This window comes from Ostrinia nubilalis, chromosome 6 (assembly GCF_963855985.1).
Source record: "Ostrinia nubilalis chromosome 6, ilOstNubi1.1, whole genome shotgun sequence".
In the NCBI taxonomy this organism is placed as follows: Eukaryota; Metazoa; Arthropoda; class Insecta; order Lepidoptera; family Crambidae; genus Ostrinia; species Ostrinia nubilalis.
Genome location: NC_087093.1, coordinates 7,161,302 through 7,233,390, shown reverse-complemented (window position 1 = coordinate 7,233,390; position 72,089 = coordinate 7,161,302). Strand labels below are relative to the sequence as shown.

Sequence of the window (72,089 nt, the reverse complement as noted above, 5' to 3'; positions counted from 1 at the left end):
CTTTACAAAGTTAATGAGTAAGCACTATAGCTTGCCTATTATTAGGTACTGTAAACGTAAAACATTAAGTACCTACAGTATTTTACTTGTAAAACGTACTTTAGATTGCAACGCAATTCCCCACTCTTACATCACTTCATTACGCGCAGAGAATGTAAACGGGAAGTCTCCTTTTTGCGAAGCTTTTTGTTTTGTACTAGCTTTTCTTGGTTTCAGAGAAGGGGTTTTATAAGAAATATCGCTGGGTATTTTTCATTACACGATGATTCAGGACCTAGGTATAAAATGCATGAGATGAGGTATCTCCGAGCCGCCCGGCCACAAGTTTCCGTTCCGTTTCTAGATCTGCAATTCTTCACGTCGTATCTAAACGAGCATCGTAACGACACGCCGTAATCTCAAAATGTTATGGCTAACTCGCGACCCCGCCCGGCGAGACTGAACCCTAAAACAATGCACGGAACACCCATTTTTTACAAGAAACCGTAACAAAAGCTGAAGATGAATAATATTCTCGTATAATAAGCTAATTTAAATGCCTAAATCGATTTTTTTTGCCTTTGCAGGTGGCCAAGTGCAGCTTAACACTCAAAGTTCAGTATTAGGAATTATATGTATTCTTGAATAATGACACGAAAGATTTAAAAAAAATAACACAGACAGCTACTTTATCTCAAATCAATAAAAAATACTCAAAGGAGCTGTCATTCTAAAAACCTTGTCAAAAAGCTTCCAACTATACGTTTATTAAAAGTAGATATTACCTATTATGATTATTGGTTTACTTATAAAAATAGAAATTAAATATTGGGCTGAGAATAAAAAAACATCTTTTAGAGGCAATTAAAATTAAATGCCTAAATTTCTCGAAGATATTAATTTGAAGTAAAGTAATCTTGGCTTGAACCAAAAAAATAAAACCACCGTCTAACTCATCAAACAAAATTCCTTAATTAATGAGTAAACAAAGTAAACGATCTTCCCAACAAAATCGAGAACCACAATATGGAAACATTAACAAAATACTTGAATCTTATACTTACGTCGTCTTCACTCTTCAGTGAATACTTTTTTATAAATACCTATGTATAATAATAACAAGATGTAGGTATGATAGTGAAGTAATCCCGTTTTATTAGACTTGTCATTTATGTCAGACATACCAATATTACTAAATAGGTTGTTTTCAGAGCAATTGTATTCCAGAACGGATTGTCTGTCCTAACCTTCCGGAAGGGTGACGCATATGAAGCCATAAAACATCGTTTTACAATGACGCGGATTTTCGCTTTAAACCGAAAGCTTGTTTTAGAGCTTTGTACCATGCATGTGGGTTTATCCACGGTAAGCTAAGACAACGCATTTAACCCTAGTCGTATCTTGACGGATTGTCATGTAAGAAGGATGATTAGTAATCGATTCATGTTAAGAGCTCAGTGTTTCGTGGAAATATGGGGTCAAACCTAAGTCCTGTCTACACAGGAAGTTGCAGCAGTGAGCTATAATCCACACCAGTATGACTAAAGAAGCAAATATAATGATAGCCATCATAAATGTAATTTAGAAAATTATAGGAATAAGGCATAGTCAATATAACTGACTAGACAGGTATACTGTCGTCTCGAAGCGAAGTTATAATTGAAATTCAAGTGAAATGCGGTGCCTCAATATTATGCGTCAGAACTTATTGCACGTTTAATATTTGAAACATTTATTGGTTGGCTTTAATACGAGTATAAGTAATCATATTACATAATCAAACGTATGAATTATTTGGTGGGAACAAATTTTAATGGAAAATTATTTTCGTTACAGTTACAGAAATATCTCTACTTCATCGATGGCGGACGATAACCAACATAGCTACTGAATGAAACACGATCTTTGCCATTTGCCGTTATAGAAATGAGTCAAATATTCTACTTTTGGACATGTGCTGAGTTCGTTCATCTTATTAGGACAACAACAGTCCTGTAAATTATAAGGTTTGTTTGCAGCTCTGTTACAAATCTTGTGACTTCCAAATCGGTTTACTTACGTTGCCAAAATTGGCACTGTAATATCTAATGCTACCAAACGAAGATACATGAACTGTTACACATTTGGTTAGGAGTTGCCATTGTACTTTCAATTTAACGATTTCACAAATTTATAGAAGAAAACAATTGTGGCGCATATTGTTACACGGTTTGGATTTCCCATTCATACGAAACGGGAGCATTAGCGTCAGCGTGGTGCGTCAAAAGAATTTCGCTGTAAAATTATATGTGTCGAGAGTTCGTAGGTGAGTGGCGACGTGCGTTGATGAGATGGTGTGAATTATGCTCACTTAGTTACTGCTCGCGCTTAATTTCACATAATCCATCTGAGTGTCGCGTAACCTACGTAATTGCGGTGTGGAATTTTGCTGTGCGCCGCGCCGGTCGGATTTGCGGGCGCCGGAGTCGGCTGGTGTTGGGGCCGTGATCTCGCATCACGTTGCGAATAATTGAGGGAGCCCTTGCTCAGCTCCCGTTGAGTGGAACGCTTAATTAGACCACGTGAGATGTGCTTAATGCCCCGCTTTGTCGTCCTCGCGTTGCCTAATCGTAAACAATCGCGAACAATTAAGCTTAATGCTCTCCTATGATACACTGTTGTCACTATTGTCTTCGTAAGTATTTTTGTTACAACATTGTTTTTGGATTAATTAAAGTCGTCTACTTCTTGTGGTAACAGGATCTAATGTCAATATTGTCACAGCTAGGTTCGGTCGACCACGAAACAATAAGGTTCTCATGCTTAACGCTAAGCATTCAAGGATCATTTCTTCATTTCTCCTTATCGGACGATCAAGTTAATTTAGAAAACAAAACATTAATTTGGAGCTTTGAACTCTTAATCCCGAACTTTTTTCTTCAAATCAAGATAATTGTGATGAATCTGTAATTAAAACTCACCTCAAAGCTTAGCTGCATGTAACAATGGGCTATTCTTTAATATGAATGGATTTAGATCATCATATCTTTAATTAAAACTAAGGTAACACTATGAAAGTATAAAAAAGTTAACTCTGTCTCTGTCTGTTTATCATAGAAAGAAGTCACGGTTCCCTTATAAACTAATCGCCCTCTGAAAATGTTCACTCATGTTGATAACCGATAGTGAATGATAAAATATTAGATCGATACTATAAGTTCCTTTATTATCATATTAATCGCATACACTCAATTGAATCGCCTCTATTTATAAAATAAACACTTTCTGATCCCAATACCTGCTAATTTCCATTTGTTATCGTTCAAGAGTTAATGAATTATGCGCATAAATAATGTATGTATAACATACTTTAGTCCTTATTTGATTTTCCATTGGCTAAGAATGAAAAACATAAGCTTAACCTCATTGTATTAGCTGAATGCTTAGGGTAATAGGTTCTCGGTATTTATGTATATTTTAATATCCAAAATAGAATTACCTAGTATTGAATTGATTTTGATGAGCTAAGAGTTCTAAAGCTGTTCTTAGGAGTATCACTGATTAGTTCGTATTATGCCCTCCTTAGAATTATATTATTCCATTCTAAATTCAACCTATTTATAAATCTATACTTCTATACTAATATTATAAAGCTGAAGAGTTTGTTTGTTTGTTTGTTTGTTTGTTTGTTTGTTTGGTTGAACGCGCTAATCTCAGGAACTACTGGACCGATTTGAAAAATTCTTTTTGTGTTGGATAGCCCGTTAGTTCCTGAAGGCTTTAGGCTATTTATCATCACGCTAAGACCAATAGGAGCGGAGCACCAATCAAGAATATTTCAAATCAGTGAATTTTTTCCTTTTGAGAGCTGACGCTGCGTAAACGGTAAAAGTTTCGCAAAAATCATGTATGACAGGATTGTTCCCCTTTAAAAGTTCTTTAAAAAAGTCCGCGGTAGCATATGTCTATCTTTTAAGGTTGGCTCATAGTAACCATTTTTATGCAAAAAAAATCTGTTTTAAAATAATGCATTATTTGCGAAGGTGTTTTTATAAACATGATATTAATCCTTATCCAAATAAATAAATTATTCACCACAAGTATTTAATTTTAAACATTCTTGCCCTTTACACCATTCGATTTCAAAAAATATCTTAGGAGATATCGCAGTTTTAAAATCACATCGCAGCAAAATAATGATCAAGTACTACGCGCGCTACTGATGGATCAATGCACAGCCTAAACCGCTGATCGTAAAGACCTGAAACTTGGACGGTGTGTTCTTTGTATGACGTAAGCATCTGATAAGAAAGGATTTTCCAAAATTCTACCCCTAAGGAGGTAAAAAGGAGGGGCAAAGTTTGTATGAAATAACGAGATTCCTTCGTCCAATCTACTTAAAATTTTGCATAAGCATTCTATAACAGAATTAATGGAAGACGTGTTTCGTATTTCAGTGAAATGCACCCCCTAACTATGTTAAAAAGGGGTAAAAAGTTATTTTAGTGGTGATTTGCTTCAAAGTTGATATTAATTACTCATTAGTGCATTTTTTTACAATCATGACGTCATGTTAACGACTACCATACTCTAGGGGCCTCCACTTAACCTCGGAGTGGGTGCCCGCTGCGTGCGCTCGCCCAACAATGCATAGTAATGCATGAAAGTCATGCCGCGGGCACCTGCTTGCGCTGTATACATAAACTCATTTTCGCGCGAGAGTTTTGGCGGAGGCCCTTGAGGTAGTGGGAGTAGTCTTGAGGAAAAGCTCCTTCTCCCACGGCCAGTGGCATGCTGGAAGCTTGGTGATTCTAGCACCCGTAGGAAAATATAAAAAAAAGTTTACCAATAATACTGCGGTAGGTGTAGTTTTCGATTTCGTTGTAAAAAAATAATACCACCGAGTAACTTTCACCGGATCAAAGGCCGAGCTGCATATTCATAAAATATAAGAAAAAAATATTTTCATGTTTATTTAACCTGATTTTTTTATTTTAAAAGTATTCAAACATTTAGATAATAACGTTAAAATATTTAAAAATAATCGTATGAGAACGTTTTCGACTTCTCCACGGACGAAGTCGCGGGCAAAAGCTATTTGTAAAATAATTAGACTAAATTATTAAAAGTGCCTACCCAAAGTCATTATTCCACGCGGACGAAGTCGCGGGCACAGCTAGTTCATCGATATAGAGCGATGTTAAGTACATCAATCGATTTATAAATTCTAAATATGGTTCCATAATTTATGACCAATAAGTTTAATCTACATACAACTGAAAGTTTTCCACGATAAAGTATTACTGTACTAAATTAATCATATTTTATAGCTACTAAACATTTTGTACAACTTTTGACCAAACAATTGATGAATTTTTAAGTAGGTATATGGAAAGTTAAAAGACAAAGAATAAAACAGAATAGATAATCATATGGTGTTAAAAACAAATTCCTAAATATGTCAAAAGTCAATTCATATCCTACTGGGTTATTTACAGTCATGCCTATAACTACGTTTTCTTCAAAACGCCCCTTAGCTTTGATATTTGATTTAATGCTCTAAGAAAAAATTTTAAACGCGAAAATAACTTTTTTCTTTCTGGAATAAAATAAATTGTAACGTAGGTCGTAAACATCATTGATGAGCCTTTTTGGGTGGACAGACGACCTGATAAGGGTAGCAGGGAGGCGCTGCACTGGACGCAGGCCACTACCAACCGTGCTATGTGGAAGACATTGGCGGAAGCCTAAGTTCAGCAGTGCACGTCCTGTGGCTGAAATGATGATGATGACGAAGCGTTTTTAATAACCAACCAACATAAAAAGGGTAGCTAAACTATAAGCTTCTATTCACCCTTCCAACAGACGTACCCTTTAGGTACCTAAATGTGCTTACCGATTGGTAGGTCATCTGTAGTATAATACGTATGTATCAAATAGACTTGCCCTAAATTCGCTTTTGTATGAGCGCGATTAACCTGTTTCATCTGACCTTATATTCTAATAATACGACACTAAAAAGGTCAGCATTAGCCACGTCCTAAAACAATGCTTGGTACTGATGTAGGTCTTATTTTATTTCTTTGTCAGCCTTTAGCCACCTGTAAGTTACAAAAAATAATACATATGTAAAGATATTTTCAAAGATCGTAGTACCTACATATTCTGTACAGGTAAATGATGTGTCTGTAATGTAAAAATTACTAAAAAAAAATTTAAAAAAGTTGGTTTAATTTTGTTTGCGCTAATTAACGAAATAGCTAAACTGACTTTAATGAGAAATGTTATGTAGTGTACATGTTGTCAAATAAGTGATAGAATTAAGGGTACTACAATACTGTAATTTTTTCAAAAACCATAATTTAATTAAAATAACTGGCTACTTTTTGTTAGGGTTGTAATTTAATTAAAGTTGTACATTGATTAGCAAGCAGCCAATGCGAGTTTATCCGTGTAGGTGTCGGATTGCCCAAAAATCCTTTCAACTCGATTTCACCCTCGCTCCGTAGGTCAGGTTTTGTTAAATCCTTCTTTAGCGACTGTCTGTCTACCTTTTGTGGTTACAGAGCAGGTTTATCTGATGGGATTATTTATAGATCAAATAAAGTATAAAGTATACAGTATAAAATTGATAATACTTTGTACATTACTCATCTTTAAATTCTAAAGGGAAATTTGCATTTCATCCTTTTTAACCGACTTCAAAAAAGGAGGAGGTTATATGTTCGACTGTATGTATTTTTTTTTCTATGTATGTTCACCGATTACTCCGTCAATTGTGGACCGATTTTCAAAATTCTTTTTTTGTTCGATAGGGTACACTTCTGAGGTGGTCCCATTGTCACCAAGTTAGGATCTGATGATGGGATCCTAGGGAAATCGAGGGCAACCCTCAAATTTTATAGGCACGTATATCGTTTTTTAAACTTTTTCTTAAGTTATTCAAGTATTTGCTCCTGGAAATCATCATCTCATATTGATGAGCTGATGATAGAAGGTAAAACTCCTTAATGCTTAGGAGTTGGAAGATAATTCTTTTAATTTTATAGATAAGTATAGTTTCTAAAGTTATTCAAGTGTTTACATCAGATATCATCATCTCGTCATGATGAACTGGTCATGGTAGGTACAACTCCTTAATGCTTAGGAGTTGGAAGATAATTCTTTAAATATTATAGTTAGGGCTCATCCATAAAGTACGTCACACGTAAAGAGGGGGGGAGGGGGTCGACAAAGTGTGACATGGTGTGACAAGGGGTGGGAGGGGTCCTAAGTTTCGTGACATCACATTTCAAAATCTAATATATCTAGAGGTACTAATCACGTAATTTGAAATATAAATTAAACTAATAAATACCCCCACCACTTAAGCACAACTCCGTCGAAGTCGAAAACCAATGAAGCCATTAAATCAATAAAATCTTTTGTAGGAATTATTTCAGATTTAAAATCTAATTCTACTGGCCTATAATGCCACCAATCCATCCAACGCACCGACCGTACCTCGCGCGTGATTTTATTGTTTCTATTTGTTGCTATTTTTTTGTTAATTTAATAATTTTTCGATGTGTAATTGCAAAACATGTGACGTCACACTAGGGAGGGGGGGGTCTCAGAAATGTGACCACCTGTGACAAGGACGGGGGAGGGGTAAAAAAATCATGAAATTCGTGTGACGTACTTTATGGATGGCCCCTTACAAATAGACCAACAGTTGTATTCTTTCATGTTTTTAAGGTGGGCTGACGGTTTAGGGTATTTTTAGGTTTCCTATATGGTAACCTGTATTTTGTAGGGAATATTATTTTACAGTAGACATGAAGAATATGGTCTCAATGTACTGCCTACCTTCAGTGGTAACATCAAGGTAATATACAGTGTGAGTCACGTTAAAGTGTACATATGAAAATAGATGAAACTAGACCTATTTTTATCGACAAAAAAGAGGTCAAAAAATTTTTGAGATTTTTTTTTAATTTTTTGTAGAATTTTTTTTCTTCCAATTACTTATTGTAAAGAAAACGTAATAACTTTTAAACTAAGCAGTATATCCTGATAAAATAAAAACAGTAATAATACTTAATAACAGGCGATACTAAAAAAATACATAAAATACACAAAAAAGGCCAACAAATAATAAAAAATGATACTTTTTGAAAAAAATCTGCTTTAAAATTCGTATTTTTTTGGTTATTTGATAAATTTCTCCAAAAAATGCCCCTATAACAGGTAGTTTTTATTACTTTGTATTATTCTCTATCGTATTATCTTTGTAAAACCAAAAATCGCATGTCTTTATCCCTATTACAACATTTGCTATGATCGTTTGAACAAAGGCCTGCCACAACATTATTCTCCGCTACAGTTAGAGACAATTTTAATTTTAACTAAAATGCTTATTTTACTTCGAAATCTTTTGTTTTTATTTGAAATCTAACTCGTCTTTATCAAAATAACAAATCTAGAGCCATTTTCAGTTTCGTTAACAATGAAACTGAAAATGGCTCTAGATTTGCGATTGAAGCGTTGAATGGCGCGCCCGGAGAGGCTTAGTTCAAACGATCATTGCAAACGTTGTGATAGGGATAGAGACATGCGGTTTTTGGTTTTACGAAGGTAATACGATAGAAAATAATACAAAGTAATAAAAACCACCGGTTATAGGGGCATTTTTTGGAGAAATTTATCAAATAGCCAAAAAAAACACGAATTTCAAAGCAGATTTTTTTCAAAAAGTATAATTTTTTATTATTTGTTGGCCTTTTTTGTGTATTTTATGTATTTTTTTAGTATTGCCTGTTATTTAGTATTATTACTGTTTTTATTTTATAAGGATATACCGCTTAGTTTAAAAGTTATTACTTTTTCTTTACAATAAGTAATTGGAAGAAAAAAAATTCTATAAAAAATTAAAAAAAAATCTCAAAAAATTTTTGACCTCTTTTTTGTCGATAAAAATAGGTCTAGTTTCATCTATTTTCATATGTACACTTTAACGTGACTCACACTGTATAGTTAACTAAAAAGCAAGAAATAAGTAAAATTTTATAAAAAAAAATAAAACCGACTCCAAAAAACCTACACTAAAAAGTTGAAAAATAATTACTAATTACCTACTTACCTATTTATTAGGACGAATTAATATTTATGTAGGTATACCATGAGTGATACTTCTGGAGTCGGTGCCAAGATTATGAAACATGTAAAGTTTGCCTGCACCGACTCCAAAAGTATCAATCATGGTATACCTACATAAATATTAATTCGTCCTAATAAATAAGTAGGTAATTAGTAATTATTTTTCAACTTTTTAGTGTAGGTTTTTTGGAGTCGGTTTTATTTTTTTTTATAATTAAACTCTCGGATATGGTTTTTAATTACGGTTTAACTTAATAAAATAAGGAACTAATTATTATGTAATTTGAAATTGATGGAAATATTCGTAAATAGAACCTCATTTTTCATAGCCATTGAGCTTTTTTCACGAAGTTATTTTTATGTAAGCTTATAAATTCTAATTCACTTAATGTTGAATTAAACAGGTTTTATTTAACGCGATACGCGGATACGTAACATTGAATAATACCTGTATTTGCCTGACGTTTCGACAGAAGTTAATGTTGGCTTGAACATGTGCAATAAACTATAAACAATTTAATTATATAGATTATACACTCTTTTTGCTGATTAAACAATCGCTAGACAGGTAGTTTATAGGTATTCAAATGTGAATTCCGATCCTGTAACGCGATAGGAAGACCTGCCGCCGCCGCTGCCCTAGTCGGCTTCTTTCAGGATTATTCCTCATTATCGTTCAAACTTAACTAAGGGGTTATTTTGTACTTTAAACCTTGACACAAATGGGGGAAGGAAACACGTAGGGACGATATTAACCTATAGTTCTAATAACTTAGCTCTAAGATAAGTTAACAAAATCAAAAGTCTAACTGAGGCAAAAACGATTAAAGTACCTAAACCTTAAAATCAAAATGACATTAGATACGGCTAAGCATTCTGAAGTAAAGTATGATTTTGTTCACATATTTACAGACTCGATCATTATGTATATTGAGGACGATAAAAGAGCGCGTTTCGCGACGCTAAAGTCTCTGCCAGAAGTGCGAGTCGGCAGTGGGATATTGTAACTCACACAAGACAGCTTATAGAACATGCCATTTTTATGACATATTATACGAACAATACGAACGTATATCCTAGTATATTAGAAACTTTAGCAATTGTACGTGAACCCCTTATGTTTCGCCGGAGCTATTTCAACACAAAGTTTCGACTTTTACGATAATGTCAGCCATTGCCATTCAAACGCGCTAAAACTTTATCAATGTGTGTGAAAGGATAAAGCGCTCGGATCGTATTTCCTGCGTATAATATGCCTAATATGTGTAATATCTGTCACTATGTGCTTAGTCTTGCTAACTAAGTACTTAATCTCGAACTTTGACGTGGCAATTCTCGTACGTTATACTTAAATAGCTTAAAATTGGTTATGGGGGAAAGGCTCTATCTCTACTGCACTTAATACGTATTACTTAGTGACATCATAAATTCGTTTTCAGAAGTGGAGATACAAACTTCCTACGCATTCCTCCACAGACACTTTCCATAATTCGAGTTTCGTGGTAAAAATAAAGTTTAAACAAAACTTTTCTATATTAAAACAACAACTCTAAAACATCCGAATAAACGTCTCTTTTGTGTTTTTTATTTTTTGTTATATTCTTCTCAATCTAGAATCATGGAAACATCAAACAAAAGTAATTAATTTTAATATAAATTGAATTAATTTGCTCAAGCAAAACAGTGCTTCGACAGCTCAAAGGCCGAGAATGTGTTATCAAAGTTGACCGAAGGCAAGTTTGAGATTAATTTTGTAACTGAGCTCAGGTTTGAGGGTTAATGTGTACAGGGTTGCTGGCAATTTGACGTATTGCTTACTGAGCATGGTAGAGGGGTGAAACCGGAACAAATACACCGTCTCTAACCTATTGTTGAATATCAACACACAGTTAACTTGTTTTTCAAATTGGATCATTACGGACTCGTTAGACAAAAAAGTTTATGATGTTTGGTCCATATTCGGGAATTCAAACTATGGACAATCCGAGTTGACCTGTTATGGAAAATAGTCGATAGGTTCACAAAACGGAATTACTCGTAGATCGTCATTGATCTTGATTCTGAAACTGTAGAGTTGTCTCATTATTGTCATATTTATTCCATGATTAGTAACTAGGTTCTTGGTTCATTTGTTTTCTGTAGGTAAGTATTTGTATTCCTTTAATAAAAATGTTTTTTCGACTGAATTTGGTTTACATAAGCAATAAAGGCCAATGACCGAGTATCTAATACTCTATACTTATTTAAGGAGCCAGTATTTAAGTAATTATTCCTTTATATGGAATGTTAGTTTAGCAAACTTATTCTGCGTTATGTGTATTTGCTATTGACAAACAATCAATGTTAATGGAAATACGTAGAATTATGGCTTCAATATCATTTTATTTGATGTGTGTCGGTCAATTTGCATAACTGTAACCCTCGTAAATATTAGATGCTGTAGTAACACCTAATTAAAAGTAACGTCAACATAAACATTAAGTCGTAGAAATAATTTTCAAACATAATATTTCAGGGTGACATTGTGTATTTATTCGAATATTTTCGTAATTTTAAAATTGTATTAATTCAATAAATTAAACTTGTTACTGATAAATTAAAGAGTAGTTTAGTGTAGGCAACAACATATAAATTACTGTTAATTCAAACTCCTACATATGAATTCAAACTCCTTTGTTCAATAAGTGTTTTTAAAATAAATATTACTCAAAACGTAGGTGTTTTTCTTGCAGACCGTACGCACAGGTCAGCGTGTATCGCCAGGGATGGACTGAGTGCAAACTAATTAACTAACGAGGTCTCACGATACGCTACATACGGACAGCTTGACCGAATTGTGTGGAGCGAGCTTTGAATTAGGGTCCACAATGGACTCCGGCATTACGGGCTCAAGCGGTTAGGCGTAATTTAGCCGGGACGAGAAAGTGATTTCTGCATGAAAAACCACAACCAAATTAGCCCCGACACCGGTCAGTCATGATTTTTCCTGGTCACGATTCTCATTCTGCAAAGCCAAAAATATTCATGTCACTGACCTCATCTTTTTCCGGTTCTATCTCATGTCAGATTGCCGTTTATTTTTAACCTAATCAATAAGAAGGAAAATAGGAACTTACACTGACTTTCAGGTGTTATTTCACTGGTTAAGAATATCTTATTTTTAACCAGTGGAATGCCCTGATGTTCATCATCATCATCGGCTCTCAGCCCACTGCTGGCCATTGAAATCCCCTGATACGTGTGTGCAGTACCATCATTCTCTTTTAACCACTACTTCACGTACTAAATATGTCGTCGTTCAATCATGCTTAGCTCCAACGCTGTGCTTGCCAAGACAAGTTCTCCACTTCAGAACTCTACACTTACAGTGAGATTTAGTGATACCAGATGAAAGAGATTCATAGGAATTCCTTCTGCTGACAAGACAAGGATCAAGATACCTCGTCTGAGTGGCTTATTGACACAGATTGGCAAGTTGCAGAACTCATTAAAAAAAACTTAAGTACTCGTCCACCCTAACAGCTGTTCTACGGCAGATATGACCAGCACATTTCCCCCATGATTTGCACATTGCACGCGTAACGGTTCAATCGATCTTATTTTCAGCACATTAAGCAAACAAATAAAACTGCACAAGCCTATGTATTTTTAACGATGATGTTTATGTAGAATCATTGTGGCGATGTTTACGACTCTTCCTTTCGTACAAAAGTCAGAGGCTCGTTTAATTACACATAAAATGCTCCGGCCGTTTTAACTCCTCAGAGACGTTTATCGAGCAATGAACGAGCTCTTTATTGACTCGCGCACTTGCCACCGGCCAATTTCGTAACTCTTATTGTATTGTGTGCTCATACAATTAGACAGAGGCATAAAATCGCGTTACCAAATACAACTGTTTGCCGTTTATTTAAAACTTGTTTAGATTCACTGGATTTGCAGACGGTCTTGTTAGATTAACGATTTGTTTTTATTAATCAATGGTTAAACTATGACTGAGTTAAACTATGACGTAAAGTGCACTTTCAGCAAGCGACTCTTCAACTTGTCAGCCAATTAGCTAAACAACAAAAAAGTTCATACTCATTACCCATTCGTCTTTACGACGTCCATATCTTTTAAGTTAATTAAAAAAGTAATTATTTCAAGTCAGAAAGCAAAATGTAGTAACCAACATACTCACCTAATCAGTCTCTATGCAATTTGTTGATGCTTATTTGTATACTGCTTGTTTAAAACATTAAATTGCCACTTCAATTCGATCTCAAGTCGGTTAGTATTTACCTCCCCTAACTTGAGTGAATAGCGACGCTGAATAGAGCGAAATTAGTCCTTCAAAATAAATAACGTTTTTAAGAAACATAAATATTAAGTTACGACGTTTAATTCACCCTACAGCTGTGGAGGGGCACTTTATGTTTCGCAGTACTTTCGGGAGGTCCAATTTAAATGTTGAATTTTCAAACGAATGTGGAACAAACTAAATGACCTAACTTTTCACTCATTACCAGATTCGTTATGCATCTTTTTAGGGTTCCGTGTCTAAAAAGGGAATCGTTGTTGAATTAGTTTTTCTCTGTTGTAGTAAAATCAATCATGGTACCTTAAGGCGATTAGTGTCCTCAATCCGCGTGAAATGGTCATTTTGTAAAGCCTACTCCTCTTTTACTGCTGGACAGAAATAGTTGAAAAAAATATATGTTATACAACAGTTCAAGGACTACATTTGACACGTTTGAATTTTTCCTACGTCTCTTTGTTGTGGATTAAAAAAATAAATACGGGACATCGATTTTTTACTTCAATTCCCTACTCCTCCCAAACGGCTATGTTAATTTTAAAGATTTTTGCACGAATAGATTAAGAATTCTTTAATCTTTAAATGACACGTTGCGTTTTTCAATCGAACATTACTTTCATTCATAAATTTTACTTTTGATAAATTCCGAACGTTTTGCTGTTGAGGGGGCCTTCGCGGGGTGCGGGCGGCAGTCGGCCGCTGGCCTTCAGACGGGGAGGTTGTGTTACTCGCTGCAAACTGACATTAGCGATCAAAATGAATTTTTTTTTTGGCTGAGTTGCACTACCTGACGTGACCTAACTTTGACCGTAGCTTTGGCGATAACCGGTGTTTTTTTGTATGGAGTTTGACAGATATTTGACTTTTGTCAAACTTAAAATAAGATGGTGCAACCCAGCCTTTGTTTGACAATATATTTTATGTCAGAGTTGTTCATAGAGTACGTTCAGTCAGACGATACGATTGAATTAAGGCATGCTTGGACGCTATTATCTACCTAAATAGAATCTATTAGTGTAAAAAAATCGACTCCAAAACAAACTGCACTAGATAAGTAAAAGTAGAAAATATATTCCGTTATTTATTTACTAGGTCAAATTTATACCATGATTTATATTTCGGTGGCAGCACTGGCAGCCTACGGTTTGGTAATATGTTTTGGAGTTGGTTTTAATTTTTAGTGAACATTAATTTATTTCATGCTTTTGTTGTTGTTGACCCTGTTGTTGCTACTGAAAGTCGACATTGAGACCATATTTTTTATGTTAAGTGCTGTTATCTATACATATGAAAAAAAGGGTCTTGACAGACAGACGGACGAATAACAGAGTAATCCTATAAGTAGATTAATAGAGTAATTAAATAATTAGTTGTTTCCTTTTGAGGTTCGGAACCCAAAAATATATGCGCGTTGACTTAGGAACCTGATCTGTTTTTTCGTTGGTTACTATGAACCTTATTTTTATAGTTATTTTATGATTTTTGAATGCATCGAAACTTTTAAATGGAGAATAAAATTGGCCTATTGACAGTCTCCGTATGGGAAATATTTTGTCAAAATGACAATTTTATTCTTGAGATAAAAGCTCAGATAAAAGATTATAAGTATGCAATAAAACGTAATTCAAAGTCTTTATTTCGCGCATATACCGACATAAATAACGACATCTGATTGAGTTTATGAAAATGCCTCGAAAAAATGGTTCGATGAAATATGCGGCCATGAGAGCTTTGAAAATGAATGCAGTGATAAGTATCTATCTAACATTCCTTTACTAATTTGGAACGTGTCTTTTTCTATTATATACCTAGATTCTGTCCTTACGCAATTTATCTGACTAAAAGCTTGTTACGAGATTTAGGTAAGTTCTTGTAGATGTACCTATTATTTACCTATCCGTGTTTTTTTTAGATTTACTTTAAAATTAAGTTACGTTATGAATGTATTTTTGTTTACACAAGTAAATCTCGCGACGAGCTTTTAGTCATATAAATTGAATAATGATAGAATCTTTATTTTTTATTCTATTCTTTTTAGAGCATACAAAACCTTGTTTTTTAAAGAATGTTTTTCTTTTAATTTTAATTTGAGCATTTTAGTATTTATGATGCGGAATTTACTACGGCGTAGTAGCATCGTTTTTCTCTAATGTAGCTCGTAATAATTCGAAGAATTCTTATGGCCACATTCCAGCTCCATCATCAGACCCTGTTTACATATAGAATTGAAGTAGGTACTCGTGATTTGTAAAGTAGTTTACCGTAACTTTACATAGTTAGTACCCTAATGTAAATAAATAAATATCTACAAATCAAACGAGTCTCAACTCGATGGAGTCGTATTATTCCGGAGTTCCTATGGGGTCACTGACTTTCCAGCTCTATCATCAGATCAGCTCCATGTCATCATAATATTGCATTGTCATCCGAATTGCATGTGTATCCGAAATTTTAACTCAATCGGTTGTCGTCAGGAAATGGGTCTAACTAATTCATAGTTTACACACAACATACATTGTAAGCTAAATAAAATAAAATAAAAAATATTATCCCATACAAAATGTTCATGGATTTGTATTTTTTGTTAAATATAAATACCTTACTATACGGTGCGCTAGTTTAGAACATTTCGGGCCATCACTTGCGCCTGTGTTGAATGACATCGACATCAAGGTTCATCAATTCAAGTTTAAAATAATAGGCAGTAATGTATGAAGAAAGAGCTTCTATTCTGTACCTACCTATGCCCGTGTAATTTTGATCGGTGTCAAATCGGAATTTTCGTGCGGGGTGCGCGGGTGTTGTGCGAAGCGTGAAGGTCAAACGCTCAAGGTCATTGAGGACTCTAATCGCCTTAATAGCAATCAGGTGGGTGATTACGAAGAGGATTATGTGCTGATTAAAGAACCAATAAACAAAAATGGTTATAAAACCTAACATACATTATAATTACTAAATATTGATATGAAGGCTAAAATTATTTTTGAAGTTGGACCTGCTTGAATAAGCGATATGATTTTATTATTATATGAATTTCTAATAAGGTAAAGTTAGTGTGTAGGTTTTTTCTTTTTGTAGATTCCAATTAAAATACCAAACGTTAAAGACAAGTAGTATTTTCTCTGAAAAGGCGAAAGACGTAGAATTCTAGTCATATTTTTCGCGCGATAAGCATATTCACAATTTCAGTTAGGTAACTATAGAAGTTTGCTAATATCTAAGTTCTAGTAAAGTTTCGTCGTATAGAGTTCGTCAACTATGGAGTTCCCGCGTGTTACGTTGCATAAACACGTATGTTACACTTATCTATGTAGGTATCTTCCCGACGATTGCGAGCATGTGTTAGTCCGCCGTGAATTTGTTTTATGCCGTAGCTGCACGGCATAAAACAAATTCATCAATGGGAGTGAGTCGCGATTAAAGGCACTCAATTGAGGCCCATGTGCGAAGTGTGTCGATACACCATCCGACAGATGTGTCGGATATAAAACAGACGCGTTCCGTCGGTCGTATAGTGGAATGCTGTATTTTTCAGTATTTGTTGTTGTTTACACTTGAGCTTCGACATCGACGCATTTACAGTTCAAATACCTACTTGTGTGGCAGCTTATATTTCAAATATATTTTGTGGTGCCACAAAATACGTAACGTATCTCATATACCACAGTAATTCTATTTTTTATTACCAGAAGATCTATAGTGTTGTTCAACTCGGTTTAGATTTTGTGGTTAAAGATATTTATTTCTCAAAAAGATTACAATGCAATCACTTACAGAGAAACATTAATTTGTCTTAATAAAACAATACAAAAACGATTTAGCGCAGCAGTTCTATTAAAAGTGATTTTTTATTTTTATAAAGCAGGTAGGTGCAAATAAAATACAAGCCATCCAGTAAGTCACTGCGCGGCGCGGCGACGGGCATGAATAGGTACAATTCGAAAACATGTTTTGTACGGGATAGGACACATTTAACATTTGAGCGAGTGGCTTATAGGCTGTTTTCATAATAATTTGACAAATTTGATATTTTATAATGATTTTATGATAAAATAATGATTGTTAGTTTTTGATGTTATATTTATTAATATTATAATTGGTATTAATAAGTGTATTATTATTATTAATTAGTATAATATATTATGTACATATTTGTAATTAACTTAACTCATCTTATTAATTATAACTTAATAATGATGATTGGCGGGTTGTAATTATTATTATTATTTTATTATTATTTTTTTTTTGATAAGATAAAGTATTTTAATTTAAAATAACAATTGATAGCCATCTTTGTAGTCAGAGAGTTGGATTCTCGCGATCTGCCTTGAACCTAGGCTCCATTCCGGTTAAAATTCAACCTGATTGTCAGAAAAGAAATACAATTCCGTGCCCCGGAAAGCACGTTAAGTCATCGGTCTCATTGTACCAATACAGACACCAACAACAGCTCATAAAGTTCAGGGTTGTGACTTTAATAGCACAACCTACACCATTATTAATATACTAAATAGGTATAAAATCATCCTCACAAGCATTGACAGGCCTGGCTCACTCCGCGCGGTACATCCGATAATTACCTACAGCGAAGCGCCCCGCCGGCGGGTATTATATCAGTCGAGTGTCACGCGCGCGCCCGTCAGGACGCTGGCGTGCGTTGTAGTATGATTATAATTCTATGATCGAAGTATTATTTAAAAATGGACATAAAGAGAAAGAAACATTGTGCGGCGTTCGGGTGTTAAAATTCGAAAAGAAATCTACCGGATTTATCTTTTTTTTTCGCTTCCCAAAGATGCTGAAAGGTATGTTGGCCATGTAGGTAATCAATAATTCTTAGGATAGTATAGGAACCTAACCTACCATGACTACTGCTCAGAATTCGTTCGTTCGTTTCAGCCAAATGACGTCCACTGCTGGACAAAGGCCTCTCCCAAGGTTTTCCATAATGAATGCATACTTACCTACATACGTATCTCATTACAAATAAGTACCTAGATTAATTATTTTTTCACTAGACAGCAACCCTAACAGCGTAAGAAGAGTTCAGAGGCACGCGATAGAAAGAGACAAAACTTGTAGGTGAATAAAATTGTAGGTACGTAGTGCTGTGCGAGCTGAATTCCACTGTATAGCGTCGTAGCAAGACTCGCATTTATTTAAATCGTCTTGCGGAGTAATCCTTCTGTACCTGTACTATTACTTATTCTGTGGCATTGATAACAATCAAAAATGCTCTCCTCAAAGCTCCTGTATGTTTACGTAATGAAATATACATATCTACATAACATTTTTTGGTAGAATGGGTACTAAATTTAGCTCAACATTGAAGTACCAAAAGGGAAGATAACTTTTATATTTTCTGAGATAAAGTCAAACACATTTTCTTCGTATCAATTTAATGTAACATACTCGTATTATCTTATAAAGAACAATATTGTCACTAGACTAGACAGTAGTAAAGTAAAATGGACAACATTATCCGTAGCGTTAAATATCAACCGGTAGGAGGCTCGCGCTCGACGGCCATATTAATGCGGACTTTCATTTTGACAGCTGTCAATTCAATACACAGACATAATATGCCTCGGTCATTGAAAGCTTAGGGCGTTTCTAGACGAGTGACGTTAAATGCCGCTCTATTATGTACCTTCTGTGGAATTATGTGTTACGGAATATCGATTTGTGTTTGTGAGGACTGCGCCTACTTCAATTAATATTGATTCAATTAAATTGCTCGTATTTATGTTGTGGGATTTTTAATGAATGTCACATATAAATAGCTTACCCTTTAACCTTTTTAAGAAGATTAAGTCGCCAATTATATTTAATAATTAAAATGAATAATTGTATGTTTATTTCCAACTGAAATAATTACTTAGAATGTTTTATTACATTTGAAGCCTAAAATTAGGCTTCATTGATTAAAATTACGGGTCATGAATGAATGCATTTTATGAATTATAATTTATATTATTGGACTGGTATCATAGGAAAGTTTGAGTTTTTAGCCAATTTTCTTCTTGTATTGTGCTGAGCTTAATAATTAATGCGGTCCGAAATCCAAGAACATTCTGATAAGTAAGAATGGCCTGTGAGCTAGGGCTGCCAGTTTTTAAATGCGGTCACCAAGTTTATTCCAAATATATTTTTCCTTCTTTTATATTATTTCATTGTAATTTTATTGAATTGTATTCTGTGGTTGTGCCTTTAAATAAATAAATAAGTAGGTAGTCTGTAGAAATTAAATTGAAAAATGCAAACTTATAATTATAAAATTTTCTTAAATTATTTATTATAGATGAAAGCGATAGCACCATAAAATATTTATCGATTTTGCTGTCAATATCGTTGCAGCAAAATGTCATAATATGAAGACTGATTAATGATATCTCAAGTTTATCTTTCCTATTGATGACAAGATAGAGATACTTTAAGGCGCAATAATATAGGTTGAGTCCCTAAAAACAATTATCAAATATCGCCTCCTCGTGCCCTTAAATAACCGTAACTTAAATGTCTCTTCCCGGACAAGTGTCTAAATATATTTTATGCCCGGGTTTTCCGGACGCGCAGCAGCCCTACGCGGCTGGCTAGCGAACAATGCTCGCGCGTATGCCGCTTATGATTCATGAATGCACCACCGCGAGTCGCTGCCCGGATTGTGTAAAAACAGCTGTTCACTTTCTACAACTGCCGAGCATTCTTTGCATACTTGATTCTTGCAAATTGTTCTCGAATCTAGGCTGTGCAGATAGCAAACATGCTAATTTAAAGTTGCTACTTGAGATAACCTTACTTTAAAAACGAGTGCAGTCAAATAAGTTTTGATTAAGACTTATACAAAGTTAACTAATTGGTTCATTATGAAATTTATATGGATAGGATACGCCGATACCGTTTTTACACTGCCTGCTACGGATCTTACTTACCTACGGTATGGATGCTACGAGATTTTTACGCACTTGATAAACGGAAAATTGAAAAACACAACAAGGCAGGTTTTACGAGAGCAACAAATTCATTAAAACACATCTCACCACAATTGGTAGGTATAGTAATAGAGATAATGATATCCTTAAGCCTTGAAAGTAACAATTTAATTAATTAATTGAGGCGGCCATCTTGGTTCACCACAATAGTTCAGCGGTCAACGAGAATCGAACTAAGTACTGACCATTGATCGGAAGTCAACCAACAATATTGAGCTACTATCGCTGTATGAAATATTGTTAGGCTATTTTTAATTGTTATAAAAGTATGTGCAATAAAATAAATAACTCGAAATTACTCCTCATCCGTGCAGACAGGCCCAACCTCAACAATAATGACATAAAGACAAAGGTATTATAAAATATAGGTTCAAGCTCAATTTAAATAGTTCTATTTTAGTAATATTCAATTTAAATTTAATGTAAAATATGAGACCAGTCAAACATTTGATGAGAACCGAGTTTCCACGCTAATTGTTAAATTTCTAATTAAAAAGTTGCTTTCTAAAACAAAAAGGTAGATACCGCTTGCTAAATTAATAACACATTATGTTATATAGGTAATATAGAAAATTGCATAATAAAATGTAGAGCATTATACACCGTGTTACTTTGCATTCTTGCCATATTCACAGAGATAAAAGTAGGGACCAATACCTATTATTTAAGATAAACAAGAGACTCCCATAAAGAAAGTACACTAAGATTTTAGTAAATTTGGTTTTTCAGTACAAATTGGAATAAACCCATTTTGTCTCGCACTTTCTACAGGTGCAAGTGGAATAAACCTAGTGGGCGTGGCCTAGTTCTTAATAATCTGTTGTTTTATGGCTCTGGGTACCAGCCTTTTTATCCAGTCATAATAATTATTTTAAAATACTCTTCAGTTGATTTCAGATTTTCCTTTCTACTTTACGGGCTTAGGACCGTCAAAAATACGTAATAATTATTAGGGTTTTAATTAATTTTATCATTGTACCCTATTTTTACAAATTAATAAATTAAGTACCTATGAAATGAAATCACCTTATTCACAATTAATTATTTATTTATAAGTTCCTACTTACAAAGTTTACGTACTGCGAAGCAAGTGTTCAAAGTGTCCTCCTTTCTGATGAAGGCACAGTCTAGCACGGCGAAGCGTAGGTTTTTCGCTTTAGTTTTCGCAACACATAAACGTTTTGTCTCACAGTTTCACTAAAACAATCCTTTCATGTAACTCGTTTACACTGTTTAACTCTTCTGCGCATACCAGTCGTTTCAAGTCACTCCAAAAATCCATTTGTGTCAGGTCCGAGGATCGTGGTGGCCAAGCTACTGGACTACTCGTCCAATCCACTGTTCACCAAACGTATTATTCGCGCACTTGACGTCCTTATTGTGGGAAAGCACCATCCTGCTGGTAGTAGAGCATTTGGTGTAACGCTAAGGGTACGTCATCAAGCATTTCGTCTAAGACGTCTTGCGTCTGCAGTGTCTTGCGTCTGGAGTGTCTACTCCAAGCACCATTTTGATTAAATTATTCGTTGTTTGAATACACTTCAGACATTTTTGTATTATTTATAACGTGATTTGTGATTGATGGATTTCTCAGTTTTTTACAAGTGTCAAAAAGACATTTTAAAGACAATAGATTGCAATAGATATTTAAAAATACAATAAAAAGTAAAAAAGTCTTCATCGCCATCGCCAACAAGTGATGTGCATGCGTTACGATAATTAGTGATGTGTTTAACAGATTGTCGATAAAATAAAATACTCAAGATTAAAAAAATTTTTTTCGGGCATTATTTTTTTACGGATTTGTGTTCAGTATCAGTAATATAGTAACCACTGTAAATATGGCAAGAATGCAAAGTAACACCCTGTATAAAGATACTGCCTTTATTTTTATGCACTGCATTTACGTATTATTTCCTACTGGGAACTGATTAAATAACCAATCAGCCCACATGAAATAACACATCCAATTCGTATTTTCCCGGAACAGTAAGTAAGGAATTTGCAGTTGTTAAGCAGTTTTAAATTAAATTGCATATAAATCATCGTCCATTCCGATCCAATTACTGTACCAATTCCATATTCTGGGACCGCCGTAAGACCTCCGGTTAATAATTTTGTTGGACAGAAATAAACGGAACTTATTACGAAGTTAACAAATAGGACTAATTTAATTATGCACCATGCCATGTCAATAACTTTTGAACTTTACCGCGAAATTTTCTCATGAAATGTTACATTCACTCTTAATTTTCAGTTTCAGAGATGAAAACTTTCGTATTTCTAGTAATTTACAATATTTCATGGATATTTCTTATGTGTGTTTTTTTGGTTATTATAAAACCTCACTATCAACTAGGTAAGGGAAAAACTTTTTATTCATTTTCTTCTATTTCTTTCAAATTCTTTATTGCTTTCCCATATTGTAAAGATTTTTAATACTTAATGTACCTGTGTTGATGCTGTGAACGTTTAGCTTATAAAATTAATGGACCTTGTAAAGTGTTATTACTTTAAGAAGTGTCGGTAGAGTAAAATAATTTGTTCTATAATATTAACTAGCTGACCCGGCGAACTTTGTTCCGCCCTAATGGCAATAAATAAGCAGACTTTTTATTTTATTTCGAACGGGATAAAAAGTATCCTATGTCCTTCTCCTGGCTCTAAACTACCTCCCTGACAATTTTCAGCTAAATCGGTTCAGCCGTTCTTGATGTATAAGTGGTGTAACTAACACGATTTTCTTTTATACTCGTATATATAGAATAATCGAAAAATCGAGTTAACTGGTCCAAAGATAACATAAATTAATTAGCTTTATAAAACTAAGATATTAAATTTTCTCAGAAATGAGACCTAGTGAAACTTGTGTTTCTATTTTGTAGAGTTGATTCTACGAATATTTTGTTAAAGTTTTGTAATTTATTAGAGAAAACAATCAAAAGGTTGTCAACGTCTCACAGGAGTACCTACTCCTATAAATAAATATAGAATGTATTAGAGGCGTGGGGTGTTTTTTGCAGTAGATAAAAATCAACTTTGAAGCTAGCTAGAATGACGTGGCCATTGTGCGCGCGTTGATAGTACTCCACGGTATAATATTGGAACCATAAGTTTCGCGTACAGTCGTATTACCGGCGCACCTGCTGCCAACACCCGACTGCATTACGTATTCAGGGCTAAATTTTCGTTTTTTTTTCGACAATTGCTTATTTTCTGCGGCAAATTAAAACATTCCTCGTTTTTTCCAATACAAAAGAGTGCTTAAATTGTGTGGCTTATCTATGCGTTCAAACTGAATCAGACCAACTTTTCCAAATTGATGGATGATCTTTTTAAAATTACTTTTTTCAGACTTATTTGACTTTAATCATTTGATAAAATAGATCCAACTTTTTTACTAGTTGACGTCGTAACGATTGGGTTAACTTATTTTGATGAAACAAATGCTTTATGTATTTATTATTAAGACAAGTACATATATTTAAGTAAGTAGATTTACATTTACCATTTAATATGTCACCCACATTATGGACGTATTCTAACAAACTTATTTTAGCGTGGGTTGTAAATACGTCTGAGGTCACAGCCCTGTTACAACAAACTGCGTAGTAGTTACCATACTTCTATTTTCCTACTTCAAGGTAATAAGGTCAGAAGAATTATTTTAAATACTCATTTTGAAAGATAAAATTCTAGAGTACGTGCAAATTCTAAACTTTACGTATTGACAAATGGCGTGTACCACGAGATCCACCAGGATATTAAATCAGCGATCCTGTCGAGGCTCGACAGCTCTCGGAGTCTCGGAGCAACAGCCGGGGCGTGCACTATCTGAGCTATCTCCTAAGCGAGCGTCGAGTGGATGTCGCGTTGTGTCGCAGACGCCCCACTTAGCACCATTTCCGCATTTGGAGAGGCCCACAGTAGAGATGAGACGTATTTACTAGAACAGATCCACACACTAGGTATTTTACAGTACTAAGTGGCACCTATTCCAATTTTTAAAATACTTGATCCACCTAGTATTTTTTAAATTACACGATTTCCGACCCTACCATCAAAGTAATAGAGGTTATTATTGCATAATACGTAGTCGTGTATTACGCGCACCGCGTATTTCTCGTTAAGTATTTTTAAATTACACGATTTCCGACCCTACCAACAAAGTAATAGAGGTTATTATTGCATAATCCGTAGTCGTGTATTACGTGCACCGCGTATTTCTCGCTAAGCTTATGTGCGAACGTAGAGATTCACTCCGTCTCTGTCTGACAAACAAATTTGAGCGCAGGCAGGTGTGAGATAGGAATAGGTGTTTGATGTATTACGTAATTTAAACTCTATTTGTACACAGGTAAGGTTTTGAATATTTTAATTTTTGTTCTCTCTCATCCAGCTCACTCCTTGTTGACTAGCCGGTAAAAAAACAGTTTTTATTCTTCCGACAGGTTTGTTTTGGTTTGTTGTCACGCGTCCGTGATAATTGCATAATTTGTATTGAAATAGTAATTTGATAATTAGATTAAATTGGAATAGTTTTCGAGTGTTGATTAGATAGAATTTAACTCCTGTTTCTGAGAAGTTACCCGCTAAAATACCGGTGGTGACAAAAGTTCCCAGAAATTTTTGGTAGTAGATGACCCATGGGGAGTTTTGTCACCAAGATTTTTTGTCTGTGTTTCTTTGTCAATTTGGGCGTGTTCCTTTACATGTATGGAGATTTGCTATTTTTGACATCAACGTTCAAATTTAGCGATATCTGTGATATTTCTTTAATCTGTAAGCGTTTTGTGAGCGATGTGAAAAAATGTTGAAATGGAACACTCTCAGTTTGACATGAGCCGTCACACGTCCGATTTTTGAAGTGTTTATTTTTTATAGAAGAAACATTCTATTCTACAAGTTATTCAATTTCAAATTGCATTATTAATACTACGGTTGTATCTTTTCAAAGAAAATTGTATTTTAAAGTCATAATACGTGGATTAGTCCGCACTCCGCACTAGTCGCGTCAAGTATGGTAAATTACTACGTACTAAGTGGAACAGGTATTTGGATCACGTATTAATAAATACTTAGAATAGGTGCACCTAGTATCAAATTTACCTAGTATAACCCATCTCTAGCCCACAGTGGCCCTTTTGTACTCCGCGTGCCAAAGTCCCCCACCGAGAAATGTCAGCCGCACGGCTGGCTACTGGCTAGGGCACGATGTTAGGGTTTGAAGCGGCAGAAGTGTATAGCGGCACTATTATGTAATAAATATTTCGGACTAAGTATTCGTGGCTTGTTTGTCATCATCTAAAATAAAACACGTTAGCATGAAGGTTAATTCAAATAAAATCTTATATTTTTTTACATATGAAATGAAAATATCACTTTACAAAAGCTTAATGTACCGACAAATATGACTTTTGGCTTTATTACAAAAACAGGGGCACATAATTTTTAATTTTAAAAGGTTTAAAAAAGACTTGAATAACAATTTTGGGGATGTGTTAATTTGGGGTAACAGTGGATGTTCGGACAAATGAAAACACATTCAATAATGTTATCGGGCCAAAGGGGAGCGAAAAAAGAAAATTAGGGCACAAGCGTGAGTTTATGATTAAACAAACAGATGAAAATTTCCATGAAACAAGCAGTATGTGTGCGCGATAACTTAGTAATATTCATTGATATTACTCAGAAATGAAATTGCTCCGTTTTCTTTGGTATTTCATACTTTTAATACTTTACAGAAGAATATTGCATAAAAATACTTAAGTTAAAATGGTATTTATCTACGTACGTTACGAAACCGTAGTCAGGCTTTAAAATCTTGAAAATTAGTCTCCAATATTTTTGTACTAACTAGATAGTTAAAATGAAAGTTTTATGTGTTTTGCAGCTTGATTTTGTGTTTTTTAAGTTTAATCATTAAAATCAGAATTTTATGAAAAATAAATATCTTATAATATTGTATACAGTAATAAATTACTGTATGCTGGTTACCATAAACATACTAAAGATATTAATTACAATGAAATCGATGTATCAGGTACAATCGACCAACTAATATTAGTAATGAATAGGTAAATATTCTCATTAATCAGTAATTCCCTATTCTCAATAATATGATGAGAATCTTATAGATCTTATAGACCTTTGAGAGGAAAAAAAAGAAATAAATCAAATTGATCCTTCACCATCATAGTTTTGCCCGCTCCCAAATTATCATTAATAAGTTCATCGTCCAGAACAGGTCCTTAAATTCTAATTACAAACAAAAAATTCCTTGTAATCGTGTATAGTTTAAAACGTTTTGTGTCCTGTTTCCCCACCTGTACTTTATTGTCCTGCGTTTAGAGATATCAGGGAATTGTAATTAACTCGTAGCAGACACGCGACATTAAGCTGACCGAACAGCGTATTCGACTATTTGCCCGTAATAAACAATGGAGCAAGTACCTCTACACCGAATAATGCAATATTATTTTTGGGTTTTGATTATTTTACCCCAGATTTTTTTAATTGTTCGATTATAATATTCAGAAGCTGATGTTGACCTTGTTGTACCAGATCTTTATGTGAACCTTGTTGTACCAGATTCCATTGACTAATATTTTTCACAGATTACTTTTTTTTCTTTCACTCCTCTAGTAACATAATATTTTATGAGTTTCCACAAACATGTAATTCTTACGTATCATTAAAAAGTTAAATAAACAGAAAATACAAGTTTACACAGCTATAAATGCGGTTGAAAATTTCCAATGGGAAAATTATGACTTCAGGAAAAAATTACATGGTTTGAACTCACTGTTTAAATGTTTACCAACCTGTCCCTTACATACTGTATAAAATCTTTCAACAATTAAAATTCTAAATCACGTAGGAGAGAGCAACGCGTAAACCGATAGCGCCGCGCTCTCTCTGAAATTAAAAATGCCCAAATTAAAAAAAAAAAAAAAAAAAAAATTTACCCTTATAAGTGTCCGCTCGGAAAATGTATACCAAATAAGCTGAGCCATTGTCTTGTCTCGTCATTTTGTTTTTTGTTGTGTTTCTTTTAAAACAATTTTTCAGAAATAACATGTGTAAGCGATTATTATCTGTATGTCTATAATTTCATTGATGATATGTCACCAACTCTACAAGTTGGTAAGTATAGAGATAGAACTAGAACTAGAGTTGTTGATGAACTACTAAACAGTCCAATAAAAAAGAGATGAACTACTAAACAGTCCAATAAAAAAGAAAACTCAAATTTTCTACATTACATTTATTTGCGCAAGCTAACAACGTTGTCATAATTATAATTACAAAAATAGATCGGTACACCAATTTATGTTCAAATTCAAATTGCTAAAAGTAGGTAGATATGCCTGTACTTTGGAGATTAATCTTATTATAATTTCATAGAAGAAGCCTCTCCATATAAAAATTACCCGAGAGACTAATAACTTTTAGCAGGCAATGGAGTAATTTTCTTTTCATTGGCAACATTTTTTGCAATGAAACGACGACGTAAGTAGCGTGAAAAAATGTAAGGCTTCATCGCCAACCCTCTAGCAAACGAGCCTCAGTTTATGGGGTATAATTTCTTTAAAGTGACGGGGGCTTAATTGTCCCTGTCACCTGCGGAATGTTGCCTAGGACATAGTAATATCGGCATACGTCCGTAGGTGAGTGTTGCTGTCTTTATTCACCAATTTACTTACATTCGGGCCCCGCCCCGCGGGTCGTAAAGTAATATTATCCGCTGGGCGAGGGCAATAGTGCCTCTTTTACGGGCCGCGAGCGAGCGTCACATGGGAAATTATTTGACGTGCCGTTTAATGGATTTTTGCCTTCATAACACGCTACCTACAGCCAAATAAAAATACTTGTAGCGGTAGGCAAATAATGTGCAATATTTTAGCGCGAACGAATTTACAACGGTTTAACTCTTCGTGGGTTGCGGCCGCATGCCGTATTACGTTTGCGTCAATTGTTTCACATATATTTAAACATCATGATATAAACTACTACATTACTGCATCCCCTATTCGTTCATGAATATACTTACCTAATTTCTGTAAGAAATATTGATACGTAATATGAAGGGCAAATATGAACCGAAAAATACCTAGATTCTCATTTATAGAGTTTTAACCATGTCCCAAATGAGATTCTCATTATTAAATGTACTTAATATTCATGTTATCTTAAATATAATCTATTCTTTACCTAAATATACATGAGAACAGCATACTTTATCTCCGCGAGCGGAGCCGCAGGAAAAGTTTAGTGCACAATGAAGCACGGCTGAACAACGGGGCCTTTGTGTGCAAAAAATGCTGGCCGCATAACCTCGCTGAATAACCGCTCATACCTCTCTGCTAGTATGATTTTGGGTCACATGACTTCAACTGGTCAGCTACATTATTCTTATAATGAATGTTTTTCTTATAAACTTGATATTGACCTGGATGCGAGCAGCTCAGGACCGGTCGTTGTGGAAATCCTTAAGCGAAGGCTTTTGTCCAGCATTGGACGACATTTCACTGAAACTAACGATGCTTGATAAACGGAAAAAATATTAATTAGGCCTAATGTCTATACAATGTTTCACTTCTATTAAATTAGAACTTCTATACTCGTATATTGCCTAATTTTATTATGAAGACGAGTTTTGAATATCGTTTCATATTACAGACTTTAATTTAGTAGATAAGTAGGTACCTACTACCATGTTAAAAATATTAGGTCGTTAGGTAAAGTTGACTTTAATTTTATAAAAAGTTCTTAATGCGGGTTCTTCATTAACCTTTGTTTTTATCCTCTTTTCTCTTTCAATTACGTGATAATAACATCATGTTATTTACTGATGTGAAATTTAAAATTCAAGTTGAGCAGCGTTGAAATTTTTCGATAAATTAACGTCTCATTATTATATTATCTTTTTTATAATTGTATATTTGAGAACAAAAGTGATTTTGGCTGTAAAATAAATGAGCATGAAAAATAAAAAATCTGCCAGAGTATAAGTATCGCAGGGTTCCACGTCCTCTTAGCTTGCCTTAAGATCTTGTTTCATATAATAGTAAGTAGAGCTAATCACTTTGCGTTAAAATCTACGCTGAGTTGACTCAGAATTTCCGAGAGCATTGTATAGGTGTACCTCATCTTTGAATTGATGTTTGGGCCTTAGACAATAATAACAGTCTTAAATCGAAATCAAAATGATACATCATGAATAATTAGCCACGGCTTATAATAATACCCACAAACCATTACGATTGATTAATTTTATGCATGGCTCCAATAATTCACAAAAGGTTGATAGTCATATAAAACAATAATGTACGAGTACATTGATTTTAGTTTTCCTTTCACATTGTATTCTTGTATAGGTAGGCTATGTAAGTATGTCAATAATACTGCCACGGTGTGCGGTGAATTTACGACAAAAATAACAATGTGGCGAAGGGAGATCAAAGTGTAACATGATTCTTAACAAAGTTTGCCGACTTTGTCACAGGGAAACCGTCGAAAAAGATTTACCAATGATTTCAGGACTCTACTTACGTCTTTGATTTTTTGCGTTACATTGATTGTAAGGTAACATAAGGAATATCATAGGCTTTAAATTAAGTCAGTTACGAGTGCCTTTGCCCAAATTCCACATGAATCAACAAAACGACCAAATTCTTGTTTTTAGTATTCACATGAAAACTACTAAATACGAAATATAGCTCTGTCTGTCAGTCAAATTTTCTCACCCATTAAAAAAGGCTTATGTAGAAAAACACTTAAGTCAGCGCAGAGGAAAATGTCAAGGATTATTTATTTATTTCTGTATTCTTTGTTGACAGACTACGGGGCCGCTAGTCTGGAGTTGCTAGAGCTGCGCGTGCCCGCTCACGTGCCTTTAGGCACGCGAGCGCATCTATCGTGCCGATGGCAGCTCGGGCCTACCGATGTGCTGTACTCCGTCAAGTGGTACAAGGACGGCCGGGAGTTCTTCAGGCATGTGCCTAGAGAAGCAGAGCCTAGGAGGAAGTTCCCGCTGCCTGGAGTTGATGTTGAAGTAAGTGAAAGTGACTATACTTGACTCGTGTCCGTAATACGTGCCGCTGGCAGCTCGGGCCTACTGACGTGCTGTATTCCGTCAAGTGGTACAAGGACGGCCAGGAGTTCTTCAGACATGTTCCCAGAGAGGCAGAACCTAGGAGGAAGTTCCCGTTGCCTGGTGTTGATGTTGAAGTAAGTGAGAGTTTGATTACACTCATCACTTGTCTTAACATCCTTTCAATTAACTTCAGACATTTTTCGGTGATTGGCTAAAATAATTATATTCAACCAATTAAAGGCCTCTTAAATGTTGAGCTTCGGTCTAGACCTGTAATTTAGGACAAAGCTTAAAACCCAATTCTAACTCATACTGGGTGTCAGTGATATTAAACGACGAAACTCAATGCTAGATTGTCAAGCATAGATTCGAGCCGGTGATTGGATGAATATCAATATTTGAACCAATCACAGGCTTAAACTGAATATACTCAGAGTTACATTCGTATACATACATAATATGTGTCGTTCTCTAATATTATGGACGATAGTCAAACGCAAACGCCCATTAAATGCTTATAAGTAGGTAACTTCGTCGTTTAATTAGGATTCGATTTTTGTATTTAAGGTCTTTTTCATAAGGACTTGCATATAACATTCTCATTTACAGATTTTATTTTATAGAGTTTTAAGCTTAGAGAAAGCATTTTTCAGTACTACCTATATGAACGGAGAAGTTGTAAACCTGCTGTTTGCGGTTTTCCCAGAACATGAATCCAATTTACGTTTATAATGAATGGTTAACGAGAATACGCAAGTTACATAAAATTTTAAGGTAAAATTGACGCAAAAGAAACATATTTACGAGCTGATCCACAATTTTATGTTAAAAAACATTACGTAATACCTACGAGTACCAATATGATCTCCTCAATCATTCAGCATTGACTATCAAAAACGCAATTCCCTTGATACTTTCAGAGGCGCATTTGTTATATTAATGGCAAGTATATTATTTGGTAAAATGTTTTCTTTGGTAGCTAAATTAAGTCAGATTCAAATGTAGGGTACGTCGTAATGTAATTCACACAACATTCGAGGATGAAATCGTGTTAATTCGTCTATATCATTGAGCCAAACCGAACGCCATTCGTCCGTAACCTAAATAGCGCTGGTTTCCCGGGCCCACTCCATTTTATTAGTTACCAATTGAGCTTCAAATGTGCAATTTCGTAGGTAGGTGCTTAAACTAAACCGCTTTTATGGCGCCGCAATTCAAAAAGGTACAAATGCTTTCGCATTCCTAACTTTTAACTTTATCAATTACTTGTTTGCCTAATTTAACTTTTACTTGTAACCTTGCAACAAAGCAAGGCCATAAATTTTTATTGTTTATTAGCTGTAACAGATAACGTAATCCGAGATACCTTTTCGGAAGGATCCTCGTAGTTCTCAACTCGAGCAATTTGTACGAAATACGCGTCTAAGCAGATAATACAGATGAACTTTCAAAGTAGATACGTATAATTGGATTAATCCGGCTGTGAGTCGAGTTTGCTTAGGTCCTCGGAGTGGAAACAATATAAAACTAGACCGGATATTGCTGTGTGAAGAGGTGCAGGTGTAAACAGAGCCCGCCTGTGTGGAAGTGGCTTATATTTTCTTTTGTTTGCCACTTTAAATCTCTATTTATACTTCCTCGTGGTTCATCTGACCAACCAATTATAGGGTTTTGAAGTGGTGGAGAATTGATTTTCCGTTTTAGTTAAACGTAATACTTAGTGGAAACTTACCAAGAATTTGATCGTATCTATTGGCATAGTTTATTAAATTAGCATTTCAGCTTGAATAGTAGGCAGATTCATCGGAATTTTCGTGTGACGTTCGGAATCTCGAACTAGGTCTATAATATCTGAGCTTTATCGAATTTATTGTTTTCTTTATCATGATATATTTACTTAAATTATTATTTGAGGAAATCCTTATTAGTGGGTGGTAATACATATTTACGAGGAGGATTATGTAAAATATTTACGCGACTAGAAAAATCTGTTTTGTCTCATTCTAGCCTGTGACCCAATATTGTTTCTGACAACTCTGCAATGAGTTCAGGCTAAGCAAATTCCGTATTTTAATGTTTTTAATAAGAAAGCCGAAAGCCGACTCTAATCGAATATTGACTCTACATGTTGGAATCACACTCCATAGACGCGCAGTGGCGGATATTAATTTCATTTCGCGGTAACAAATTTCGATTCTCATCAATATGACATAATTTTCCAGGTAATCAGTATCTAGTTGTTTGCACTGCACCTCTAAAGGTGTCCATGTCATCTGTGATAAATCGGGTTTCCCAGAAGACAGGTTGCATGAACAGCCTTTGAGTTGTGCAAATTTTGGAGAATCGACGCATTCCACTCATTGACTGTGCACTTATGAAGGATGAATCAAATACGCTAGTAATATTACTTCAATGGAATCAAAGCATTTACCTATGCCAAAAGCGGGTCGGAAAACTATTTTGTGATTACTATATTCAAAAGCTGCTTTATGGCAGACTAACTCAGGTACTATATTAAGTAAGATTCATAAATAAAATACGTTCTTTAATTTTTCTTTTTTCTTTAATTGGTCAGTTTTGCTATAATGTTTATAAAAAATATAGGTAACCTACTTCAAGTGGCTTATTAATTACAAAAAAGTTAAATGCGCGAGGAACTAATGATCAACGCGAGTTGAACTTTTAGTATTAAGAGGCTCTACGAGTAATAATACTGGAACTACGAGTATTACCAGTACTTATTTATTATTCTGTGCTATTACGAATTCGCAAATCAAATTAATCGAAAATAGACAAAAATAACACTGAGCGAGTATTCAGGTGGGCGCATCAACAGGCAGGTCTTACATAATTACAAAAATATAAATAACATGATATAAAAAGTTTCAAAATTTCACGGAATCCGAGCACCACGGTTAACATGCTTAATTTTAAACAAACTTCGCTGTTACTTAGCACAGGAGTACATTTCAATATTATTTTTAAAGATTTCTTATAAAATGTTTGTGTTATTAAAGACTATCTTTAATGAGATCTTTTACACCAGGACTCGAGTCACAACGGGGCAAACGTGACGTTGTACCCGGCGGTACTGGAGACCGGAGGCCGGTACCGCTGCGAGGTGTCCGGCGAGCGGCCGCTCTTCCCCACGGTGTCCGACCACGCGGACATGGTCATAGTCGGTAAGTGTTTTTAATACAATGTAATCATGGATTGTATAAGCCAGGACTCGAGTCACAACAGGGCAAACGTGACGTTGTACTCGGTGCTGGAGGCCGCGATGATTGTAGAGTTATCAAGAGTAGCTATTCTAATAGTATCCAACCACGTAGAAGCCATGAAATCACAAGAAAGTTCTATGTACCCTGTTTTTACAACAAAAATTGAAACATCGTCTCGTTCTTCAGTGTTTTATGCTGTTGCCGACGTTGTCTAACCGAGCATCTCTCCTCAGCTCTACCGGACCAAGGGCCCTCAATAACCGGGTCCCGGCTCCGTTACCAGATCGGCGACCGGGTGCAAGTGAACTGCACATCCGGGCGGTCGCGGCCGGCTACCCGGTTAGCGTGGTACGTCAACGGGGAACCGGCGCCTGCTACTGCGCAGCTCACGCCCTCCCATCAGGTGTTCGAAGACGGACTTGAGGTCACCAGCTTAGCACTCGACTTCAAAGTCAAGCCAAAACACTTTAGGAAAGGCGACCTTAAGCTTAAAGTAAGTACACAAAACTCAATTAAGTCAGAAAACTAATAATACCCAGTTAGGTCTGTTATCTATCTATACTTATAATAAATCTGTAGAGAGGTCAATTCTGTACATGAAATATATTTTCAAAATAACTATCAGGGGGTGATTAGTGATCGATACTGATGCCAAAAATGCAATCAGTAAAATTTTTGTCTGTCTGTCTGTCTCTCTGTCTGTCTGTCTGTCTGTCTGTATGTTCCTTATAGAAACAAAAACTACTTGACGGATTTTAACGAAACTTGGTACAATTATTCTTCATACTTCTGGGCAGGTTATAGGATACTGAGAAATTCCCACGGGAACGGGCATTAGCGGGAAAATCCTTTTGTATGAAAAATCTAAACCGCTTAAGTTAGACGCTTGAAATTTGGCATGTAAATAATAATAAATAAATATCCTTAGACATTTTACACTGCGCTTCTAGTCCCAAACTAAGCAAAGCTTGTACTATGGGTACTAGACAACGGATATAAACATACTTAAATACTTTTTTTTTTTGTAAATACATACTTATTATACATAGAAAACACCCAGTCCAATACAAACAAATATGTTCATGCACACAAATGTTTGTACTGTGCGGGAATCGAACCCGCTACCTCCGGAATAGTAGTCCGTTCCGAACCACTACACCTAACGGCCGACTGTAGGTACCTTATTAAACTTAGAGCTTAGTTACAACAAGGAATTCCCGAAATTCTCACGGAAACGGGAACAAGAGGGAAAATCCTTTTGTATGAAAAATCTAAACCGCTTAAGTTAGACGCTTGAAATTTAGCAAGCAGGTACCTTAGTAAACTGAAAGCTTAGTTATAACAGGATATTGCAAAATTCCTACGGGAACGGGAGTTAGCGGGAAAAAACATTAGTATGAAAAAATCTAAACCGCGTAAGATAGATGAAGGGGGTAAAACGGGTTCCACGCGTACGAAGTCGCGGGTGGCCGCTAGTTATAGCATAAATTATGACCTAATTTCAAATAGATGTTGTGATATGATTTGAATTTGATATTGTGATTTGTGGACAGAGACAAGGAACATTATGGTTGGCTTATCAAAGTTTGTTGGGAAATCTATGTTAGTCAATATAAACCCTAACTTTGAGCATAGTTTGAGTACTCTACCATTCAGTGAAATTCAGAACTTTAAAAAATTACTTTACTGAGCCTAGTATTAATACAACTCTTACTCAATACTCAATAGATTACCTATTAGCCTATAGCAAAACTCACAACGGAATATTTCAGTAATTTATGAACTGACTAATTCGCTTAGCTACACGCAACTAGTTAGCTAAGCTCTTGGTCGATATTGTGCTTAATATTAATAGCTTCAACTTAGTGTAGTTAGTTCGTAATATATTGATTTAAGGTTATTGTCTTATAAGCGTCATGATAAGAACAACATTTTGATTATTCAGTATCTTATTATACATTAATGGTTATTCTTCCACCAATCGTTTGATTTGTGACAATTGAGTTCACAACACACACCAGGGGTAGTTGTACGCCGTAAAGGGTAGAATCATATTAGTTTTTGGGTAAAGAGTCTGACTCAAGACAGCAATGTTCATAGATAAAACTATAGACAAATAAAACATAAAATGATTGTTCAATTTATATGTCCCATCTAAAATCGGAGACCATGAAGGCGCTATAGCGAATTGTGAGTAAATACGAGTAATAACCACAAAATATGTTTCCTTGCAGTGTTTAGCCACAATAGCGACAGTGTACTGGCGTAGTAACGAGGAGAGCGTCCAGGGTGAAAGACTGAAGGGCTACGCGCGCTCCCGCGAGCTCAGCGAGGGCACCTCCCGGGCGGACCGGGTCCAAGCCGCGGGAAAATCCCTCTCTGCCCCGGTCAAACTGGCCTCTTCCCCACTTGTGCTGTGCTTAGTCATATCGATAATCTACACACTACTGTACATTTGAACACGGACATTAACAAATTGACTTAACGTTAAAGTGATTGTTTTCGAAGCTGAATTTATAAAGGAAAGGCGCATTCGCTTCCTCATTATTTCCAGTGGTTGGGCGCTGCCGCTTGCTATAATTAAGTTGAACTTACTTTAGAAGGCAGGTTTGGTTTTTGTTTATTTTGTTACCTTATTCACATTTATTTATTGTTCGTAAAATATAAAGGTTTAAGATAATGTATATTATTGTGATGATCAAAGCCGTTTTGTATATAATTAATATTAAGTACTGCAAGATCCCTTCATACATCGCGTCGTTTATTTTAAATACATGGAAATTCTATCGTGGCAACGAGTTCATGCTAGAGTTAAAAAAAATATTAACTTTACCTACTTATGTTCCATATTCCGGGTAAGATACTTTAGGACAATTTTAGAAAAGGATTGAATTAGAAATTGCATTTTAATTGAGTTTTCATTCTATACTAAACATTCGTGTCACGTATTAGGTTACTAACTTTTAATGTATTATAAACTTATTCGGTAAACAGATATCATTATTCATTATGGTCATTGACATGTGGGATCTTAGACTATACCTATTTACTACTTATAAAAGCACTTATCATTATTTTAAGTTGCTAGATAGACATATCATGTATTTTATCAGCTTTCACTCAATGTATTAAATTCTCTATCGTTGTAACAGAAAAATATGCAATCGGAAATAAGCAGTAAATAATATCTGGTTAATTCTAGTTTATAAAGTGAATGTTATGGTGCAAGCATGCATAAAATCTTAATTTAACTTTAAGTATTTTTAGCCGAATACATTTTCTTACGTCATTCCGGTGTTTTAAACTGTATGAACTAGTAATTAATTAAATAAAAATAATTATTGTATTGTTTCAGAGCTCAGTCGACGGTCATTTCTGTGAATTTGAGTTATTAATTGAATACAGGGTGTAAGTAACTAAGTAGTGGGCAGAAGCGCTTTCAGAACATGCTTGTGAGTGGAAATCATATGGATTTTCTTCGCGGAAATTCTCGGTTTTCCCACATTTTGTACATTATGTAAAATGACATTTAAGTTTGCTAAGAATCTCATTCGGAATGAATTACTGAGATTATACTTGCAAGATTCTGAGAATATATTCTTGGAGAGCCGCCGCTTACATTCTGCATATGAAAATTAATAAATTCCACTTTTGTCAATGTGTAATGTTATTTGCGAGTTATTTCGACATTTAATTTTAAGAGATAAAGTCATTTCACCAATAGATTGTTGTGCCATTGTTAAAAGTAAATAAATATTGTTTCTATTTTTTTCATTTGTATAAATGCTTGATATATGATAATTATATTAATAATTACCATACAGACAGTCCAAAGATACTATAAATATGCTTACCAAAGCCGCTAATTTACCAATATCGGTTACCATTACCGTCTCTAATTTTATTGACACACAAATTCTGCTAGAATTAATTTGTCATTACGAATTGCCGACGAGCCAAAGTATTTGTACCCTCCTAAATTAAATAATTTCGATTAGAGTTCGGGACGACTTAATGAAGATTGGATGCGGGCGTTTCAATAGATATACCTACCATTTTTATAGTTCTCGAATGCGCGTTGACAACTCCGTGTTTCGTTTTCGTTTCGTTGACCCAATCCGTGTTCATCAAACATAAACTTTACCTTGTTAAACGGAGGTTTTAGGTGTCAGTACAATTTAAACCTTACTAACTTTTACGCTAGATACTGTTTAAGCGCTTAGTTATATAGCACAACGAGATCGATTCCAATTATAGGAACCATTTGGTTGCCAAGTAATCTGAATACGTACCTACTGTTTTTCTTATTTGTGTTGATTGAATGTTCTGGTTCAATGAAAACCTAACTAGTAAGTACATACTACTAAGACCAGTCTATTTATTACCTATACTCTCAGTCCTATACTAAAATAGTGTAACATTTGTAGAAAGTCTCTTCATTATAATTATTTATTCTATTTTTTACTCCTTACTAACTGACTTTCATTATGTATTTTATCCGTGGCCAAACTGATTATGATGTTATTCTCTGTCCTACTAACACACAACACGTTTACTGTAAAATCACAACAAAATGTATTAAATAAACAAAAATGATATTCCAAAATATTTTAAACGCTAACGAGGCACTTTTATGAAATAAAATTTTGTGTGGAATACGCGTATGTATTTACTGTATCTGTACGCGAATGTAAGTAGATATCATAAAATTTTATGGAAATATATTTATATGTATACTTATTGAAATTTACATTTTGTATATGTATATAAAATAAATACAATTATAGTGTTGCATGCTAGTCATTGAATAAAAACTGGTTTAACACTGAACGAAAATGTTACTTGACAAAGTTTTCAAAATAAATACCTACAGTGTATAATCGTTAAAATTAAACATTGTACATAATCATAAATTATAGGAAAAGTTGAAAAGAGGAAATGCAATTACAAATCATTCGTTCGTTTTGATCAAAATAGTTTTTCATGTTAATCATGTTTAATAACCTACATGATAATTCGTTTTCCATGAATTGAAGACATGTGTCAAAAACAATTCTGCTGGATATGTATTTGATCCTATTTTAGTAAGTATCATTATATGTTTAATTTATCTTATGTATCCTAATATAAACACATCCAGTAAAGAACTGGATGGATGAATGGTTCCAAGTGAAAAAATAAGTTTGTGCTTTTTACCTACTTACCCTTTTCTAGTGCTAGTGGTTAACCACAAAAACCTTTGTTAACATAGGTACATCTTCTAAATGTAAAAATAATATAAATAAAAACTGTAATTAATGAAGAGTGAGAACAAAATGTAAAATTATAATGGAAAAGTGTGTTCTTATTACACCCACTGAGTAGATACTCGAATGCCTGACGAATGTTTAGATAACTCTGTGTCTTTTTTATTAGTGGGTTAAAAAAATATACTTCATTATATACCACAATAACTACATCAAGTGTGACAGTTGCATTGCAATCAAAAGTCGTTCTTTTCCGCAAGTGAAAAGATGTTCCCAAGGTCAATATTACGTTGCGACTGATGTGCTAAGCTGTGTAAAAAAAGGCGCAAAAGGAGAATGTCAGATCGCTTTTTATGGGCTCCATCAAGAGCTTTGGGCAAGTAAGTGAAACATATTGCGTTGAACTTATTTTTATTTTGTTTTCCAAAACAAAGAGAACAAAGCTCCAGCTTTGGTCTCGTAAAATGAACCGTGTTTACCAGTTAACGTTTTTATTACATTAGAGTATAATTTTTAAACCTAATTTCAAGTTGCCTATAGGTATTGAATATTGAATTAAAATGCACAAGGGACAGTTTAATTTGTCATTCTCCTTTCTTGCAAATATAAATATCAAGAAAGACACATTGAGTTAAAAGAGATATTTGCAACTGTAAAATTTTGGTCATGACAGAAAAGGTGTATATGAATACCGATTGTAAGTAAAAACGGGAATTTAATGCTTTTGTAGGTTCAGGTATTTTACACTTTATTTGCGCCTGGAACGATTGGATGGAGTAAGTATACTGAGTGATCAATATAAGAGGTAGATTTAAAAAATCTTCATATTTATTTTTGCGTTAATAACATAGTTTCAGTCGTACACCACATAGTCAACGACATCTATTATGTAGAGACGACAGTTACAGCACAACCGACTATGTATAGTACAAATTGACATTTGTTGCATAATTGCCCCTATTATTACTTAAAAAGATTCCAAAGTAATTAACTTGACCGGTTGTATTGCGGTCGCTTGTACGAGCGTACAGACGATGACGTATGTCCGTATCACCAACATCACCCCTGGGTCCTTTAATTCATAATGACGTCACCCAAGAACAAAGCATGTGCCCGTATTAAATTCCTTTTTTTACTTACAATAAAAATGCGAAAGTTTAAAAGTAATTACGTGTATATGAAATCAGTTATTTAATATCGCAGTTGAATTGTTGCTTGTATTGTTACAAAGTTTAGAGTAAATAAGTATGAATATGTAAATAATGGGTACGTTGTGTATGTATGTAGCTCAAAGTGCAGAAAAACTTTGTGATCTAAATACATGGATATTAATATTAGCAAGATGGTTTTAATTCTATAACAACTTGTTAAGCGATATCATGTCTACTCTTTTCAGAAGTCAATTTACTTGAGGAGTCAAAAGTAAAAAAAAGTCAAAATTTATTTATTTGTTTAGACTAATAAATATAGTTCTTACAAATCGTCATTTTGCTCTTAAGGAGCCTCTTCATGTCTCATAACAACTGTCTACAGCATTTTTGCGCACGGGTTATGCATAGCTTATTTTTATTGCTTTAATACCTAGAAATATGAATAACAACAAAAAATTGTTCTGAATTTGCTTTTATTTGTAAAAAATAGAAAAATTCATATCAATGAATGTATGAAACATGAACATAGAGATGATTTAATTTGTTGCCAAATATTTTTTTTTCTTTCTTTCTTTCATTCTTTCTAATTATTAAAACATACCAAGCATCCATTTAAGATTCATTCTCACAAGAGAAAATTTAAAATAGAGTCCAAATATTTATTAAAAATGTAAAGTTCTAATTTAATGTCATGTTCCATACAAGATTTTTCTCATAAAAATCTAACCCTATCATGCTTTCAGTTTACTGGCCTTGGTAACGTCGTCTCTCAAATCCCACTATATTTTGATGAAAGTGTGCCCCTTGTTCTTGCGAATAAGCCCCCATAATTATCTATAAATATATCCCAATGAGAATGAGACGTGCATCTTTAGAGACATTTTACTATGAAGATGGAAAATTCAAATCGCTATAACTCTTTAAAAAGCAAATATTTCCGATTTGTAATCGCACTTTTTTATATACATTTGCTTATATAATCAGAATATAATAAGTAAAATCCATGCGCAAAAAAAAATTTTTTTTTTGTTGACCGGTGTAATCTTTTTACCCTACCAGCGCTTCGAGACCAACATTTAGCAAGTGCTGAGAAGAAGCGCCGCAACAAACTCAGTCACCACTGTCTGCCACTGTCTGTCAAGGAGAAAGGGGAGATTTAAAAATTGTAAAATTTTATGATGTAACAAGAAGATGTAATTTGGTAAGTCATTGAAGTCTGAAATCTTTAAATTATAAAATGTTTTGATCTCCATTCAACATTTGTTAATTTGTCACATACTGTATATTATTAATAGACAGTCGACGACGACAAGTCGGGCTTTCAACGATATTGTGCAATACAATAATGTCTACAGGAGGCTGTTAAGTCACAGTATATTATAGAGCGCCCTTTACATCAAGACGTTTCTTATTCCATAGAATATAGAATATTCTGATGAAGTGCACATAGACAGCTTCCCAGCCATCATTTTTAGGAGACAGGATGTCTTTCTTATGAGCAGGGTGCTCGGTATCTACGTCCAATAGTATCATGTAGAGCATGATGGATTGAGGGAACTCTATTGTGTAGGTTAGTCCACAATCGAAGCTTACGCCTAGTGATTTGAGACTTCAGGTTGTTTTTGCAATAAATTATAAAAAAACACAACATTATTATTCATACATTTGAATGAAAATTCTTATTCTACTGTAAATATAACTTATTCTAATTATAAAATACAAAGGTAAGGTATCTTGACTATTTTTAATAAAGGCTGATGTTCGTGCGTCTCTTGTTGTGGCATCCTTATGAACCACATTAGCAGAATTCTGTTTCCATCTGCAAATCTCTTTATACCTCTGCGGATTTTTAGTATTTCAGCCTGACGTGTGTTTACGAATTTAAATGAAATTGTTCTTCACCTATGTACCTAAAAGATTTGTTAATTAAAAATAACACAAAAAGTAGAAGCCCCATATCTCTTTTTACCACAGTAAAATGTCTCTAGTTTGTAATTATTAAACAAATTAGTAATTCTTAATGTTTTTTTAAAACCATTGTTGTTCCATTTAAAACCATTCAGTTAACCAAACCCAAATAGCTACTTCTATTCCACTTATGAAACATGAAAATACATTGTTTGTATGTGGCATTATATTTTGAAACCGCTCTATTTTTTATCGCACGCGAGACCGCCGGCTTGCGTCTCAGCGCCTGAACAAAAGCCACGATCTCGAGAAGGGTTGCGCTACGTGACGATCGTTAAATGTTGCGGATTAATACTGTTAGGTGTTTTATGCTCCTCTAAAGTTTTATTAGACGGTTGATTTTCTTTCACGAAAACCTAAATTATTAATTAACAGCGTCAGATTGCTTCAACGCACCCCTTTGTGCAAAGAATACCTTATCATTTTCGTTTATGGAGATTTGTGATGACAAAAACCCGCGGTTCGGGAAGTTTAATACTTTATAATGGAAGAAAAGAAAGAAAAGTACCTGGAAATATTAATATTCATTTAAAAAAAACTTAATCTGTATAATAGGTTTGCTAATATATAAGTATAAATCTATTTGATAATGTTTATAAGGGTACAAAACAAAAATAATGCCCGGTTAACCCAAATAAAGACAAAAGGTAGAACGCCCCCAATAAACTTAGTTTTAAAAATATTAGGGACAAAGGTTGCGTCTCGAATAAAGTATGCAACTTCTGCTTGGCCTTGGTGAAACAAGACAGCAAAACAGGATGAGGCTGAGCAGCCATGAATAGGAATGAGGATAATTATCTACAGGATGGAGAGAGTTGTTTAGGCTTTATTCCAACCACAACAAATTGAAAATGCCTGCCGCTGTAAAGGAACTCTTCCGTGGGACTGAGTTACGCTGCCTCATTTTTTCTGTGTCAAAACATTTATCAAAACGCACTTACAGTTTCCTTGAACAGCCAAAATTAATAGATCTATTCATGGATTTCCCTACGCATAAAATGTTTAGAGCTTATGGCACATCTATAGATCTCTTGCAAGGTGAAATGTGAATAGATAATAATTAATTTTGTCTTTAAAGGCATTCAAGGTTGACTCAACATCATACTTACGTTAAATATGTTTATTGTAACTACAATTTACACACAAACTTTCTGTAATGCGATAGAAATGGGATGAGGAAGGTTCATAAACTTTTCCTGAGAGCTTTTCAAAGAAATGTTTAATGAGACAGTGCAAGTTTCTGCAATACATACGTAATACAGCCCTTTACTTTGGCTTATTGTTAATTAAAGTCGTTGATATTAATTATACAAACTCCCACTTTCTTGTCAAGATACTTATAAAAACCTACTTTAGTTTGTCTACTTTAAAACATGCTTATTAAACAAGTTTAGAACCATTAAACTCCAAAGCAGTTAAATGGGGCTTTTGTTTGGTAAATAAATTTTAATAAAGAGTTAAGTTTTCTACTTTCCAGTGATAACAAATAGTCTGTAAATACCTAAAGCTCGATTTCCATTGATATATTTTATGAAAGTGAATGGTTATCCACCGACTAAACACAAAATATCGAAAACTGCTTGACCTACAGATGGGTAGTTTATAAGAAGGCCACGGATTTTGCGTCAGGGCTGAACTAAGTACCTTACTGTAACTGAATTATGTCATTAGTTTAAATGAATTTTCGTTTTTGTTTCTAAGAACATAAGTGGGAGAATAAAATTCAGTCAACATGGAGAAATTAAGGCAGTAAAAACTTAGATGAGAAAATATTTTGAATAAAAATTTAGGCTCGATTTAGTTACACAAAACTGTAAAAATAACTAAATTATGACTATTAATAATGTGAAACTTGAAATTCTTTTTTAGTCTCAGATATGTGTACTACGTAATGTTGAGCCACGTGATTTAACGTTGATCAACCACAACTTTTGTTACGAAAGTAGCGCCTAAATCACTAAAATTGCGGCTTTGTCTACAAATAAATTGGTTCATGTGCCGTATTATTTTTTTATAATAATTTCAATATTGCTCTCATAACAAGCTGTGAATCAGGATCTGGTAACATTTTTTCAGGGAATTCTCTCTTGTACCCTTATTTATGGTCGGCAGTATATTCCGCACTTTCATATCGTAAGAACATCTTAGTAGGTATACAAAGCAGTAACGCATTATGCAATAGCTTTATCCCATAAAAAACATAATGAGGATTTATGTAGGTAGGCACAACTAAACGCAACGTCAAGTTTGCATCATCTACCCGTCGATCTGTCACCCAGCCGTCAATTTCAAACATACCATGTCGACAACTAAGATGTTTTTATAGTATAGATACGTTAAACCCGCTCAAGAATGGCAATGCAAAAGAGATCCAATTGTACCTCTTGCATTCAGTCGGACATGATCGGTTGCCGCAAACAGCCACGAATGCACTTCCCGATTGCCTTCCTGATTGATTGATAATATGCCTTCGTGTGTTTTTAGTTGATGTACAAATAACACTGCCACTATTATGAACCAGAAAAATGTGTCATTTCATTCGTAAATACAGTTTATTTAGTAAAAAATTAAATTTTAATTTTTATTCAATTTGACAAGGGTTGACGGTTGAATTTGATATGTGAGCTAAAATCTAGAGACCACTGCCAGGGGAAGTTGGGGCGAATATCTATCACTTAAGAACTCTGCATTTTAAACTCACGGAATTGTTTTTCTCTAGAAAAGAATATTATTATAATTATGTATTCCTGTGTTGACACGTATTCATCCGAAATCGATAAAATCAATGCTATGGCTATTATTACTGTATGATTATAATGATTTATGATCAAACGAAAAAGACACTCGAGGAACAAAATTATAGCAGACACGAATAATAATAATTATTTATTATTATTATTTATCCTTGGACATTTTTACAATACGCTTCTAGTACCAAACAAATTTGATGTACCTGTATAAATTTACAGTCTGCTAAATCAAAACTGTGGTTAATCTGAAAAATATGGGCGGACTATGTTTTCCTATCGAGGATTATATTTCAAAGCCTACAGTCAGAAATGCTACTTCCCGATCCCAAAAAGATTGCAATTTGTATAAATAATCGAATTTTAAAGTCTTTTTAGGGTTCCGTAGCCAAATGGCAAAAACGGAACCCTTATAGGTTCGTCATGTCTGTCTGTCTGTCTGTAGCTAGCTAGAGAATATTCCACTTTTAATCTCAGGGTACAACCTCATAAATTTTGCACATAAAAATAATCCGGATTTGAAAACTCATTATAAAAGACAAAAAAGGCATAAGACTCAAGTTGATTTGAGGGAAAATAATAAGTTACGTTTTGTCTTGCTTTTGTTTAAATATTAGTTTGATAGTTCATTCGAAAATACAATAATGTAGGTTCTCTATATCTGTGAGGTTCACTCTACCCCATTCTCCTTTTCTGTGCAAAATGTCATAGTGAATAGCTGTCATAAAATAGGACTACTTGCGCCATTTTAAAATACAATAATGTAGGCGCATAACGTGTCTATTTATATGATATGTCATTGGTCGACAAACGTTAGCCTTTGAACACTCGTAGTTTCCATTTTAGCTGTTGGTTTTAATTAGTAATTCCTGAACCCTGATCCTGAATATTCAGTTTAACTCCTACTTCTATTAAAGCTCTCTTGTTGGTTTATTTCATGGAAAACCTAGCATGTTTGTTTATGGTGCATTTCCCTAATTTGCTACTGCTATGTTTAAAAATTTGTTTAGCCATTGGATGCGCAAGTAGCATAAATTTAACCTATCACGTAATCACACAAAAATAACTGAATCAATATCTAGCTACGGTAAAAAAAGTTTTGTTCCATATTTGGAACTGCGAAAAACACCAGCAGTAGATAATAATATTGTCGCCGCAGGCTCAGCGTCACCGGAGTAGAGACAGTAGGCGGGTCGGAGGGGTTACCTCCGCCATAACAACAAATGATCGAAAATCAAAATATCGAACACGTTTCATCGAATGATCAAAATATCGAATTTACAAATGATCGAACGATCAATTCAAAATATCGAATGATTAAAATATCGAAAGTCAATCTTATGCTGCATAGTATAACAGAAAGATGGAGGTAAGGGTTCCTTGTTGACTATGGTGCCCTAAAGTGGAAAAAAATGTGCATATGAATTATGTTTTATTTACATTAATCATATGAAATAAATCTCTGTATTGATTTTCGATATTTTAATCATTCGATATTTTGAACCTTCCATATTTTGATCGTTCGATGAAATATGTTCGTTATTTTGATTCTCGATCATGAAATTCGTTATGCGATATGGGCGGAGGGAACCCGGAGTGAAAATGTGGAACAAACTCACTATATGAATAGGCTATTTCGCAATCTCCGTAGTCACATTATTTGGTTTACGTTGGCCCTCAGATCATAGATCTATGATCTGAGCGTTGGCCTCTGTCCGTCTGGGGAAACTTTCAGTCTGAAGCTCAGATTGTATGGCTTATCTACACATGTATGCGGATGACAAAAAGATATTTTATAAAATTAATAACCTACAAGACAGCCTTTCTATACAAAGTGATCTGGATCGCCTATATGAGTATTATGTTAAAAATAATATAACCGTTAATGCAGGCAAATGCGAATGCATAACATTTACTCGAAAGCCAAAGCCTATCGTACAAAATTATAATTTCAACGGCAAACAAATAGAGAGGAAAAGTAATGTTAGGGACTTAGGAGTACATTTGGACAGCAAAATGCTACTTTCCCTCCACGTTGAAAAAACTATTATGAAGGCGTACAAAAATCTAGGCTTTGTTATGCGTGTGTGCAAGCCATTTTCGGATATTTCAATTGTAAAAACAGTTTATAACGCGTATGTGAGAAGTGTCCTTGAGTATGCTAGCCCTATATGGTCTCCCCAGTATTCTGTATACAAATCCCGTCTGGAACGTATACAAAAAATTTTCGTTAACCATCTAAAATATCGTGGTCGTAAAACTTTTGATAATTATGAAGACGGCTGCATAAAACATAAAATCTTATCTCTGGAGCAGCGACGTATATTGTTGGATATGGGTCTTCTGCACGACATAATAAATAGTAAGATTGACTGTCCGTATCTGGTATCTAAAATCACATTTCGTACACCTAAATACCGAACCCGTCAAACCCCACTTTTGGAAATTATGCGGCATCGTACAAACTTCCAGCAAAATTCAGTTTTGCTGCGGCTGGCTCGTGAATATAATGCGCGTTTTGAAGGTGTCGATATCTTTGCGAACACTAAGCGCAAGTTTAAAAGAGATGTAGGTGCGTTGTTGGATTCAGGTGCAGGGGCTTGTGGCTGAGTCTGGAATCATGGAACTATTATTTACCCTGTTACGGATCCTTCTGGATCGTAGATTATAAGTAATGATGCTTTAAGTTTCGCTAAAATCCGTTCAGTGGTTTTTGCATGAATGAATATGTACTCAAATAGATGTTTGTGTAAACATAATAAACTTTCGTATTTATAATAATAGTAGGATGTAAACTACATAATATCTTTTCTGTATCTCAACTGACATTGAGTTGGCTATCGGGATGATCTTTGTTTTGTAGTGTATTGTTTAGGTATTGTTGTGTGAACTTGTGTGGATAGGTATTGGTAGCATTCCAACCTTTACTAGTACTATTGGTAATAATTTAAGGGAAACCTGTTATTGGCCATATTGTATGTTAAATTTATGTATGGTAAAATTGTATAAATACGCTGTTGGTTTTCTCAATAAAATAAAATAAAAATAAAAAATAGATATTTGTTTAAAAGACTAGACTTTAATGTTAGGAATACCTTGTATTGTTAAAACCACATTGTAAGTTAATAATGTCTGGTGTGAAAGTTAGTTTTCCCTTATTACAATTTTATTTGGATTTTACTACAATTTGTAGAGCGTGTGTCGACTTTGAAATGTAACAAGGTGTGATTAATTAAAGTAGTGAATTTCATATAATTCTAAAATAAAATTTAATACGTTGTTGCGCTAACCCAACCTACTCAGTTATGCAAATGTATACCTAGTTAACAAGTTGATTAAATTCTGCAAAATTTATAAATATCACAATGGCTGCTAAACTGTTAAAATAAAGGACATAAATCTACCCACATTATTAATATAAGAAATTACCTTCATTGTTGACAATTAACTGTAGGTATTGATACAGTCCTCTTTAATTTTTTTAAATTCTTTTAGTCAGTTTACGTAAAGCAGGACTTTGTTAAAAAGTATTAACAATAAAAGAGGTAATTTAAGTGTCTGATAAGGAGCGTTGCCTAATTTGGGTAGGACACCTATAATAATGAATTCCCAAATCGCAACACAGGACACTTCAAGCTATCCCTATACATATACCCAATTAGTGAGAAATTTGAAAACAAATGATGTCATAGGTTTGTAATGCTATGGTAGAATCGCGTTTTGACAGCTCATAAAAAGTATACCAATTGATTGGTGGTGTCTACTGCTACTTATATTAAATTAACGATCAGCCTGGAAGCACTCATTAGTTAACAAGCTACACCTAAACTGTTTGTACTTAGGCAAATATGCCCACGACCAATCCACTTACATTAAATAAATTTATTAGTCCCAAACTACAACAGTTTTATGCGTAAATAATTGGAACGTTAAAAGCTAATTTGCCTGTGTATACAGACCTGTAGCAAAGTTTTTTGTTTTCGGGTTTTTAATTAAGCTATTCTATGAAAGCTTTAAAAACATCTTTTATTAAAATAATAAACACCCACCTTTAACGTGCAGTGAATTTATTAAAACCGAAACAAGCGTCTATAAAAATCATTTACAGTGTAAGTGTTTATTTTTTATTATAAAATAACTTCAAAACACTTAAAATGGCCACGCTAGTTATGAAAAGGCTTTATCGATCTGTATTAAACATTTCAACAACCAACAAGACGTTCTCACAGCCAACCAAGCCTTCTCACAAACAAAGAAATGAGTTGTGAACTATTGTTTAAGTAACCAAGTTTAATAGCGTTATTAATTTATCAGTATCATACAGCCTGTCAGTAGTGAAGTATAGAAATTTTTAGTTAGTTACATTGATTCTAAGGTACTATTAAATGACGAATCATTGCCTTGTTGCACCTCCCTCTTCAAACGAACACAAGTAATTCCTCGTATTTTTATTTACACCGTACATGAAAAATACCATTTGGCAATTACCCGTCAAATAACCAAGGGATGACTAGCCACACGCTTACAATGAAACGGCCCACTCCCCAACTTAATAAGTTCATTCACGAATGTGCCGCAAAAAAAGACTGAATCAGCCTTACGTCGCGTGACATGCAACCGTTAGCGTGCTTTGCATAATGCAGCGTGCGTCGGGCACACAACAGGCCGAAGAAAAGTTTGCAAAAGTAGATGAGAGGAGAGCATGTTTAAAGATCTTAGAAGATTCTTGAAGTCTTAGTTATGGTTGGTGATAAGCAGGTAATATTTGTTTATCACTTGGCTATCTGCAATGATCATCGTGAAGTTTGAGTTGTTTGGGAAAAAGTTTATTTGTGTTTTATAAAAAAACAATGAAATTTCTTTTTCAAACTTTATTTTAAATCAATGGTTTTTTTTGATTCACTCATATTGTTTCACAGGGAAACAATTGATAATTTTGGAAAACCGTTACCTACCTAGGCACTATTTTTCTTTTCCTCTATACTTATACAAGAATACTTTTCCCACGTTTATCGCAATTGAAACGTAAATAACTGTTCTATGTCTGTTATCGTCGTCTTTCAATTAAATAATTGGTTGTGACTCTTGCGTGAGACGTATCACAGGATACTAAAATTGTTGTTCGCTATTTTGAATAGTAATTCAGTCATTGAATTAACGGTGCCTTTTAAAACAGGCATTTAAGCCCCTTAAAGTATCCCTCTGCAAAATCGCGTGACTATAAAATTCTGGTTATTCGTATGTTCACTCCCCAAACCTATTGTAGAATCAATTAACTCCGCCGAATGTGGGCCAGCTGTTCTCTTTTTGATGCATTGCGCTGCCTGCACCAGCCGCCGGGACAATCGCATTATCCGAAACGGGCCAAACATATTCATTATTCTTAATTGTTTGTCATGTAATTAACAAAACTGTATTAAACGATAAACATTTTATGATGAATCACGTCAATTGAAATTGCGGTGGCGCGGTATCGGACGTTTAATTTATTGTTGGCAGAAACAGTTGCCTTATTATGCGTGAAACAATGAATAATCTATGTTCCCGAGTCGCAAATGAAGATTAATAGATTACTCTATGTTGCGAACGGATTCTCGAGCAAGCATTAGGTCGGTACTTAGCGTAGGTTAGTGGCGATGTAGGATATTACTTCAGTGCCATTAACATAAATGGAAGTAGTTTCAGTTAGTTTTACATTGTACTTACCTGGATTAAAGTTATGGATGCAGTCATTATCAAATGCGTAGTCACATTAACATTCCTTAGTATCATCTTGTGGTAGTACAAGAATATCTCTATGAAATTTAAGTTATTAGAAGTTTATAAAATATCCATTCGAAGAATATAACCTACTATTTTCAAGGACCATATTTAATTAACGTCAAAGATTTTATTTTTAGCATGTCAAGTCTACATAAACGAAAATCTTGTTGACAAAATTAAATAATACTTACCTAAGTCCTCGTGGAAAGTACAAGGTAAGTAATCTGTTTTCTTTACGTAAATACTTATACAACCTCCAGCAACTTGTTTTCATTAGCGACAATGTCAAGGGAAATGTCCGAGTAGGTACTACCTAGAATCTGATTGGACATTCCATAAAAAAACTAGTTGGAAGTTGTCTAAGTACCTACTTTCTTAACGTAGACAGTTATTCCCTATTGTGCCATCCAAAATTACGTTTACCTGAAGAAAATAAGACAAGTTGAAACAACAAATCTCATTATGTAAGTTAATTTCATCTGTTTGGTAAATATATTAAATTTCATTTTCAGGTTTATTAATATGAAGGTACTCGTATATTACGTAGGTAGGTGTAATTTTAATTAGGTACGATTGGACATTTATTGCCAAAGTTTTAAATTTTTTTGAGTTTATTTGGAAGATTACTATTAATTGTGATGAAATATTTCATTTCAGTATATTTCCTGTTGTCATCTCAATTTGAATGACATTTGATGTTTTTGAATAGTTTTACACATTTTAAATTGAATAAATCTGATTAGAAATATCTCGTAATAATATTTTAAAACATAATTCACTAGCCATTATACTATTTTGTTCAGAAAGCTGACTCAAAAATGTACTTATTAACATAAAAGCCAGACTAATGCTAACAAACAACATTTTAATTCGAATTCAAACATTTACTAAATTAACTGTAGTTATATTATTTAAAGAACTAAGACGCAAATTCAGAATTGGGAGCGTGCAATTTGACATTCGTGCTACTTTATAATGAGCGTGCAGTCGCGTGCAGAGTGCGCGAATAGTTGTCCCTCGAGCTCGTCTACTAGATTGGCCAATCAGGAACAGCTGACAAGGGCAAGTGTCATCACGGGAACAAGACGCAACAAATGTTTTATTTTTATTCACTTGATTGCTTGCAAAAGTCAAAACGCTACTGTCTCTACCAAAGACGTCTAAAAGTCTCAACAACGCTACGGCGCCTGTACTATTCTGTGGAGACAGTTTTCCACTTGTTTCAGCCTATTGTACGCTGAAAACGCTGTTTCGAAGCCACCATAATGTTTAAATACAAATCGGTTATTGGTTGTCTTCTTCTTCTTTTCGTGTCGACAACAAACCTACACAGTGTCAGCCCAAAACTCCGCCACAAGAGTGGCGTTGTCAGTAGCACTCATCAAATCCTCCTGAGTGCAGTTGCTTGGGCACTCAGGGCATGACATCAGGTGTCTCATTGATTGGTTGTCTAATAATAAATTAGTCAATCTCAGAATCGAATCTATTCTTGATTCAAGCGGATTCCACTTACTTGATTGTCGTTTCATATAGCTGAGACAGCTCAGTAGTGCAGCTTGCACGTTCATAACGACGCCTCGGGGAACGCATCGGTTTTTCAGCTTTGCGATCTTGGTGTTACTAAACTATTGAATAGTAATAAGTAATGTAAATTGTACAATATGTACGTACAATAGTTATGAAGTGATCAGTGGAATGGCAGACTTAGGGTTGCACCATCTTACTTTAACTTTGGCAAACATCAAAAATCTATCAAACTCCATACAAAAAACACCAGTTATCGATATAGTTATACGGTCAAAGTTAGGTGGTGCAACTCAGCCTTATAGTTATTTCTTATGCTGCCGTGTCAAATGTGACAACTAAGGTCACTTATGAACCGATGGCGAAGTATGGAATCATATTTTTTTCATAAAATCATATTGAATCAAACCTGCGATGTCCAAACAGTGCACATACAGAATGCGTGTGCCTCCTGAGAATCAAACTCATCCTCCTCCTCAACCTCCGAATCGAAGAAGCTTCACTCTTTTACCTATCACTGAATCACGGAGACATTCTACTAAACTATACAGGGTGGAAAGGATAAGTGATCTCACTCGATTATTTCTAAACTATACAAGATATCGAAAAACTGGTTACTGACCCTGAAAGTGCTTCACGAGCTCTTTCAAACGGTATCAGTAATAGGTTACAGAATAAACTGGATCTATCCGAAAATTCAATGTTTTCAGCCTCCATACTAAATGTATGCCAGACACACAATATTAGAAGTGTATTTTTTTAATTAAACAATAAACACTTAAAATGAACTCGTAAATTGCATTCTTATTTAAAATTATTGATGGAAAACATTGGTTTTAGGCTTTACTTGCTTTAATATCATCAAGACATGAGTGCCATGACTGTGGCAGTACTAAATGTATGGAAGCTGGAAATTTTGAATTTTCGGATAGATCCAGATTATTTTTATCTTATTATTAGTACCGTTGGATAGAGCTCGTGAAGCACTTTCAGGATCAGTAACCAGTTTTTGGATATCTTGAATAGTTTTTAATATTATGTGGTTTTACTAAATGTATGGAAGCTGGAAACATTGAATTTTCGGATAGATTCAGTTTATTTTGTAACCTATTATTGGTACCGTTGGATAGAGCTTGTGAAGGACTTTCAGGATCAGTAACCAGTTTTTGGATATCTTGTATAGTTTAGAAATAATCGAGTGAGATCACTTATCGTTTCCACCCTGTATGCTCTGCAACACTAAAATATTTCTTACCTTTAAACTTTAAGACGTAGTATTCTTTAATTTGAACCCCAGGGAACTGTTTCTGGGATGAACTGGCTGCGCTCAGGGGGATGGGGACTAACGGTGAGCGCAACCAGTCGGCTCCCCGTGGTAAACTCGATCGGGAGCCCGCCGGAATCAAAATGTACATGTAAATTGCAAACAGATGCATTTATCTCTAATGCCCGGAGTTTTAAAGCCAGGATAAATAGTGGGAGAGGAGGAGCGAGGCAGCAGTAATTTATACTTTTTCTTTTAAATTAATTCGCTTTAGTAGTTCTCTCCTAAAAGAATCGCTATACTTATATTAAGTAGTTTTTTTTGTCCATTATAAAATATGAAATAGATAGGTAATTTAAAATCAATTAACTATAGTAACTTAAGTTATGTTTCTTATCTTTCTAAAGAAGTCTGAGCTGTTCGGTTTTTACACAACCTCATCAACTTAAACTGATGTTAGTCATAATAAAATTGTTCAAATTAATAAATATGCTACACTTTATTACACGTACGCTACCAATTATTATGAATTTATCGTACGTTACCCTAAGCATGAAATAATGATAATTTGTCAAATACTCATCCCACTGAACATATAGGTTACGAACACAATATTAGAGTATACGTGCCACTCGACTCTGAGCGTTAATAGGAAAGCAGGGACATAATACCGGTAATAATCTCAGCCTATTTCGCTGATAAAGGCCAATAACATTTATTTGTCAATGTCAAAGTTAATGTAATAACGAGCCGTGCGCCGATTTGTGTAACGACGGGGAACATAAGTTATATCGCGCGTGTTTGCTTACCTTTTATTCTCATTATCATTTCACTCGTGTTATTGTAACTTTTATGGGGCTTTTTAGGAGAGTTATTTTAAGTGATTCATACGAGCGATGGAAAAATAGTACCCTAAGATAACTCACGCTCAAAATGATAGTAGACTGTTTTCATTCAAAGTTCAATAACTGGTCATGCTTTTCAGTATTTACATTGATTACTTTGCGTAAATGTTGATTATAACAAAAACGTCATACGTATAACTAATGAAGCATAGTTATGAAGAATAACGTAATATAAAATGAGACATTCAAATAATGTTATTTCATTCTATTTTTACCGGAGACTATTTCGGTATTGTAGATCATTGACATCGTTCATAAATTTTCTTTTGTACATAGTTTATTAATATCCATGGGAAAATCGATATGACATTTCCGATATCATCACTCAACAACGCCTACGACTCTACATCGTGTATTCGCAGCTTTAAAAAAAGGGAGTTAGCCGTTCGAGAACACTTGCATTCGAGGTTTGCTAGTTGCAACCATTCGGTCGCGGCTCTCACTGCAGCGTGAGTCACGCGCCACCCTACGTATGCACCCGCGTCTCAGCCTACCCTCGATAAGGAAGCCGGGGGAACAAATTTAAATGGGAAACGGCTGGAAATGGCTCACGCTATTGTTGTACCGCACCCCGAGGGGAGATAGGGCCCAATATCTTCCGAACTATTAGCATTCATATTTATTTTGTGTGAGAACTCATAACAAAACGATTCCGTCTGTCGCTTGTAAAAGCTCCGTGGAAACTACTTACGAAAACATACACGAGCTGCTATTAGCCCCAGTTCCGCTCTACGCTTGCCTGATTTCATTCAGACTCACACTCGAATTATTTAGATCTGGATTGTACAGATTCTGTGCTTTAAACTTTATAGGACTTCAAAAGGGACTACTCTGGAATCTGGATTAACCCTAATGAATGTAAGTACCTACGTCTATAAAGTGTTTTTTCAGTTACTTGTCATGGGTTATGGTTAAAAAGCTCTGTACAAGCTCGCAACACCGTGAGATACTATCTGAGTCTGACTCTTTTTGATCAACATGAAACTATCTTCTCGTACTTTTAGCATAACATTAAAAGTTTTATGCCCTCAATTCGTAATATGGAAATACATTACCGTTCTGTGCAAAAGCACCGACAAACCCAATTTGCTTCACTCACAGCCACTAGAGCCAGTTTTTTGAGAAGTTACGCGGTGCTTAATATACTAAAATATTATTCTCAGTAGGTGGCAAGAAGTTACCAGCATTGTTCTTCAGCTACTCCCTAGATACAGCGAATGCACGTTGAAGTTTTATTAAAACGTAACGGCCAAGTTGCAACTTCAGAAATTATACCTAGGATGTAAATCTGGATGTGACCCAGCAGTGGATTGAACTGGACAGCTTACCATCCTTTTTCCATGCAAATTGAAGAAAATGCTAGTTAAGTTGTTAAGGCCTAGATGAAACGAAATGGAATGTTTCAACATACAGTGTTTTTTGAGTCGTTGCTCGAACATCCAGACATTTTTTCTAGGAAACTGTAATAAAAGAATCCTTATACATGTGTCTGCCAAAATAATTCATTAAACAAAAAGAGAAATGAATTAATTTTTTATTATTGTAGTTCGTTAACTTTTCAAATTACTTTTGGCAAAGTTGAAGATCTTTAAACGTGCCTCTGTAAGATATTTAATATCTTTGTGTTACATACCTACTCAACTTTATTAAAACAAAATGAGTGTATTCCTCCGAGTTCGCATTGTTGAAACGGAAAGGGTAACGTAAGATAAATATTAGCACTGTCTTTCATCCCGTATGTGTGCGTAACCTAAGCCCACACACTTATTAAAATGTAGTATCCAAAACCGAACAAAATAAACTTTGAGCGAAACAGCGTCGCCCTGGACGCAAGTTTAGAAGCGAAATTGACCGCGAAACTAGATTAATGAATATCTATGACTCTTGTTCATCGTATTGTTTCATTACAAACCTACTTTACGGCTGAACTTCAATACTTTGCCAGGCTTTCAGCTTCGAAACTTCTGTTTAATAGACTACCCCACTTTGACTATATGATGTAGGTATATTCAACTTGATATGATCAAAGGCATAAGATATTCTGCAAATTATATTCCTTTATTACTTCTTCAGAATGTTTACTACTAAAAAACAAATAACAATTCTAAGAAATCTAATATTACTGACACTGGAACTCTCCTAATTTATTCTTATTATAAACTTTGTAAATAACTAGGTAACCTAATGAAGATTAGAGATGAAGTAGTTCTGAAGATAGAAGTGCTCAAGGCTTTATGAAATTTATAGGCGCAGCTTAGATGCTCTAACACTACTTGAGTGCAGTATCCAAATAGCCCGACGTTATATCTAAAGACGCAATACTCACGGGCAATTAACCTGTGTAAATTGAATAATTAGACAATGTTTCCACTTCGACCTCTGTCGAGGATAAACCGAGGTGAAAATTCTAAACTAGTTTGACCCGGCACCTCACCGCTATTCTGATTAACAAAAGTTTGCGGCTAGTCGACAGTTTCATAAATGTCGTGCATTTAAAGTTCTCAACTAACTGAATGATATACCTGAATCAACCGTAACGATGTTTGTAAGTTGAGTGTCTACTCAAAGCCAAATGGTGGATAGAACCTGAATTAATAATAGAAACATAAATTTCTGTGTAGGTACGCCAATAAATATTTCAGTCTGACTTATTTAGGCAATGTTAAAATACTTAGATTGTTAAAATAATGCCGCGATGAATAGCAATCATGTGAAAATATTATTATACCATTTGAAACCCCGCATTTGTGATGTTTTATAAATATAGTAGAGTCTAGAAGAAGCTCGCTAGCTTGTAATTGCTTCATAAATCTTAACTGATTTAACACTGAGACTTTTCTTCTTGTACATACTTTGTGTTTTCCCGAGTTATTTTTTAAATAATGTAATAGATTCTTTATGAGGAAGTAGACTTAAGGCACAGCCGTAAACAACTTATTTTTTTATATTTGAATACCAGTTAATTATCTACCTACTTGATCTGATCCACTTTATTTTCTCAGCTACTACCTACTTATTTACTTCTACTATCTTTTACATCGTAGCTCCAAATATTTTTTTACGTGGTGGTTGTTTCTTAGGATCAAAGTATGAAAATTGGAAGGAGTAGGAATAAGGAAACTAGGTATTAAAGAAGATAACGATGAATCGTACCTTACAATAACTAAAACATAACAATACTTTTTTTCAACAGACTTATAAGGAGAACTCTATGATGAAATAGGCTGAAAGTTAACACATAACAAGAAAGTATCGTAATTCAAGCATGAGTCGCGGTCGTGTTCGTATTAAGTTGAATGTTTTATAAAGACGCGGCTTGTCCCGCTGCCGCGCCTTAATGATGATTTACTCGCGCTGCCTCCCACGGGAAGCGTAATTTTTCTCACTACGACCACAGCTCTATTGTCCTATCCGAAGTGAAAACAAATGAAGAAAGTCTATTCGTTTAATCATTCATTTGCGAGCCAACGCGAGGTGTCTTCATTGAGATTTATTTGTACTTTTATCGGTCAGCGGAAATAATGAACCTGTGAACCCGCAGAACGAATATTGGGGAATGTTAAAACCGCAAGGTTCCATTTTCCGATGCTGAAAATTGATATGATTGAATGTACCTACATTTGTGTTGAGAATACATACAGAACGAAACTGTGTATTTTTTACAGTCGGTTAAAGCCGGAAACTCAATTTTCCGAGTAAAGCTTAACATAGTCTGTACACTCAAACATGAAAAAGATATGAATGATTTTTGAATTTATAAATCTCCACTGTAACATTGTTAGTAGGAACTCGGTACTCGGTATGACCTAAAAAATAAAAGAATTGAATGAAATACGTTGTCTTTCGTTTTCAGAGTAAAATACTCACTTAATAATACATTCAATATGTTTTACAGGGAATGTTTGCTTCCACTGATCCGATATTAATCAATTCTTATATTACTTAAAAGTACATACCTACATACTTAATTCTCGAGTGACTGCTTTTATTTTTGGAAAATATACTCAAAGTTAACTATGAACTTAATTGTAACAAACCAGAATCAACGCGAACGAGAGCTATGAGAAAAGCTATCTCAATCATTAATATTGAGTATCGTATTTTAAATTAACGTAGGTCTACGTTCAAAACTAGATATTTACTTAAACTTAGCTTTACGAGTATGCCTAGACTAGTTGAAATTCAATATAGACTTGCTTTATGAGAATGCTTGAGTTTGAGTCTAGTTTGAGCTTCGTTCAATCAAAACATAACTTAAAAAGTCAATGTATTTATAGGATAGAGTCTTTAGTAAGCAGCTATTCAGGCCACGTTTAAAAGAAAGAGGTTTCCCAAGTACCCGCTTCGTTTAACGACAAAAATAAAAGGTACTTGTTTGTATTTGTTGCTTGAGTTAACAAACGGTTCGGTATCCGAATGCAATATCGATGTTGCATAGTAGCAAATGCGGAGGTAGACCGAGGGCCGACTACCGATTGGGTACAACACAAACGTTAATCTTTTTCTTTAATACGCTTTGTAGGTATTGGCAGTACGCTGGGGCAGGAAAGTTCTTGAGTGGCGATCACGAGCCGGAAAACGTGGACCGACGATCTGGTGAAGGTCGCGGGAGGTGCTTGGATGCGAGCGGCGCAGGACCGGTCTTTGTGGAAATCCTTGGGAAAGGCCTTTGTCCAGCAGTGGACGTCTTTCGGCTGAAACGAACGAACGAACGCTTTGTAGTAAGTACACCTATTGGGTTAATGGTTGTTACATCGGTATATTAAAGTAAGCTTAATTTCAGGATAAATGTTGTAGAAAGAAAAATAAGTGGGTCTGAGTAGGGCAACACTGGACAATGGAGCATGAACTGAAAGCCTACACGTGGTCGGAAAAGCTTGAGCAGAAGAAGGAAAACTATACTAACATATTAAGTACCTACTTACTAAATCTTTTTGTAAGATGAAAAACACTAGCATTATTTTTTAGGAAATAATCTTTACCTTTTTGTTTCTACGTAAAAACTTTTTATGTTCTAGGTTGCAATTTCGGTCCAGTTAAATTGACCATTTCAGTAGCATGAACGTCCAATTCATCTAGTTGATTCATACTTAGTTCCATTCTCGAATACTTTATGTGCCCTTTCGGTAGGTCGATGACAAATCGTTTTACTGGGTTTTATTTTAACCTAGAACTTAGCCATACAACTTACTTTTATTTGATTTAGTATTCAAGTAACTTTTAGTTTTTGAAGAGTTTGATTTTAATTAAAGTTAATGTTGGACCAAACAATGACAAAAGTCGAAAATTTTGCTGAATTGACAGGACAACAACCTGTCGGATTAAATATTGCTCTAGGTAAGAAATCGAAACAAGACTTCACAAAGCGAAACACCGCTGTTAAGAACTTTGAAACCCCAAGTGGAAAACTGTACGGTGAGTAATGAGTTCTCAATTATATGTCCCACCTCTTTTTAATTCTCCTAACGATGACTACACAATGAAATTTAAACATATTAAAAATATTTACACTACTATCGCGATTGCAAAATAAACGCAAGCCCCTGGCGCGCGGCGTTTTGTTTCTTTTGGCTCGCGCCAAGGGTGGGAGCCGGACCACACGGGCCCTGTCCTATTCGACCCGCCTTAATTAACACGGGTCCGAAGCGAATATTAAATGTTAGCAAATAGACTTATTTGCCGTGTTACCGGTGCCATACACGCCGCAACTTAACATTAATTGAGATTTTCTCCGCTATTCTGCTAGTGGTACTATATGTAGAATGATATTTAAACATCTCTGAAACTACACGAGTATTTCTCAAAAAAAATGTACGTAACGAAATAGTAGTAACGAAATAGTAAGGCCATAAGGCTTGTTATACATTGGCGAAATATTGTGAATGCTCTTCATTTATTCAATTCGAAATATTTGTAAGTATGCACCCAAATACGGGGTAATATTAAGGGGTTAGAAATAAAATAAGGGAGTAATCATTCATACTATTTTAATAAAATTATTTTTGTTCCATCATGTTTATCCATTTTGAGTCGTTCTCTGTAAGCTTTTTGCCTTTCGGCATTGGTTTTTGGCGGCATTCCTAAAAAAAACAAAAGAAGTAATCACATAAAAACGTAATCTAAATGATTTGATATTTTTTTACTGGTGGCACTTCTGTAAAGCAGATAGTATCCAATCCTTTTGTTATTAACGCTCTATATTTTTTGAAATAAATTAAGTAGTGAATATTACTATGCTTAGTCAGGTAATAACAGTATACACTCAGCATTATGTTGTACTTTTTCGTAACGTAACGAAATTCGTAAAAAACGTAACGAAATATTAGACAAAATGAGATCAGAAACAAGTATTTTTTTGATAAAATTTGTTACAGCAAATATAAAAGCTTACTAAATGTTCGTACCACACGTATTACAAAAAATGGTTAAATGAAGACTTACCGTTCTATATAAAATCGCTGATTTTACTGCCTGTTACGAAAAAGTAATCCCACAAAACACACACGTTTTCACTAATTTTCGCGATAGATGTTATGGCGGAGACGTCAGGCCAACAGCCATTCAGAGTGCAGCTATTGTTGTCCGTGTAAAATAAATACGGAATTGTTCAGAAACCATGGGAAAGTAGAAATAAATCGTAACTAAAGAGTAAATAACGAAATAGTAAATGAGAGCGACTCATTTTGTTTTTTTGCTTTAAATTGCCAATTCATTATGACACCCCATAGAAAATCAATTTGATACAGAAACTGCGATTACTGTAGAACGATAATACAAAGAAATTTACAATAATTTAGTTACGTATCGCATTTTATGAAACAAAAACACATGAAAAAGCTAGGGTGGCAAACAGATTTTTGTATGAAAGGTAAAAAAGGACTATTTTTAAAATATCTAAATATTTGGTAATAAGTAGGATTATAGCTATAATTCTTCGTTATCTTAAAGATTAATATTCATCCTTCAAAATTGTGTGTGTGTTTTTTTTGTGTGATGATTTATAAATATAAAACTTTTGAACTGTTTCAAAGCACACTTTTTTTTTTCAAAATGTACATTTTTTTTGAGAAATACTCACACGCGAGTAGGTACCTGAACCTAATTTTTGAATAGATTTATTATTTGCCTAAGCATTTCTCTGAAACCGTCTTTGATCAATCCTGTTTTCCTCCTTCGAATTCGTACTAAATCCTGTATCTTTTTATAGACTCGTTGCTACCTTAAGCAAAGGTCAGCATGAATGGATTAGCAATCTTAATAAGAGAACGAATAATAGAATACAATAAAGGTGCTCCACGAATTGCTAATGTGCTAATTACCCTCGAAGCGAACTGGGGCAATATCAGTTACAAGACAACAACTGGAGCGTCTCTGAGATTGTGTCCAGCTAATCAGAAAAGTTCACTTCCAGTTTTGTGTAGCTAGTTACTTACTTTTTATTACACTTACCTTTTATGACACAAAGTGGACAATGTAGGTAACAGAGACAGTTTGTCTACGAAAATTAATTCTTTTCACATTCAATTTCGCGGAATGAACTCCTGTAGTGGCATCTAGCGATAAATTTTAGCACCTCTTTTCCATTGAAAGCGTAGCTTTGAGTTAGTAGTCTCTACACAGTACGCCAGAGGTTATCACATGAATAAAAGCACGAAAACGAAAGTTTTGAGAGTAAGTAGGTAGTAATAATTAAGTGTCACTTAATGAGCGGTATTGTTTTTATTCATTTTTATTTTGCCAATAACTACACCGCATCCACTTGCATGAGTTTAAAGAAAATTGTGATTGTGAATATAATGTTTATAATTTCTATTATTTGATTTCTCTTCATAATTATTATTCATAGATAATTAAAAAATATGTTACAGCAGGATAAACTTATATTGACACATCAAACCTTGAACCGTTCCAGGATTTATTATTTAAAACAAAATCAATGACACGAAATAAAGCGCGAAAATTCTGATACCTATCGGGAATCAGTGCGCATGCGTGACAGTCTCGGCGGCATTTAAATTTAGAAACGTCGCCGGAATTCTGCGGGACTATTTTGATGCCGCCACAAACGGCACATTTACATAGAGTACGCGATTATTAATCGACCTAATTTATATAATATTTTTATTGCTATAAACTAGGATCTACCTACTTAGTATCAGTGCAGTGATAATGAGGATAGTTTGAACAAGTACGTGAACTTTCTTACCAGTGTGTTGTGTTAGTGGTGCTAATTAAAATGCGGGTCACAATATTCCCATTCGTTATGTTTTTTATGTGGATGCAAGGTAAATAGACTTAACATGGAATCTATTTAGCCATAATCGAAAATTAGGATTAGCATAGTCTCATTGAATTACTCGTGATTGTGTTTTCTTATCTTACAGGTCAAATAGTTTACAGGTTATCCGTTTTATATTTTGAATTCTACAGAATATTCCATTAAATTACATGATTCTTGATAAGTTTACTTATAAATCTTTATCAGTACGAGTATCGGCCACAAGAAAAAAGTCAAAAAGTTAACTGCTGGAATTGCTAAAATACACGTTCGTTGAACGCGATACGCGACGTAAAAATATCGATGAACCATTTCTCTATGACTCTAAACGTGGCTGTGAACCTTTTCAACCGACTTCAAAAAAAAGGAGGAGGTTCTCAATTCGACCCGTATGTTTTTTTTTTTTCTATGTTTGTTACGCGATAACTCCGCCAATTATGAACCGATTTGAACAAATCTTTTTTCTGCGTATAGGTAATACCTCAAGGGTGGTCCCATTTAAATTTAATAAAAGAAAAAACAACCCCCAAGGGTGGAAAATTGGGGATGAACTTTTTTATACGCAATATCTCCGCCGATTATAAATCAATTTGAACGATGATTTTTTTGTTGAATAGGTATTATCAAAAGGGTGGTTTCATGCGAATTTGAAGAAAATATTTCACCCCCAAGGGTGGAAAATTGGGGATGAACTTTTTTATACGCAATATTTTCAATTTTTAGTTTTTTTTGTGTTCACGCATTTGAAGTCGGTTTTATTTTTTTTAAAAGTTAATTATTTATTTGAACTAAGACTTGCGCTATGCTACTTCAGTCTAACAATACTTGTAAAATGTCTGGAGTAGTCTCGAAATAGATTGGTTCGTGGTAAACCACTAAGTCTGGAAATTTAAAATTTTCATTTTTTATTTAAGTTTTTCATATAGATAGATAGACTACCTTCATATATGTACTCGTACCTACCTTCACTAAATGTTTTTGACATTAAACTGAATTGTGTGCATACAGAGGTACTATGTAATTTTTTTAATGGGTAGGTATGCAATTATGCAATGTAGAGCTGTTGATTTCCCAAAATTAATGCCTTTAGTAAGTCCGAATACAGTCACGTATAATATATTTGTGAGTATAGATGGTTTATAGCTTTTGAAGATAATCATTCACCACATTATTGAGGTCAATTATTCTTAAATTAAAAAGCGATCTATGTGTTTTATAATACTTAAATTACTAAATGGGCAGGACCTATAATAACTATAGGGTATTATCTAGCTGATCTATCTGGATAGTCACGTATACGTAAACGGCATAACATAACGTTGATTCTGAAAGTGGAAGACAAGAGGCACTTTGTTTCAGCACATAAACATTCTGTTGCGGCGACGCGCTCCGCATGCGAAGGACCACCACTCCTCCGAGATCAGCCGCCTTTTGACAATCGCCTCACGTTTTATTGCCTGTAAATCGTGATTTAGAACAAACTGAAATCAGATTTATTTCAATGACAGGGCTTTCGAAACGCGAAATGCCATAAAAAAATGTTTTTCATATGTTTTCGGTATCATCTAAAAGTTTTAGCACGTATTTATGAGATGTATGAGAACTTGGTTTATACGACCGTAGTAATACAACGTAATAGGACCTTACTGTCTCAAATACATTACCTAAATAAGAATTTTTTTTAACTGAGTAAACAGATGCATAAATTAATCCCATTCATCTATTTCCTCACGTAAAAAAAGATCTTGTACAACCTACAACCACTACGAGTACCTACAGGTCAATTATAATAACTTATCACATGCCCTTAAAGTTAATTTCCACCTGAAGTGTCTTTTATTATATCCCATTTTGGAAAAACACCTAGGCCTAGTTTAGTGTGTTGTAAACTACAAATAGGTGCTGAATTGTCAATTCGAAACAAACTCTTTATAGACAAGATAATGGGTGTAAGATTGCTTATTATCTACTTTTCAGGTGATGTAGATAGTGTGCGTATCGTAGAGCTTCGCGTAGGCGCGCACTTAGCAGAAGGTGGTGACGCGCTCCTAGGCTGTGTCTTCGACTTGGGACCCGTCGCGCTGTACTCACTCAAATGGTCCAAGGACGGCAAGGAGTTCTACCGGTACATGCCTCAGGCAGTCCCGCAGATGAGGTCGTTCTTCGTTCCAGGAGTTGTGGTTGATGTAAGTTTAAAAACTTTTAGGCTGGGTTGCACCATCTTACTTTAACTTTGACGAACGTCAAAAATCTGTCAAACTCCATAGAAAAAACACCGGTTATCGTTAAAGTTACGGTCAAAATTAGATGGTGCAACTCAGCCTTAGTATTAATTTTTGATTGCACCAGACATGGCGAAACTAGATACTGCTGTGGTAAAATGTATCTTGTAATTTAATTGAAAAACATGTGCATTGAAAAAGTGCCAAAGAATATTGTTTATTTTCCTTATTTACTGAAACTATTTATAAATTGCCACGCTACTTTTCGCTTGCCCTACTAATGGTGAGTTCATGGTAAGAAACCTGTCAAAATTTCCAAGTATTTTATCTATTCCAGATGCAAACTCAGTTAGTCAAAGGTAGAGATGATGCCACCGCAGTGCCATATGTTCAAAAGTTTTGTTTATTTTCGTATCATTCACGAGTCTGACGGATATTTCGTGGCGTCACGCTGATTGTGTCACTATAAACCTGGTTTATGAAGTAGGTTATATAAATAGGTAGAGCTTATTGTTTAGCTATTTAGACTGATTTTGTTATAACTTATGATCAACATTTGTTAGGGTACGTAAGTAGTAAAGTGTCATATTCTGCGTTGGTTGTATTCGCTAAAGAGGAAAAAAATATATTTCGCTCCAATAAGTTACATTCATAAACCATTGTCATCATAATCATCAGGTAAATGACCTATAGGAGAACAACTGTTTCTAGTTACCAGAGGTAAATGGAGGATTGGGTTACCCTCCCCATGCTAGCCATGTATTTCAAAAATACCTCCTAAATTAAATTTGCTTCACGGGTCGATGCATGCTCGGGCTTTTTGCGGTTACAAACACATGTTGCTCGCCCCGCGCAAGCGAATAATCCAATTGAGAATATTGGTGTAAAGAATTTAAGGGCCAGTGCCCCAAAGGTCCTTGCTGAAAACCAGTGTCGTGTCGTGGCGCCTTTAATGTCACGACTAATACTGAGCCAGGGACCTTTTTGGCACAGGGCACTCAAAGCTATTTTAATTTAATTGGGATAAGGTTTGTTTTTGGTCATTTATGTATGTATTATGTTCTATTGTGTGCCAAATAAACAATGTTCTACTTACTCTAAGGTTTTTTTATTAAAAATCTTTCAGCTGAACCGCTCCTCCTTGAACACGGTCGCGCTGAAGCACTTGACGCGCAACTCGTCCGGGGTGTACCAGTGCAGCGTGTACGGAGAGGCCCCGGACTTCCCCACCGCTTCCCGGGACAAGCGCGTCACTGTCGACCGTAAGCACTACATATTTTATTTAATAAGTCATTCTCATTTAAAATGAAACGTGGCCTCTCACTGTAGGCCTCATAAAAAAGCTCAAAATTGCACAGCGTGCCATGGAAAGGGCTATGCTCGGTGTTTCTCTACGAGACCGAATCAGAAATGAGGAGATCTGTGAACGAACTAAAGTCGCTGACATAGCCCGACGGACTAGCAAGCTAATGTGGCAATGGGCAGGGCACATAGTACGCAGAACTGACGGCCGATGGGGCAGGAAGGTTTTGGAGTGGAAGCCACGTACCGGAAAACGCAGCGTCAGCGTGAGGTGGACCGACGACCTGGGAGACCTATGTTCAGCAGTTATGGACGATTCTCATTTAAAATAGTTTGAAAGTATTGATATGTTAGGTCTCAGCTTTATTTTGATGTTGATGCTGTTTAAGTATATTCGTTTCCCACCTAATCCAAGTCATCGTAGATTATTTTATTCATTTATTGTTCATGTCTCTACATAAGAAGGAAGCATTTCATCATTTGCATCTTTGATTTAATTACAGTGTTTAGCTTCATGTACCGTCTCTATCTAACTGGTATCTAATGTATACCGCTACTTGCTACAATGTTAAGAACTGTAATGAGAGGAATTTCTGTACAAATAATGCGTGTAGTTACAACAAAGTAACGCAGTATCGTAAAATTATGAAATACCAGTTCCCATCAAATGTGTCTGTTTTCTGATGGCACATTATTAAATAGATTGTTATTGATTGAAGTTTTGTAACATTACTCAGATGATCCTTATTAGGATACGAAACTTGTATTAAAAGAAACTATCTGGGGCGGAGAGATGTTTGCGGAAAGAACATCAACAGAGAGACCCAATAATACCTACTGAATTTAATTAGCTACATTCTAGATCTGATTCATGTGTATCTGTATCATCATCATCGCCCAACAACACTATGCGAATATTCTTTGACTTGAATATTTTTAATTATCAGAAATATAAATACATTTTGGTATTCTCAATTCTGCTAAAATAAAAGCTTAAAATGTTTTCAGTCTTGCCGAAAACTGGTCCCAAAGTAGACGGTCTGAAAACAGAATACCACAGTGGAAGCTACGTGGATGTCAACTGTACTACTACGCCATCGCGGCCCGAGGCCCAATTCAAGTGGTTCATCAATGGCAGACCAGCTCCTAGTAACTACTTGCTTGGACCCTACCTGGTGTTACCGACGAACATGCCGCACACCTACCAAGCGAAGTTAAGACTCAAATTTCAGGCACTGGAGAGCCACTTTGAGCAAGGAGCTATGACATTAAAGGTAATCGTGTGTATTTTTTTAATTAATGACCCTTAACTTGATAGTAATAGCGATCGCGGGTTCGAATTCTGCTAGGTTACAATTAAAATGATATTGGAATAGTAATACATATAATAATAAATATCCTTGGACATTTTACAAATGCATTTGTGCACGAAGTCATGGATGACCTTAATGCGGTATTTATTTCTGTGAATAAATATCTATATGCATGTTTTATCCATTATTATGAATCTTAGTAAAGGCTCTTACTAGAGCCTAGTCCCTTTAGAATAAATTGCAGTTGTAACAATTTGTTACAGTGCCAAGCAACAATACCGCCGCTGTATCTTCAGGAGACGCATCACACTTTTTACGACCCAAACCTCCGGAAAAATACCACCACAGCACAAAAAAATAGAGGTAAATTAAGAAAAGTATAAAAGAATATTATTCATTTATTAATTTTAAAAAGTGATAAGAAGAGACAAGACTGTGTTAAAAGCACTCTAATTTTTTTCCATCTGTCGAATGAAAATCCTGTGAATTAATATTTTATGTATTATTTCTTTCAGGTGAGATTGCTTCAACTACAATTTTACTCCAGTGGTTTCTCCATTTATTGCTAGTGTTAATGAATATTTAGTTTAAAATAAGTAAAGACCTACTACGAATTATGGTGCCACAGTGTTTCATATGATATTTAGGATTATGCTTATACTCGTATATTATTTATCAAAATATCATATTCACTATAACACTTCGTTGTTTATAACGTGAAATAACGTAGACGCTGAGGCCTATTCCAGTTAATTCTATTTACTTGATACAGCTTATGGATTTTATTTATGAAGACGATATTTTTTTTAAAAACGTTCTGCATTCATAAACATGTTATTGTTACATTTAACGTATATGCATTTTCGTGTTACGCTTTTTGTTGTTATTAAATAAGATTGCAAAGACAATGTAGTCCCCACCGGATTTAAGAAGGTCCTCATAATACCTACCTAGGGTACGAGTATGAGTTAAATGTTTTTTTACCGCCAGTAGGACTACCTACTAAGGTAATAGTGTGGACTAATGTTGATGACTTTACGTACAAACTAGTCAAAAATGCATTTTATTTGAGTAAATAGGGCATTTGTTAAATAGATAAATATAACTTAGAAAATTGTATACTGAATTTGTTACTGTGTTTAACGGATTTATTTTTAGAAGCATTTAATTATTAAGTATTATTAAACTGGTGATATTTTATAATTGTGTTTACGGAACCAAAAATACTGTAGTAAAACATTGTTATTTTTTATATTTAGCTCGTGTGAAATAATACCTTATTTGATAAATAATTACATAATATGGAGAGAAATAAAACAAGTAAATACATTTAAATAAAATTATTTATTTGCTTATGTATATTTACAATAATCTCATTACTATCAGTTATAGCGTTCGTGTCTTATCAGTAAGCATGCCATTGAATCGTTTCTTAGCCTTAGTATCCAGAGCCCCTTGGCCCACTTGGTCCACCGCTGGGGTAACCATCATCGTCCCCGCCGGACCCACCAGGGCCGCGGCCTCCCTGAGGCCCACCGCTTGGATAGCCGCCACCACCTCCCTGACCCCCTGGGAAACCTCTTCCATTACCTTGAGGCCGATTCCTATCTCCCCCTTGAGGTCTCCCACTTGGATATCCAGCCTCACCGTCTTGCGATCCATTGAAACTCTCTAATCCATTGCTACCAGGTCGTCCAAATGATTGGTCCTGGCCACCTTCGCCTCCGGGGTATCCACGAGAGCCCTGTCCATTCCCTCCATTACCGGGTCCTCCTCTAGGGTACCCCATGGATTCTTGGCCTCGCAGCTGAGCTGAACTGCCCTGGTCGAAGTCGTTAGCCTGCTCGAAACGGCTAGGTCTGCCAGCTTGACCAGGCCCCCCTTGAGAGTAGCCGATATCATTGTTGCCGCCTTGGAAGCTTTCGCCAGGACCACCACGTGGGTATCCTTGACCACCACCACCTTGACCACCTTGAGGTCCCCGACTACCACCTGCGTAATAAAATGAAAGAGAAAAGTTTTAGAATATGGCAATAGATTAAATAATGTGTTTATTTATTACACAATGGAACAAGAGTCTAAATAGACCTTGCAAATGTTTTAATGTATAGAGATAAGTACCTAGTTCAAGTTATTTAGGATACCAACCCGAACCAAAACCGGACCCTGCGCCTCCGCTTCCACCTAACAACAAAATGAAATTGGTTAGCAACATACATTTTCATAAACAATATACACCAATATCACATGGTTGCAAATCTCATTGCAAATTGAATTTATTAGCAATGTTACATGATAGCAGGAAGACACGAAATACAGTGGAAAATCAACTCAAACCAGATTTAAAAGTCATCGAATGCGAAGTCGAACGCGCTGACCAATATCAAGTAAAGAACCAACCCTCGTAGCGTATCTGAGGCTTGTATCCTTGCAGCCCCGCCTCGTACTCGACAACCTGCTTCCTACCATCGGGCAGCTCTACATTATACTCCCCTGTGGCCACGTCACCGTCACGTTGTTCTGAATGATGAAATTTAGTACCTGTCTGCGGGTCGTCCACGTCATAGCTAAACTCGTATTTAGCCGGCTCCTGCAGCAGAAACAGTAAGTAAATCAACTGTAAATAGTCATTATTCATATTTAATTTAATATAACGGTTAAATTACTTACGTCAGACTCATCACCGCCAAAATCAGAACCTTGGTTGCCACTACCAAATCCTCTCCCACCCGCTCCACTACCACCAAAACCAGGGGTGCCATACGAGGATGACGGTATACCACCAGATTGTTGCCTGCCCCCAAACCCACCAGAAGAAGAATCAGAACCCGGACTCAAATATGACGATCCCGGCATTTGAGAATCAAGACGGCTACTGGGGCCGCTGCCTGGTGCCTGAAAACCACCTGTGGGGGGCGGGCCATAAGAACTTTCAGGACGTTGACCTTGCCTTCCATTATTTGATCCAGGGCCTCCGTTGCCTCTTCCAGATGATGGGTTATTAAAACCTTGATTGCCGTTAGGAGGACCGTATGATGACTGAGGTTGATTATCACCTCCGAAAGGCGTTTGGCCAGAAGGCTGTCGAGAAGAGCCTGGGCGATTATTCTGACCGGGAGTTCCATATTCCGAACTAGGTACATTGCCTCCGTTTCCTTGGCCAAAACCATTTTGACCATTTTGGGAGGGAGAACCGAACTGAGGCCTTTGCGGACCTTGATTTCCCCGCCCTGAAGGAGGGCCATACTGCGTATCCGGAGAACTCCCGGACTGTCCTGGTGGGAAGTATGAATCTTGAGGTTGATTTAGGTTATTTCCTCCACTGGGCCGGCCTACTCCGCCTGGGCCTGATGAGCCTCCACCCACTCCGTTTCTGCCAGGTGGGCCGTACTCTGATGAGGGTCGACCGCCGTTTCCAGCATTTGGAGGTAGATAACTGTTCACTGGTGGTTCACATTTGCTCATCGACCACGCAAGGGCGCTCAACCAGAGTATGTGCTGTGAAATAAGTAGTTATTAATGAATTGCAAAAGTTTCGCCGTTTTATAGATAATTGTGTTAAAAAAAACTTACTAAAATCATCGCAAAGTGTATTGCATAAATATCCTAAATGGAATTATTGATATTTCTAGAGGATGGTGTTCCTTTATTAAGGTTTAGCTTTTGAATAGATTAAATTTCTGTTGGCCGCGTTTATATAGCCGGGATGGTGCCGGGGAGCGTGATCCTAGTGTAATGCAAGCGGTGCACGCGTGTCGTGTCTTTGCTTTTAATTTCGTGCATCTGCCGGCGAACTGAATCTGTTTATTTGAGCTAATATTGCTGCACATGGCTCACAATTAACACGTTGTGACACCAATATCGGAAAATGGGGATTTCAAGAGACTTTTAAATTATATAATAGCATGTTTTAAAACGCCTCTTATAGCTGAATAGAATACTTAATTGAAATAAGCAAGAAAATTAGTACTTACACGATATAGAATTGTAGTTTAATTAAAGATGTATTTATCAGCGATCTTGGTGAGCTTGAGTCATTGTATCTACCTACCTAACTTTCATATTGATTGTCAAAGAAGACCATTTTGAAAAACATGTATACGAGGAAACACACAGTGCGTTGCATCAAAAACGATTGTAGTGTATTATAAGAAGAACATACAATGTGTGATCTCATTGAGGTCCCATCTCTCTAATCTGTCCATACGTGCTGCGATCTGTGCCAGCCACCGCTAGTTAGAGTCGTGCGAGCGTGTGCGAGTGGCGCAACCTCGCGGATGCCACCCGTAAACAACGCCGGCTGCATAGGGCTGCCAAATGTAATAGGTTTTATTAATTCTTGCTTTAAAAATCACAACGTAAAACATTCAGTTTGGCAATCTTTCGGTTTTATTATTTATTATGATTGTACAGTCACGGAATGAAAAGGTTCGTCAGTTTTCAAATTGATTCCTTCAACGAATCGCGAGCACATATTACCTTTTGAAACTATGTTACAGAATAATCTCGAGTTAGAGAAAATAATCTTTAACTGTTCGTCAGTAAAGTTCAAAATTATTCAGATCAAAGTTGTTTGACGATTTATCTTGTCAAGAAGATTATTATGATTGATAAACTAAAACCTTCTTGTTGGTTCCACCTGCCATTATTATTTCTTATAAAATGAAAAAAACTATTGTCAATTGGTCAATGTCATCA

The 72,089-nt window shown here is 35.1% G+C and overlaps 3 protein-coding genes and 1 long non-coding RNA gene across 5 annotated transcripts; 2 read left to right on the top strand and 2 right to left on the bottom strand.

The window, feature by feature from the left end:
- Positions 1-30,187: 30,187 nt before the first annotated feature.
- LOC135072742 (uncharacterized) lies at positions 30,188-40,291 on the top strand. The gene is made up of 4 exons (XM_063966780.1): positions 30,188-30,445; positions 33,534-33,669; positions 33,942-34,201; positions 35,943-40,291. Exons 1-4 carry the CDS (start codon positions 30,188-30,190, stop codon positions 36,165-36,167), a joined length of 879 nt encoding a protein of 292 aa, XP_063822850.1. The 3' UTR covers positions 36,168-40,291.
- Positions 40,292-60,246: 19,955 nt separating this feature from the next.
- LOC135072917 (uncharacterized) lies at positions 60,247-61,350 on the bottom strand. Its single transcript, XR_010257517.1, has 2 exons — positions 60,718-61,350; positions 60,247-60,356 (listed from the first exon to the last, which is right to left on the bottom strand). It is a non-coding gene; the product is annotated as an uncharacterized LOC135072917 (long non-coding RNA).
- A 932-nt stretch (positions 61,351-62,282) lies between these two features.
- LOC135072506 (uncharacterized) lies at positions 62,283-68,659 on the top strand. The gene is made up of 6 exons (XM_063966448.1): positions 62,283-62,561; positions 64,532-64,740; positions 65,903-66,038; positions 67,087-67,352; positions 67,655-67,754; positions 67,907-68,659. Exons 1-6 carry the CDS (start codon positions 62,513-62,515, stop codon positions 67,975-67,977), a joined length of 831 nt encoding a protein of 276 aa, XP_063822518.1. The 5' UTR covers positions 62,283-62,512; the 3' UTR covers positions 67,978-68,659.
- A 57-nt stretch (positions 68,660-68,716) lies between these two features.
- On the bottom strand, positions 68,717-71,168 carry LOC135072505 (pro-resilin-like). Of its 2 annotated transcripts, none has more exons than XM_063966446.1 (5): positions 70,965-71,168; positions 70,062-70,889; positions 69,792-69,981; positions 69,540-69,575; positions 68,717-69,383 (listed from the first exon to the last, which is right to left on the bottom strand). In XM_063966446.1, exons 1-5 carry the CDS (start codon positions 70,971-70,973, stop codon positions 68,830-68,832), a joined length of 1,617 nt encoding a protein of 538 aa, XP_063822516.1. In that variant the 5' UTR covers positions 70,974-71,168; the 3' UTR covers positions 68,717-68,829. The 2 variants fall into 2 exon arrangements, with proteins under 2 accessions (XP_063822516.1, XP_063822517.1); XM_063966447.1 differs by having other exon boundaries at positions 69,933-69,981.
- Between the last annotated feature and the right edge of the window lie 921 nt (positions 71,169-72,089).

Excerpts from the sequence above, each read along its gene's own strand:
- LOC135072742 (XM_063966780.1), top strand. The coding sequence starts at position 30,188 with ATGTCAAGGATTATTTATTTATTTCTGTATTCTTTGTTGACAGACTAC. Across the intron at positions 30,446-33,533 it reads TGCCTGGAGTTGATGTTGAA|GACTCGAGTCACAACGGGGC; the intron begins GTAAGTGAAAGT and ends CTTTTACACCAG. Across the intron at positions 33,670-33,941 it reads CGCGGACATGGTCATAGTCG|CTCTACCGGACCAAGGGCCC; the intron begins GTAAGTGTTTTT and ends ATCTCTCCTCAG.
- LOC135072506 (XM_063966448.1), top strand. The coding sequence starts at position 62,513 with ATGCGGGTCACAATATTCCCATTCGTTATGTTTTTTATGTGGATGCAA. Across the intron at positions 64,741-65,902 it reads TTCCAGGAGTTGTGGTTGAT|CTGAACCGCTCCTCCTTGAA; the intron begins GTAAGTTTAAAA and ends AAAATCTTTCAG. Across the intron at positions 67,353-67,654 it reads AAGGAGCTATGACATTAAAG|TGCCAAGCAACAATACCGCC; the intron begins GTAATCGTGTGT and ends AATTTGTTACAG.
- LOC135072505 (XM_063966446.1), bottom strand. Across the intron at positions 69,982-70,061 it reads TTGGCGGTGATGAGTCTGAC|GAGCCGGCTAAATACGAGTT; the intron begins GTAAGTAATTTA and ends TTTCTGCTGCAG. Across the intron at positions 69,384-69,539 it reads AGGGTCCGGTTTTGGTTCGG|GTGGTAGTCGGGGACCTCAA; the intron begins GTTGGTATCCTA and ends TTTATTACGCAG.